Genomic DNA, 72,089 nt, shown 5'->3' with positions numbered 1-72,089 from the left:
TCTAGATCCACCTATGGTCCCTGGAACATCATGTTTTCAGATGGGGGTCGGCCATAGAGTATATATATAATAGAGACTGAACTGGCGCGAAGCTCCGCCCCCCCAGCTATTCATGTCAGTGGAAGTTGCTCAGTGGCGTTTTGAAGCACCCGGAAGACTGCCGGAAGTCCCTCCCAGGACCTCAACTTTGAGGTCCTGAGTGACGTAGGGCAACTGAGCGCTCAACGTTAAAGCCCAGCTGCACGGGGTTTCCCGGTCATGAATCCACGGGTCCGCCTGTAGTCCCTCCTCCTACCACTAGGACCCAGAGCTTCAACGTTGGAAAGTCTGCCTGCCCCCTTGGGGTCGGCAGCCAAATACAGATAATTCTGGGGTTAGGGTTAGTTGACATGAATAAGGTTGAGCACCGCTGACATACAGTAGTAACATAGGTTAGGAATTAGAAGCAATTTTTTGTAGAATCGTCCTCAGGTCTAAATGGGCGAACCACTACTAAACATGTGGAAGCAGCATTTGGTTGTTATGCTCCACAAACTCCCAGAAAACTGTAGGTCTGTCCGACTTATTTAGTTTAATAAAACACAACTAAAGATATTTCGGTTTGCTGCTGCCTTTCATTGACTTACTTTGTTCTCTCTCTCTCTCTTCTGCACTCAAACTGTAACAGTTACTTTTCACTTATTTAATACTAATAAAACTATATTTGTAGCACCTTTCATGACGATGAAATGCACCTCAAAGTGCTTTACAGAGCAATAGAGGAAAAAAGGAAAGCAAAGGCATAAAACAATATTAAAACTAGAAAAAGTGCCCTTCTGGGCACAGGTGTCCACCAGGAGGATAGGAGTGTGTGTGTGTGTGTGTGTGTGATGTTTGGCAAAATGTTTAGGAGATGTGTGTGTGTGTGTGTGAGAGAGACGCGGCTTGGCCTGTTGTAGCGCCAACCATGAGGCTGATTTGAAAACTGTCAAGTGGCATTTCTTCCAAAGCCTAGTGGGAATATGCATGCACAGTTTCACCACAATCGGACGCTGCGTTGAGTAGTTGTGGCGATTTGTACAAAACGGCTACTCCTGAAAAGTTTAGAAGCCAATCATAGCCAATGAGGGTGGATTATGAGAAATCAAACAAACCCGTCTTGATCACATGACTATGAAGAGCATGTGTACCGATTTGCGTGAAATTTGGATAAAATCTGAAGGAGTAATATTAGAAAATGTGTTTTACATATGTCGGCCTCCTGGTGGCGCTATAAAGAGCATATGTGAAAATTTCAAGGCAAAGGTTTTTCCTTGGCCTCTAGGGAGTTGGCATACAAAGTTATCCACAGATACGTGAAGTTAGAGGTAAAAACACTTTTCGGCCAGTTATAGCGCCACCATGAGGCTTAGTTGAAAATGTTCATTTGGCATTTCTTCCTCGGCCTAGTGGGAATGTGCGTGCACAATTTCACGGAAATCACACAATGTGTTCATGATTTGCAGCATTTTGTTTGAAATCGAGCACTCCTGCGAACTTTGGAAGCCAATCTTAGCCAATCAGGATGGAATCTGAGAAATCTGAAAGAATGTTGAATGGCTCTAGAGAGACGGTGTACCAATTTGCGTGATGTTCGGACAAAATCTGTAGGTGTACTGTCCAAAAACTTGTTTGGTGGCGCTATAACAGGCCGTTCTGGAAATTTTGGGGCAGAGGTTCATCGTTGGCATCCAGGGAGTGTGAGTGCAAAATTTGGCATCGACCGGGTTAACGGTGCCGGAGATTAGCTGTTCACAGACGGAAGGACGGACACACACACACACACACACACACGGACGGACGGACGGACGGACGGACGGACGGAGTGCAAAACATACTCTCTCCCCATGCCTTCGGCCTGGTGGAGACAATAATAGCAGTAATGCAATACAGTGAGACATGAACAACATGGATTTTAAAAGCTCAACTAAAAGCAAGAGTGTAGAACTAGGTCTTGCCAAATTATTTTGGGGGGTTTGCAACTGAATGGCTGGCAAATGAGAATTAAGAGTTTACAAAGTACATGTACTCGATTATTAAGGTTATTTTTGCAGTCAGTTTGTATTGGTGGTGGGGAGGGGGTCCTGAGACATGGCCAAGGCATTTCCGGGGGCCCCCAGCCAAAAAGGTTGAGAACCCCTGGTATAGTGGGAGTTTGGTAAACTACAGTGGGAGTTTGTTAAACTACAGAGGCTGCCTGTGGAAGGTACAGTGGGAGGTTGTTAAACTACAGAGGCTGCCTGTGGAAGGTACAGTGGGAGGTTGTTAAACTACAGAGGCTGCCTGTCGAAGGTACAGTGTTGTTAAACTACAGAGGCTGCCTGTGGAAGGTACAGTGGGAGGTTGTTAAACTACAGCGGCTGCCTGTGGAAGGTACAGTGTTGTTAAACTACAGAGGCTGCCTGTGGAAGGTACAGTGTTGTTAAACTACAGCGGCTGCCTGTGGAAGGTACAGTGGGAGTTTGTTCCACGCGTCGGCCTGTAGAAGCAGAAAGCTGCTTCAGTGTTTTTTTATGCATCCCTAATGTCACTGTATATTATAATTGTTTCCTCTTGCTTGACGTTCTGTGTAAAAGCACGTTGAATTGCCTTGTTGTTGAAATGTGCTACAGATAAAACTAAGCCTTTCCTAGATTTAAATGAGAAAATAATAGCTAGTCCTATGAATGTAGTAAGTACTGGAAACAAGACTGAAAGGACTTTGGGTGCTATTGTAACACGCAGGATTCACTCTGGCCTCCCACATGAAAGACAAAAGGTTCGACATCTCCTTGAATTCACAGAGACGATTATAACGTTATAAAACATACTTACTTAGACAATAAAAGTTATAAACCATAAATAGACGATAAGTTATAAAACAAAGGCCCTTTAATATAGTAACATGACACAAGGTAACAGGGAGGGGGGAGGGGGGGTGAAACAAGCAAAAAATAAAAAAAATAAAATCATTCATTTAACATGTTTACACCAAATTCACCTCTTTCTTCTTCTTTTTTTAGCAAGGAAGGAAATATAACATTCCATCTACAATTAAACGTGCAAAGGCCTCCCCCCGGCCTCCCCTCTGTAATGTGGTATAAAACAGAAAAACAAGGAAAACACATATCTCTGGGGTTAAGACATAAAAACATACAGTACATGTTCATGTGTGTACAGTGGAAGTTATGTTCAGTATTTTTAAAATGTAAGGAGCGGGCTGCGCTGAGCAAGCACGGAGGTGTACGGTAACGTCCCTTACGTTGTGCACGCAGTGTGAGGAGGTGTACGGTAACGTCCTTACGTTGTGCACGCAGTGTGAGGAGGTGTACGGTAACGTCCCTTACGTTGTGCACGCAGTGTGAGGAGGTGTACGGTAACGTCCTTACGTTGTGCACGCAGTGTGAGGAGGTGTACGGTAACGTCCCTGCGTTGTGCACGCAGTGTGAGGAGGTGTACGGTAACGTCCCTGCGTTGTGCACGCAGCGCAAGGAGGTGTACGGTAACGTCCCACTCTATTTCCTGCCTGCGCCGTGAAGGGGCCTTCACAATAAAGCGTCACCCTTTACCTCCCAATGAACTACATTTTACACTGCTTATTATTGACAGGAAATGTAGTCTTAGACGCGGTAACTTAACAGCGTGTTTGTGGGAGACCAGAGAGAGAGAGAGAGAGCGCGAGAGCGTATACAGTTTAATACCACGCATCGGAGCGGCCGGCCACGGACAGTGGCGTGCACACACAGACATTTAGAGGGGCGGGACTGTGGGTCACGGACCGACGGGTCTCAGTAAATATCCCCCTTTATTTGTTTTGTTTCTTTCCAATACTATACTTCTCCCCCACCCCTCCCCCCAGAACGGCTCGGGCTGTTAGCCGCGCAAGTTTGTGAACGATATAAAACTTTCCTTCGTCCACATTGCGGTTATGTTAATTATTATGCTGTATAGACGAGACCGGTAAACTGCTCCGGATTCAAGGTAAAGCTGTAGTACACATGGCCGGCCTGTAGATGGCATGTAAAAAAGCTTATTCTAAGAGTAGGCTATATGAAAGCCTTTTATAAATTATACTATTGGTATTTCACACAGGTGTTGCCAAACCTTGGATTAATTCTTCTGAAAACGAGCAGCAAGTACAAAGTAAGTGATTCACACATTAAGGCGGGCATTATTGGAAATGGATGCATGTACCGCGAACGAGTAGCTGTGTCAGCCTGAGTGTAGCTGCTGCGCAGCTGACCACTGCGATAAGCATTATGACAGGCGTGTGGCAAGAGAGAGAGAGAGAGAATTGATATATAAATATAATGCACTCGTCTCTCTCTCTCTCTCCCCCACCCCCCCCCCCCCCCTCTCTGACTCCCACCCCCCGCTCTCTCTCCCACCCCTTCTCTCACAACGAGGGGCGGCATGATACATTGTGAACTTATGAGTTTGACTTTGGAGATTGAATATATATTCGCTGGTGCGCAACACATCTGAATGTCAGATAATTGCTCGTTTAGATTGATTCCACCTGCTGCGCAGCAACGGACAGACGGTGGCTGTGCTGACTAACTTGTATAGCCTATATATACTAATCTATTCTACACTATACCATTTAATAGTAACAATAATGTAGAAGATCATCCGTTTTTTTCTTGTCTTTCCAGATTGGTAATCACCATAATTTATATCTGTTCTCCAAAAATAGCTCCTCTACAAGCTCATGCATGCGGGCTGCAGATCGGCTATTTTTGGAGAAGAGATTTATAGACATTATGTACAAATATAAAATAGCTGTGATACTTATATGTAAGTGGTTATGGTGAAATAAACCATTAACACTGGTTAGTTTAGAGGGGGCGAGGGGACTATGACATCACCGTTTCAGCAAATGAGGCGGCATTTGCTATACACACGGAGACGAGAAAGTAGCGTCTCCAAACTTTCCCACTCTGGAAGGTGGTTTCAAAATTAGCCGTTTAAGTACCCCAAAACGCCGGATCTGTGTGGCAAAAAGGGCAGATCGGCTAATTACTTGCCCAGGTAACTCAAAATACGTCCTTGTACACCACCTTAGCAGTGATTGACAGGAGAGATGATCAGAGGAGCAAAGTTTCTTCCACCGTCATTAAGACATGGACTGAAGAATGGAAAGAGTTTCTCAGTGAAGGAGCAGCCAGTGAAAGAGTAGAGGTGAACTCTGGTCTCCACATCATAAAAGGAGACCAGACCCTCCTCATAATCCACAAACACTCCCACTTTCTGGGGCTCCTCTCTTACAAGGAGGGGGACAGCAGTGCCAGCATAAGCCACGTACTCATTTGGATTCCACAACCCTATAGTCCAGTAACCATTGTTGGGACTCAGTGTGATGAGTCCCTTCCTGTCGATGGACTCTCTGGCCACTCCTACACTCCACCTAGTCTTCCCTCCAACCTGAACCTCGTAGTAAAACCTTCCTGAGGAGAATCCTTGTTTTCCTAAGACAACAGGATATCTAAGGATTCTCTCTGGGTTGTCAGGGCTATTCCACACATTTCTCAAAAGATGCCACATGCCTCCATCACTCACTTGTTTTCCATCCTCAGACAGGATGAGGGTGGGATTTGCTGTATCAGGTTCCAGAGTTACATCCACCTCATATTTCTGGATCCTCCTCAGCTCAACATCACTCAGCTTCTTCATCTCTTGACTGAGTGTCTTCTCCAGCTGAGACACAGCTGTCCTCAATGTCCCCACATGTAAAGAATGATGGACATTGACCTTTGTCCAGTCTTTGGTGGGTCTCCACCCTGTGTTGATGGATGTGAAGTTCTGGAGGAGGTGGAGGTGGTCTTCAGTGTGTGAGAGCTGTTTCAGCTCAGAGCTTCTCTTCTCTAACTGAGTGACTTCCTGTTGCAGATCTTTAATGAAGCCTTCAGCCTGTTCCTCTGTTGTTTTCTGCTTCTCTTCAATCACACCAATGAGCTCAGCCTGGCTTCTCTGAATACAGCTGATCAGAGCAGTGAAGACCTGCACACTGTCTGCTATGACTGTATCTGCATCTTTCCTGCTGATCTCTACTGAGCGTTTAACCTCCTGAATCTTCTCTTGTCTCTCCTGGATCATCTGCTGAACTTCAGCCTCTGTCTTTCCCTGCTCAGCCTTCCTTTCTTCACATTCTTCTTCCAGAGATACGATGCGATGGGACTTGTGGTCTGTCTCGGTGCAGGACTGACAAACACACACACGGTCAGTCTTACAGAACATCACCAGGGGTCTGTCATGTTTCTGACACAGAAAGTCTTCCAGGTTCTTCACGGGGTCGATGAGTTTGTGTCGTTTTAACCCTGCGCGTGTCTGGTGAGGCTCCAGGTGAGTCTCACAGTAGGAGATCAGACACACCAGGCAGGACTTCAGGGCTTTGAGTTTGGTGTCGGTACAGACGTCACAGGAGACTTCATCTGGTTTAGCAACCTCTCGGTTGGCGCTGCGACTTCTTCTCAGATGCACTGACTTCCTAAACTGGTCGGCCATCTCAGAGATGAAAGTATTGACAAAGACTTCTGGTCTTCTGTTGAAGGTTTTGTTACAAAGTGGACACTTACACACATCATTAGTGTCCCAGTGTTGTGTGATGCAGGCTTTGCAGTAGTTGTGTCCACATGGAGTGCTGACCGGATCAGTGAACACATCCAGACAGATAGAACACAGGAACTGCTCTTCAGACAGGAGACTGCTGGCGGACGCCATTTTATACACACTGAGGAGAAAAGTGAAAGTATGAGCAGTAGTTCTCGGGATGTTTTTATGCACATGACAAGTCAGACAAATGCCTACAGTATGCTCCTACAGTATGCTCCTACAGTATGCTCCTACAGTATGCTCCTACAGTATGCTCCTATGCTCCGTCAATGTGATTATTATTATTATTATTATTCCACAAATACTGAAAGACAAAGTATTGAGTAAACAATCACACCCCTGTGAAGTGAGGGGCGCTCTTATCATCGTACATCATCCATTCATTGTCAATAGGAATTTAATATTTGTGTAGGACGAACATACTGTATATATATAACATACTGTAGCATATATATACACCATACTGTAGCATATATATAACATACTGTAGCATATATATAACATACTATAGCATATATATAACATACTGTAGCATATAAATAACATACTGTAGCATATATATAACATACTGTAGGATATAACATACTGTAGCATATATATAACATACTGTAGCATATATATAACATACTGTAGCATATATATAACATACTGTAGGATATAACATACTGTAGCATATATATAACATACTGTAGGATATATATAACATACTGTAGGATATAACATACTGTAGCATATATATAACATACTGTAGCATATATATAACATACTGTAGCATATATATAACATACTGTAGCATATATATAACATACTGTAGGATATAACATACTGTAGGATATAACATACTGTAGCATATATATAACATACTGTAGCATATATATAACATACTGTAGGATATAACATACTGTAGCATATATATAACATACTGTAGCCAATTTGCTCGTCTACATATGATGTACATTCTCCATTCATTGTCAATGGCATTTAATGTTTGTGTTAGGACAAGAATCTACACTAATACTGTTAAATTAAATAAAAAAATCACACCCGTGTGAAGTGAGTGGTGCAACTCCGTGTGGGGATTCCCGGGGGTGGGGGGAGTTCCAGACCCACAGGAACGCGCCCAGGGTGCAGGCCCGGTTCCGGCGAGCCGCCCCGCGTCCGAAACGGTTGAGAAATGACAGAGTTACCGTGTGCCGGTCCCTCTACTGTACTGTACTGTACTGTACTGTACTGTACTGTACTGTACTGTACTGTACTGTACTGTACTGTACTGTACTGTACTGTACTGGCACGTGCACACCTGTATCACGTGCACACCTGCGTCACGTGCACACCTGTGTCACGTGAACACCTGTGTCACGTGAATACCTGTGTCCCGTGAACACCTGTGTCCCGTGCACACCTGTGTCCCGTGCACACCTGTGTCCCGTGCACACCTGTGTCACGTGCACACCTGTGTCACATGAACACCTGTGTCACGTGAATACCTGTGTCCCGTGAACACCTGTGTCCCGTGCACACCTGTGTCCCGTGCACACCTGTGTCACGTGCACACCTGTGTCCCGTGCACACCTGTGTCACGTGCACACCTGTGTCCCGTGCACACTTGTGTCCCGTGCACACCTGTGTCACGTGTACACCTGTGTCCCGTGCACACCTGTGTCACGTGCACACCTGTGTCCCGTGCACACCTGTGTCACATGCACACCTGTGTCACGTGCACACCTGCGTCACATGCAATGACATCATTAGTAATGAGTTCACTAATCTGTAACTATACTGCTGTAAACTGCAGTTTAACGATCCAGTGTGCACGCACTAACAACTGGTACTAGAAGTTCTCAAATGAGAGTACTGAAGAACTCTCATAATAACAGTAGTATACAGTACAGTACATCCATACCAGGTGGTACTACAGTACTGGAGAACACTCATAATAACAGTAGTATACAGTACATCCATACCAGGTGGTACTACAGTACTGAAGAACTCTCATAATAACAGTAGTATACAATACAGTACATCCATACCAGGTGGTACTACAGTACTGGAGAACACTCATAATAACATGCACACCTGCGTCACGTGCACACCTGTGTCACGTGCACACCTGTGTCACGTGAACACCTGTGTCCCGTGCACACCTGTGTCACGTGAACACCTGTGTCATGTGCACACCTGTGTCACGTGAACACCTGTGTCACGTGAATACCTGTGTCACGTGAACACCTGTGTCCCGTGCACGTGTCACGTGAAAACCTGTGTCCCGTGCACACCTGTGTCCCGTGCACACCTGTGTCACGTGCACACCTGTGTCCCGTGCACACCTGTGTCACGTGCACACCTGTGTCACGTGTACACCTGTGTCCCGTGCACACCTGTGTCACGTGCACACCTGTGTCCCGTGCGCACCTGTGTCCCGTACACACTTGTGTCCCGTGCACACCTGTGTCACGTGCACACCTGTGTCACGTGCACACCTGCGTCACATGCAATGACATCATTAGTAATGAGTTCACTAATCTGTAACTATACTGCTGTAAACTGCAGTTTAACGATCCAGTGTGCACGCACTAACAACTGGTACTAGAAGTTCTCAAATGAGAGTACTGAAGAACTCTCATAATAACAGTAGTATACAGTACAGTACATCCATACCAGGTGGTACTACAGTACTGGAGAACACTCATAATAACAGTAGTATACAGTACATCCATACCAGGTGGTACTACAGTACTGAAGAACACTCATAATAACAGTAGTATACAGTACATCCATACCAGGTGGTACTACAGTACTGGAGAACACTCATAATAACAGTAGTATACAGTACATCCATACCAGGTGGTACTACAGTACTGAAGAACTCTCATAATAACAGTAGTATACAATACAGTACATCCATACCAGGTGGTACTACAGTACTTGAGAACACTCATAATAACATGCACACCTGCGTCACGTGCACACCTGTGTCACGTGAACACCTGTGTCACGTGCACACCTGTGTCACGTGAACACCTGTGTCACGTGAATACCTGTGTCACGTGAACACATGTGTCCCGTGCACACCTGTGTCCCGTGCACACCTGTGTCACGTGAATACCTGTGTCATGTGCACACCTGTGTCACGTGAACACCTGTGTCACGTGAATACCTGTGTCACGTGAACACCTGTGTCCCGTGCACACCTGTGTCCCGTGCACACCTGTGTCCCGTGCACACCTGTGTCACGTGCACACCTGTGTCACGTGCACACCTGTGTCACGTGTACACCTGTGTCCCGTGCACACCTGTGTCACGTGCACACCTGTGTCCCGTGCGCACCTGTGTCCCGTGCACACCTGTGTCCCGTGCACACCTGTGTCACGTGCACACCTGTGTCCCGTGCGCACCTGTGTCCCGTGCACACCTGTGTCCCGTGCACACCTGTGTCCCGTGCACACTTGTGTCCCGTGCACACCTGTGTCACATGCACACCTGTGTCACGTGCACACCTGCGTCACATGCAATGACATCATTAGTAATGAGTTCACTAATCTGTAACTATACTGCTGTAAACTGCAGTTTAACGATCCAGTGTGCACGCACTAACAACTGGTACTAGAAGTTCTCAAATGAGAGTACTGAAGAACTCTCATAATAACAGTAGTATACAGTACAGTACATCCATACCAGGTGGTACTACAGTACTGGAGAACACTCATAATAACAGTAGTATACAGTACATCCATACCAGGTGGTACTACAGTACTGAAGAACACTCATAATAACAGTAGTATACAATACAGTACATCCATACCAGGTGGTACTACAGTACTGGAGAACACTCATAATAACATGCACACCTGCGTCACGTGCACACCTGTGTCACGTGCACACCTGCGTCATGTGCACACCTGTGTCACGTGAACACCTGTGTCACGTGCACACCTGTGTCACGTGAACACCTGTGTCCCGTGCACACCTGTGTCCCGTGCACACCTGTGTCACGTGCACACCTGTGTCACGTGTACACCTGTGTCCCGTGCACACCTGTGTCACGTGCACACCTGTGTCCCGTGCGCACCTGTGTCCCGTACACACTTGTGTCCCGTGCACACCTGTGTCACGTGCACACCTGTGTCACGTGCACACCTGCGTCACATGCAATGACATCATTAGTAATGAGTTCACTAATCTGTAACTATACTGCTGTAAACTGCAGTTTAACGATCCAGTGTGCACGCACTAACAACTGGTACTAGAAGTTCTCAAATGAGAGTACTGAAGAACTCTCATAATAACAGTAGTATACAGTACAGTACATCCATACCAGGTGGTACTACAGTACTGGAGAACACTCATAATAACAGTAGTATACAGTACAGTACATCCATACCAGGTGGTACTACAGTACTGGAGAACACTCATAATAACAGTAGTATACAGTACATCCATACCAGGTGGTACTACAGTACTGAAGAACTCTCATAATAACAGTAGTATACAATACAGTACATCCATACCAGGTGGTACTACAGTACTGGAGAACACTCATAATAACATGCACACCTGCGTCACGTGCACACCTGTGTCACGTGAACACCTGTGTCACGTGCACACCTGTGTCACGTGAACACCTGTGTCACGTGAATACCTGTGTCACGTGAACACCTGTGTCCCGTGCACACCTGTGTCCCGTGCACACCTGTGTCCCGTGCACACTTGTGTCCCGTGCACACCTGTGTCACGTGTACACCTGTGTCCCGTGCACACTTGTGTCCCGTGCACACCTGTGTCCCGTGCGCACCTGTGTCCCGTACACACTTGTGTCCTGTGCACACCTGTGTCGTGTGCACACCTGTGTCACGTGCACACATGCGTCACATGCAATGACATCATTAGTAATGAGTTCACTAATCTGTAACTATACTGCTGTAAACTGCAGTTTAACGATCCAGTGTGCACGCACTAACAACTGGTACTAGAAGTTCTCAAATGAGAGTACTGAAGAACTCTCATAATAACAGTAGTATACAGTACAGTACATCCATACCAGGTGGTACTACAGTACTGGAGAACACTCATAATAACAGTAGTATACAGTACAGTACATCCATACCAGGTGGTACTACAGTACTGGAGAACACTCATAATAACAGTAGTATACAGTACATCCATACCAGGTGGTACTACAGTACTGAAGAACACTCATAATAACAGTAGTATACAGTACATCCATACCAGGTGGTACTACAGTACTGAAGAACACTCATAATAACAGTAGTATACAGTACAGTACATCCATACCAGGTGGTACTACAGTACTGATTAATAACAGTACAGTAAAGTACATCCATACCAGGTGGTACTACAGTACTGAAGAACACTCATAATAACAGAAGTGAAAAACAAAAGAAGAATCCGTCTACTAGCACCGAAGGATCTTAGACGGCGAAGGAAGTAGATTCTTTGCTTTGTTTTCTTACACAATCTGATCATTCCATGACAACAGATGGTCCCATAGAGGACATGGAAACATTACGACATGTTTTACCAGTTTTACGGACTGAGGAAGTTCAAGGAATATAAAAACAGAGGAAGAGCACGTCCGATACAGTTTAATTATACCTCATATTATTGTCTTTTAGTGAATAATAAGTCATTATATTTTACTCACCGTCTTTAATGGTCTTTATTTCTGATAAAGTCCTGTTGAATGTCTTGTAGAGAGAGAGAGAGAGAGAGAGAGAGAGAGCTCAATATACTCTGGTATGAGCAAAAAAAATATATCTCGCCTCCAGATGGTGCAGAACTCTGCGGCTCGCCTTCTCACCAACACAAGAAAACGTGAGCATATCACTCCTATTTTAGCTACTCTTCACTGGCTCCCTGTGAGCTACAGAATTGATTTTAAGATTTTATTGATTACTTTTAAAGCTCTACATGGTCTAGCTCCCATTTATATAACAGACTTTCTGAAACCCCATAACCCTGTACGCTGCCTCAGATCTGCGGATAGGGCCCTCCTAGTTCCTCTTGCAACACGTCTGGTCACTCGGGGTGACCGGGCCTTTGCGGCTCGGGCACCTTTGCTCTGGAACTCCCTGCCACTGGCTCTTAGGTCAGCAGAATCAGTGTCTTCTTTTAAAACGCTTTTAAAAACACATCTATATGCCAAGTGTTTTTCCTAATATTGTTTTTAATTGTTTTATTGACCTGTTATTTTCTTCATATTTTATTGTTTCTGATGTCTTGATGTCTTGTTGTTTTGATGTTTTTATGATTCCTGTTTTATAACCTGTCTGTAAAGCACTTTGTAACTATATGTTTGGAAAGGTGCTATACAAATAAAATGCATTCATTCATTCATTCATTCTGTTTACTTTTGTTCAGACTTGTTGAGGAAGTCCTCCTTGCACAATAACATTTAACCCTTCACTGCCTCCACTCTGCATCCTGTGGACATTAACCCTTCACTGCCTCCACTCTGCACTGCATCCTGTGGACATTAACCCTTCACTGCCTCCACTCTGCACTGCATCCTGTGGACATTAACCCTTCACTGCCTCCACTCTGCATCCTGTGGACATTACACCTTCACTGCCTCCACTCTGCACTGCATCCTGTGGACAATAACCCTTCACTGCCTCCACTCTGCACTGCATCCTGTGGACATTAACCCTTCACTGCGTCCACTCTGCACTGCATCCTGTGGACAATAACCCTTCACTGCCTCCACTCTGCATCCTGTGGACATTAACCCTTCACTGCCTCCACTCTGCACTGCATCCTGTGGACATTAACCCTTCACTGCCTCCACTCTGCACTGCATCCTGTGGACATTAACCCTTCACTGCCTCCACTCTGCACCTCATCCTGTGGTCATTAACCCTTCACTGCCTCCACTCTGCACTGCATCCTGTGGACATTAACCCTTCACTGCCTCCACTCTGCACTGCATCCTGTGGACATTAACCCTTCACTGCCTCCACTCTGCACTGCATCCTGTGGTCATTAACCCTTCACTGCCTCCACTCTGCACTGCATCCTGTGGACATTAACCCTTCACTGCCCTCACTCTGCACTGCATCCTGTGGACATTAACCCTTCAATGCCTCCACTCTGCACTGCATCCTGTGGACATTAACCCTTCACTGCCTCCACTCTGCATCCTGTGGACATTAACCCTTCACTGCCCTCACTCTGCACTGCACCCTGTGGACATTAACCCTTCACTGCCTCCACTCTGCATCCTGTGGACATTAACCCTTCACTGCCTCCACTCTGCACGGCATCCTGTGGACATTAACCCTTCACTGCCTCCACTCTGCATCCTGTGGACATTAACCCTTCACTGCCTCCACTCTGCATCCTGTGGACATTAACCCTTCACTGCCTCCACTCTGCACTGCATCCTGTAGACATTAACCCTTCACTGCCTCCACTCTGCACTGCATCCTGTGGTCATTAACCCTTCACTGCCTCCACTCTGCATCCTGTGGGCATTAACTCTTCACTGCCTCCACTCTGCATCCTGTGGACATTAACCCTTCACTGCCTCCACTCTGCACTGCATCCTGTGGACATTACCCCTTCACTGCCTCCACTCTGCATCCTGTGGACATTAACCCTTCACTGCCTCCACTCTGCACTGCATCCTGTGGACATTAACCCTTCACTGCCTCCACTCTGCACGGCATCCTGTGGACATTAACCCTTCACTGCCTCCACTCTGCACTGCATCCTGTGGACATTAACCCTTCACTGCCTCCACTCTGCACTGCATCCTGTGGACATTAACCCTTCACTGCCTCCACTCTGCACTGCATCCTGTGGACATTAACCCTTCACTGCCTCCACTCTGCACTGCATCCTGTGGACATTAACCCTTCACTGCCTCCACTCTGCACTGCATCCTGTGGTCATTAACCCTTCACTGCCTCCACTCTGCACTATTGGCAACGTGTCAACGTGTTGCAAAGCCAAGCTAACAATGACTAAACAGCACTGAATGTAACTTTATTAACCTTATTGAACACAAACAATAATGAACTGAATGTAACTTTATTAACCTTATTGAACACAAACAATAATGAACTGAATGTAACTTTATTAACCTTATTGAACACAAACAATAATGAACTGAATGTAACTTTATTAACCTTATTGAACACAAACAATAATGAACTGAATGTAACTTTATTAACCTTATTGAACACAAACAATAATGAACTGAATGAAACTTTATTAACCTTATTGAACACAAACAATCACATGCTTCCCTTTTCTCACTCGCTGAAATGAAACTTCTTGAGAGTAAAATTTAACCACCAGATTTGGTTAAATTTTACACTCAAGAGTTAAATTGTTATTTTTGTGGTTTTGTTTTGTTTAATTTTCAAAACTCTTCTAAAATGTCCTTAAACTATCCTTTAGGCGATCAATGGCGCCTAAATAGTGTTGAGCTTCGGCTGCATGGTACTAATATAACCCGTACTACACGCCATCTGACGGGTTTGGCGACCTCCGGGGTTAAATCTTAACCCGTCATCTGACGGGTTGCGAGGTGATCTGGCGTCCATCGTGTTAACAGACTGCTGAATGATGGAACCTGGGTTGGGTTACTGTTGGTCAAAGAAGGATTAGAGATAGATAGATAATCTGATATAGCAGTTTTCTATGCATTCTGGAGGTTTATTATTACGCTCTGTGGTGCGTGCGTGCTATGATAGCAGTTTTCAATGCATTCTGGGGGTTTATTAGGCTCTGCGGTGTGTCAGTGCGTGCGCTGTCAACACAGCCATCTCATCTACCCCAATTTATAATAGTTTTGCCACGGCATCATTTTCACGTCTGTGTTGCTGAACGGTGCAGAACGGTAGATTACAGAGAAGCCACAAGACGACAGAATTAAGATAATTTTCCACACTCAGCTCCCCCCCCCCCCCTTCCTAAATGGATAGGTGCTGTACATGGGAACCCCGCCCACAGGCCAAGTCACAAATAGTAACTCCCCCATTGGCGTGCACACACAGACATTTAGAGGGGCGGGACAGTGGCGTGCACACAGACATTTAGAGGGGCAGGTGCTCACGTGAACAAAGGGCACCTTGTGCAGCGGGTGGAACCGGCCGGTTACCTTAATATTGTGAGATTTATAGATTTTGGGGCATAAATAATATATTAGAAGCTTTTTTTTATCAAGAATTGATAGATTGATTGATCAATGTCACCATGGTCCACATACTGTAGCCTACCCTGTACAAAAAAAATAATTATTTTTTTCTAAAGGGCACATTGCTGTCCAGAGGGCAAGGGCAGGTGCTCTAGCACCCTCTAGTGTCTATCTGTGCACGCCACTCCCTATAACCTCATAATCCATGTTGAGTAATAACTCTGTGTGCTTGCCTTGCGTGTGTCAACAGTGACGAGGCCCATGCCATATATGGACTTATTCACCATGGTAGTCTTTTAAAACTTCACTGTCCCATTCTGGGCGGGAACCCCTTTCTGGCGTTTCTAGCATTATGTTATACTTTAGCTATTGAAAAATAGCAGATCTACAAGCTCATAGCGCGGCAAGCTTGTAGATCTGCCATTTTTGAAAAATCGTTCAAATGTGGCACAAATCTTTGAATATATATTCTTTCAGAGCGAACGTTTTTAACTCAAATCTTTGCTTCTGGGGGGTCCCTGGCAGGGGAGGATTATCCAACGGGCCTGTTGGGCCCAGGGGCCCCTGAGCTTGAGCGTCCGTGGGACCGCGAAGAGGCTCAAGCTCAGGGGGCCCAAAAAAGGGGTAACAGTGAATAACAGTACACAGTCCTTGTCACTGTTATTAACAATGGGCTTATTCAATTGTGTCAATAAAATAACCCCACAAGTCCTAAACCATCATGATACGGTACGGTAAACCCTCAGTTTGGATTTATTTGGCTTAGTTTTTGGCTGTTTATTATTTTTAAGCAATCCCTTGCTGTAAATCCTGAATACCGCAGGCCTATATGTCATAATTGTTATGCGTACAGGTGTGCAGACAGTATGCGCCAAAAAAAAATCTCCAGTGGGTGGGCCCTTTTGCATAACGGTGGCCCAGGGGCCCATCATTTCTAGATCCACCTACGGTCCCTGGAACAACATAGTTTTCTATGCATTCTGGGGGTTTATAAGGCTCTGCGGTGTGTCAGTGCGTGCGCTGTCAACACATCCATCTCATCTACCCCCATTTATAATAGTTTTGCCACGGCATCATTTTCACGTCTGTGTTGCTGAACGGTGCAGAACGGTAGATTACAGAGAAACCACAAGACGACAGATTTAAGTTCATTTTCCACACTCAGCTCTCTCCCCCCCCCCCTTCCTAAATGGATAGACTGTGCGTGGGAACCCCGCCCACAGGCCAAGTCACAAATAATAACTGGGGCGACTGTGGCTCAGGAGGGTAGAGCAGGTCGTCCAATGATCCATGGGTCGGCGGTTCGAATCCCGGCTCCTCCTGTCTACATGTCGAAGTGTCCTTGGGCAAGACACTGAACCCCAAATTGCTCCCGATGTGCTGGTAGGTACCTTGCATGGCTTCCGCCACAATCGGTGTATGAATGTGTGTGTGAATGGGTGAATGTAATGCACAATCTATGTAAAGCGCCTTGGACAATGGCGCTATATAAATGCACCATTTACCATTTACCAACTCCCCCAGTGGCGTGCACACACAGACATTTAGAGGGGCAGGACAGTGGCGTGCACACAGGGGCGGTTAGAGTGTTCCACGGGCCCTGAGGCGAGATTGACGTGTCGTATCTGATAGACACGAGACACTCTAAAAAACACTAGTTCCACTTAACCAAAATACTGGGAGAGCATTGAGAGAATTGTGAGACGGCACAGACAGAGTGAAGTTCCTTGATGATGTTGGTTTATTTCGAAGTACACAGCGCAGCATAGCAGGTTAAATGCACACGCCAGCCAGAGTGGCCTGACGTGCTCCACACATGGGGAAGAGTCACATTTTGATTCACCTTTTAAGCAGTTTACAGAGTGTAGGGTGTCAACAGAAATATGCATACATTTTAGTGACAAGTCCTTTGATCAATCAGTCTGTTCCTTCATGTCAACAAACTCCTTTTGTCATACAAATAGCCCCAGGAAGGCACATAGCAAATGGCAAGGCCCTCACCACATGGGACCGGGTGTGTGGGAAAGACAGTCACAGACTTTGGAGACGAACTGACTAGTGCAATTAACTATACCTACTGAATAAACAGATCACCATATGCTATGCCCAAGAACATGAGATATTGTAAGAATTATTGTTTCCAGATTCCACAGACGGCCCCTCCCCCTTGCTGCTACCAGTACACGGTAACCATCATTACCATCATTATAATGTACCATCATGATACGGTACATTACTGCGTGTTTAAACCCTCAGTTTGGATTTATTTGGCTTAGTTTTTGGCTGTTTATTATTTTTAAGCAATCCCTTGCTGTAAATCCTGAATACCGCAGGCCTATATGTCATAATTGTTATGCGTACAGGTGTGCAGACAGTATGCGCCACGTCGGAAGGCATAACGGTGGCCCAGGGGCCCATCATTTCTAGATCCACCTATGGTCCCTGGAACAACATGTTTTCAGATGGGGGTCGGCAGCCAAATACAGATAATTCTGGGGGTCCTTGACATGAATAAGGTTGAGCACCGCTGACATACAGTAGTAACATGGGTTAGGGTTAGTTGACATGAATAAGGTTGAGCACCGCTGACATACAGTAGTAACATGGGTTAGGGTTAGTTGACATGAATAAGGTTGAGCACCGCTGACATACAGTAGTAACATGGGTTAGGGTTAGTTGACATGAATAAGGTTGAGCACCGCTGACATACAGTAGTAACATGGGTTAGGAATTAGAAGCAATTTTTTGTAGAATCGTCCTCAGGTCTAAATGGACTAACCACTACCAGAGCCTTAGAAAAGACAGAGTTCTTCAAACTCCGTTGACTTCATGGGGCCTGCGTAATGGCGGCATCTAGCGCTACTGGGGACGCCGATTAGGGACAGTTCCTGCGCCGGATGTTGACAGACTGCATGGATCCACATGGCTCCGTCTTTTTGGCAACTAGAACTTCCTGTTCGAGAGCTAGCAAATTTAAATACCTTTTAATTAATCATTGCTAATATAACAGTGTACACTTTCAATGGAAAGAAAAAGGCATACAGTTTACAACTTTTTTACGTTATTTAATTACTTATTTTTACACAGAAACATAATGTGTCTTCACCATAACTGTAATGTAATAATAATACTAATAATGTAATGTAATAATTATTTAATTTACACGCTTTTATTCTGAAAGTAACCGGATGTCTTAAATTTGCTAGCTCTCAAACAGGAAGTTCTAGATTTGCTAAAAAGACGGAGCCCCCCAGGCTGTCCCTAATCAGGCTCTCCCATAGGGCTCTCCATGAGAGCGCAGCTGTGCGCCCGAACGCTTCCGGGATCACGTGACCGGGCTGTTCTGTGCCCCCTCAATAACGCAACTCTATTATATGGCTCTGACCACTACTAAACATGTGGAAGCAGCAATTGGTTGTTATGCTCCACAAACTCCCAGAAAACTGTAGGTCTGTCCGGCTGACACTTATTTAGTTTAATAAAACACCACTAAAGATATTTCGGTTTGCTGCTGCCTTTCATTGACTTACTTTGTTCTCTCTCTCTCTTCTGCACTGAAACTGTAACAGTTACTTTTCACTTATTTAATACTAATAAAACTATATTTGTAGCACCTTTCATGACGATGAAATGCACCTCAAAGTGCTTTACAGAGCAATAGAGGAAAAAAGGAAAGCAAAGGCATAAAACAATATTAAAACTAGAAAAAGTGCCCTTCTGGGCACAGGTGTCCACCAGGAGGATAGGAGTGTGTGTGTGTGATGTTTGGCAAAATGTTTAGGAGATGTGTGTGTGTGTGTGAGAGAGACGCGGCTTGGCCTGTTGTAGCGCCAACCATGAGGCTGATTTGAAAACTGTCAAGTGGCATTTCTTCCAAAGCCTAGTGGGAATATGCATGCACAGTTTCACCACAATCGGACGCTGCGTTGAGTAGTTGTGGCGATTTGTACAAAACGGCTACTCCTGAAAAGTTTAAAAGCCAATCATAGCCAATGAGGGTGGATTATGAGAAATCAAACAAACCCGTCTTGATCACATGACTATGAAGAGCATGTGTACCGATTTGCGTGAAATTTGGATTAAATCTGAAGGAGTAATATTAGAAAATGTGTTTTACATATGTCGGCCTCCTGGTGGCGCTATAAAGAGCATATGTGAAAATTTCCAGGCAAAGGTTTTTCCTTGGCCTCTAGGGAGTTGGCATACAAAGTTATCCACAGATACGTGAAGTTAGAGGTAAAAACACTTTTCGGCCAGTTATAGCGCCACCATGAGGCTTAGTTGAAAATGTTCATTTGGCATTTCTTCCTCGGCCTAGTGGGAATGTGCGTGCACAATTTCACGGAAATCACACAATGTGTTCATGATTTGCAGCATTTTGTTTGAAATCGAGCACTCCTGCGAACTTTGGAAGCCGATCTTAGCCAATCAGGATGGAGTCTGAGAAATCTGAAAGACACGTTTTGTTGAATGGCTCTAGAGAGACGGTGTACCAATTTGCGTGATGTTCGGACAAAATCTGTAGGTGTACTGTCCAAAAACTTGTTTTGCACAAAGCGGCCTCCTGGTGGCGCTATAACAGGCCGTTCTGGAAATTTTGGGGCAGAGGTTCATCGTTGGCATCCAGGGAGTGTGAGTGCAAAATTTGGCATCGACCGGGTTAACGGTGCCGGAGATTAGCTGTTCACAGACGGAAGGACGGACACACACACACACACACACACACACACACACACACACACACACACACACACACACACACACACACACACACACACACACACACACACACACACACACACACACACACACACACACACACACAAAACATACTCTCTCCCCATGCCTTCGGCCTGGTGGAGACAATAATAGCAGTAATGCAATAGGCCTATCTCACAGCCCGTTTTTCACGCCCACTTCCGGTAAATAGTGGTGACTTTAACATGGGCATTTACACGTTTTTTTCTCTGGAGAATCTAAGTACATTTTCTAATGTAAAAATGTGACAGACCAATATTATTATGAAGCAAACAAGATGGTAAATCAGGTCGAGCAGAGAGAACAAACCTTACCTTGAGAAAACAAAAGTTGTAGACTTCTTAAATAACCTCTGTTAACATGTAGCGTCTATGGAGTGACGTCACGCTATCACCACTAACCCCGAAAGGGGGCGTATTTAGGGGGGCGGGGAAATTCTGTGAGATAGGCTTATACAGTGAGACATGAACAACATGGATTTTAAAAGCTCAACTAAAAGCAAGAGTGTAGAAGTAGGTCTTGCCAAATTATTTTGGGGGGTTTGCAACTGAATGGCTGGCAAATGAGAATTAAGAGTTTACAAAGTACATGTACTCGATTATTAAGGTTATTTTTGCAGTCAGTTTGTATTGGTGGTGGGGAGGGGGTCCTGAGACATGGCCAAGGCATTTCCGGGGGTCCCCAGCCAAAAAGGTTGAGAACCCCTGGTATAGTGGGAGTTTGGTAAACTACAGAGGCTGCCTGTGGAAGGTACAGTGGGAGGTTGTTAAACTACATAGGCTGCCTGTGGAAGGTACAGTGGGAGTTTGTTAAACTACAGAGGCTGCCTGTCGAAGGTACAGTGTTGTTAAACTACAGAGGCTGCCTGTGGAAGGTACAGTGGGAGGTTGTTAAACTACAGCGGCTGCCTGTGGAAGGTACAGTGTTGTTAAACTACAGAGGCTGCCTGTGGAAGGTACAGTGTTGTTAAACTACAGAGGCTGCCTGTGGAAGGTACAGTGGGAGGTTGTTAAACTACAGAGGCTGCCTGTGGAAGGTACAGTGGGAGTTTGTTCCACGCCGTCGGCCTGTAGAAGCAGAAAGCTGCTTCAGTGTTTTTTATGCATCCCTAATGTCACTGTATATTATAATTGTTTCCTCTTGCTTGACGTTCTGTGTAAAAGCACGTTGAATTGCCTTGTTGTTGAAATGTGCTACAAATAAAACTAAGCCTTTCCTAGATTTAAATGAGAAAATAATAGCTAGGCCTATGAATGTAGTAAGTACTGGAAACAAGACTGAAAGGACTTTGGGTGCTATTGTAACACGCAGGATTCAAACTCTGGTTTCCTGTGTGAAAGTGTGAGGACAAAAGGTTCGACATCTCCTTGAATTCACAGAGACGATTATAACGTTATAAAACATACTTACTTAGACAATAAAAGTTATAAACCATAAATAGACGATAAGTTATAAAACAAAGGCCCTTTAATATAGTAACATGACACAAGGTAACAGGGAGGGGGGAGGAGGGTGAAACAAGCAAAAAAGAAAAAAAAGAAAAATCATTCATTTAACATGTTTACACCAAATTCACCTCTCTTTCTCTTTCTTTCGTTTTTTAGCAAGGAAGGAAATATAACATTCCATCTACAATTAAACGTGCAAAGGCCTCCGCCCGGCCTCCCCTCTGTAATGTGGTATAAAACAGAAAAACAAGGAAAACACATATCTCTGGGGTTAAGACATAAAAAACATACAGTACATGTTCGTACAGTGGAAGTTATGTTCAGTATTTTTAAAATGTAAATGTACATCGTCGTATAGTTTGTACTGAAGAAGACTGAATATAAGTAGTATACAAGAGTATAATCCAAGAGAGAGAGAGACGTCTAAAGTTAAAACCCATATAAAGATCTATCTATTCTCTTTCTGGTTCAGTTCCATTCCGTTCCCATAATGAATCCATGTCTGTGAGCCGTTTCCTTCTCTTCCAAACAGCTTGGTTTGCTCATCGATGGGAAGCGAGTGGAAATGAGGAGTACATTATTTACATAGCACGGTGGTGGTGGTACGCATACTGATAGTTACAATTATTACTCTTTAAAAAGTAAAAAACAAGGACTTTTCCCGCCCCGTTCTGCAACCAACAGCTTCAAGGAGCGGGCTGCGCTGAGCAAGCACGCGCGCACGCAGCGCGAGGAGGTGTATGGTAACATCCCTGCGTTGTGCACGCAGCGCAAGGAGGTGCACGGTAACGTCCCTTACGTTGTGCACGCAGCGTGAGGAGGTGCACGGCAACGTCCCTTACGTTGTGCACGGTAACGTCCCTAAAAATGTCGAGCCATCGTGTCGCCAAACAGTGGCGGAAACAGCCCTGTTCGTCCGTCCGTCCGTCCGTCCATCCATCCATCGAGCAACGCGATGCGTCGCGTAGCTCGACTAAACGGGGCTGTTTCCGCGGCTGCGACACGGCCCCACGACAAAATATAAAACAAAGAGTGGTTAAACTTTGTTGCACATCATCAACATCATCATCATCAACATCAACCTTTTCCACGCAAGATTTCTTTACCCTTATATAACCAAGATAAGTAGACTGATAAAAAACTGTCCCGTTTCTATTTACAGAAAGAAAAACAAACTTGGGGTGCTTGGGAGAGCTACACACACACACACACCATAAGATCATGCACACGTTCATACACACACACACATATCATGCACACGCACGTTCACACACACACACACACACCATAAGATCATGCACACGTTCATACACACACACACACATATCATGCACACGCACGTTCACACACAGCCGGTAACTTACAGTAATTGAAGTAGTAAAATATAAAAAAAAGACTTGTACACAAACATGCACCGGCTGGCACAACAGAAGGAATGCTATGGGTCAAGAGATAATTATGGTCCAATAATAATAAAATGAAACTTCAAACACTGAATCATAATGCAAGGATCAAACTAGCTTCGTTTTCTCAAACAAACCACTTCCCATTTTTTACAGTAAACTGGAGTTTTAATAATGCTCAATAATGCCAAAAAGATAGCCGATCAACAAGCTCTCGTGTGGCTTGCAGACGGAAGGACACACACACACACACACACACACACACACACACACACACACACACACACACACACACACACACACACACACACACACACACACACACACACACACACACACACACACACACACACACACACACACACACACACACACACACACACACACACACACACACACACACTCTCCCCATGCCTTCGGCCTGGTGGAGACAATAATAGCAGTAATGCAATACAGTGAGACATGAACAACATGGATTTTAAAAGCTCAACTAAAAGCAAGAGTGTAGAAGTAGGTCTTGCCAAATTATTTTGGGGGGTTTGCAACTGAATGGCTGGCAAATGAGAATTAAGAGTTTACAAAGTACATGTACTCGATTATTAAGGTTATTTTTGCAGTCAGTTTGTATTGGTGGTGGGGAGGGGGTCCTGAGACATGGCCAAGGCATTTCCGGGGGTCCCCAGCCAAAAAGGTTGAGAACCCCTGGTATAGTGGGAGTTTGGTAAACTACAGAGGCTGCCTGTGGAAGGTACAGTGGGAGGTTGTTAAACTACATAGGCTGCCTGTGGAAGGTACAGTGGGAGTTTGTTAAACTACAGAGGCTGCCTGTTGAAGGTACAGTGTTGTTAAACTACAGAGGCTGCCTGTGGAAGGTACAGTGGGAGGTTGTTAAACTACAGCGGCTGCCTGTGGAAGGTACAGTGTTGTTAAACTACAGAGGCTGCCTGTGGAAGGTACAGTGTTGTTAAACTACAGAGGCTGCCTGTGGAAGGTACAGTGGGAGGTTGTTAAACTACAGAGGCTGCCTGTGGAAGGTACAGTGGGAGTTTGTTCCACGCCGTCGGCCTGTAGAAGCAGAAAGCTGCTTCAGTGTTTTTTATGCATCCCTAATGTCACTGTATATTATAATTGTTTCCTCTTGCTTGACGTTCTGTGTAAAAGCACGTTGAATTGCCTTGTTGTTGAAATGTGCTACAAATAAAACTAAGCCTTTCCTAGATTTAAATGAGAAAATAATAGCTAGGCCTATGAATGTAGTAAGTACTGGAAACAAGACTGAAAGGACTTTGGGTGCTATTGTAACACGCAGGATTCAAACTCTGGTTTCCTGTGTGAAAGTGTGAGGACAAAAGGTTCGACATCTCCTTGAATTCACAGAGACGATTATAACGTTATAAAACATACTTACTTAGACAATAAAAGTTATAAACCATAAATAGACGATAAGTTATAAAACAAAGGCCCTTTAATATAGTAACATGACACAAGGTAACAGGGAGGGGGGAGGAGGGTGAAACAAGCAAAAAAGAAAAAAAAGAAAAATCATTCATTTAACATGTTTACACCAAATTCACCTCTCTTTCTCTTTCTTTCGTTTTTTAGCAAGGAAGGAAATATAACATTCCATCTACAATTAAACGTGCAAAGGCCTCCGCCCGGCCTCCCCTCTGTAATGTGGTATAAAACAGAAAAACAAGGAAAACACATATCTCTGGGGTTAAGACATAAAAAACATACAGTACATGTTCGTACAGTGGAAGTTATGTTCAGTATTTTTAAAATGTAAATGTACATCGTCGTATAGTTTGTACTGAAGAAGACTGAATATAAGTAGTATACAAGAGTATAATCCAAGAGAGAGAGAGACGTCTAAAGTTAAAACCCATATAAAGATCTATCTATTCTCTTTCTGGTTCAGTTCCATTCCGTTCCCATAATGAATCCATGTCTGTGAGCCGTTTCCTTCTCTTCCAAACAGCTTGGTTTGCTCATCGATGGGAAGCGAGTGGAAATGAGGAGTACATTATTTACATAGCACGGTGGTGGTGGTACGCATACTGATAGTTACAATTATTACTCTTTAAAAAGTAAAAAACAAGGACTTTTCCCGCCCCGTTCTGCAACCAACAGCTTCAAGGAGCGGGCTGCGCTGAGCAAGCACGCGCGCACGCAGCGCGAGGAGGTGTATGGTAACATCCCTGCGTTGTGCACGCAGCGCAAGGAGGTGCACGGTAACGTCCCTTACGTTGTGCACGCAGCGTGAGGAGGTGCACGGCAACGTCCCTTACGTTGTGCACGGTAACGTCCCTAAAAATGTCGAGCCATCGTGTCGCCAAACAGTGGCGGAAACAGCCCTGTTCGTCCGTCCGTCCGTCCGTCCATCCATCCATCGAGCAACGCGATGCGTCGCGTAGCTCGACTAAACGGGGCTGTTTCCGCGGCTGCGACACGGCCCCACGACAAAATATAAAACAAAGAGTGGTTAAACTTTGTTGCACATCATCAACATCATCATCATCAACATCAACCTTTTCCACGCAAGATTTCTTTACCCTTATATAACCAAGATAAGTAGACTGATAAAAAACTGTCCCGTTTCTATTTACAGAAAGAAAAACAAACTTGGGGTGCTTGGGAGAGCTACACACACACACACACCATAAGATCATGCACACGTTCATACACACACACACATATCATGCACACGCACGTTCACACACACACACACACCATAAGATCATGCACACGTTCATACACACACACACACATATCATGCACACGCACGTTCACACACAGCCGGTAACTTACAGTAATTGAAGTAGTAAAATATAAAAAAAGACTTGTACACAAACATGCACCGGCTGGCACAACAGAAGGAATGCTATGGGTCAAGAGATAATTATGGTCCAATAATAATAAAATGAAACTTCAAACACTGAATCATAATGCAAGGATCAAACTAGCTTTGTTTTCTCAAACAAACCACTTCCCATTTTTTTTACAGTAAACTGGAGTTTTAATAATGCTCAATAATGCCAAAAAGATAGCCGATCAACAAGCTCTCGTGTGGCTTGCAGACGGGATTGAGATCGGTCTCGAAATAGTGTTATTTTTAACGAGCATTGCTTGGGGATCTATCTAGAAATAGTGTTATTTTTAACGAGCGCTGCTTGGGATCTATAGACGGATTTTTAAAGTCCTCGCGTTAGGATTTATCACCCGTTGAGGTCTGTATAATAATAAAATGGACCCACCAGGGTCCCCGGACCACCCTTTGAGACCCACTGGTGTAGCAGAGTGTTTCCAGAGTGTTTACGGTTGAGTAACTTGTTAAGTAACCCTACAAAAAGACATGAACAAATATCGTGACGATATCGTGTATCGCGATACTGCTTGAAAAGATATATATTCTTCCATATGGCCCCACCGGGCCTCCTAACCGGGCCTCCTAACCGGGCAGAAGAAAAGTTCTAGGTGGAAAGACCCAGCGTCAACACAAACAGCAGTTCAGCTGCAAGGTTCTCACCTCACCTTCCAGAACGGGCAAATGTTTTTTTTTTCTTCAGGTTAACACGTTATATTTTAACCACCGTTATGTTAATACAATGTAACCAACTGGTGCGTGTGCACTGTTCCATTTACACCATGCTGTCTGCTAGGACACTGTCAATAAAGTTTGTTTTGAACAAGCTAGATCATGAATCGATTTCACTGCTGCTTTCCGACAGTGTTGGCACCATCGTTGCAATGACCTCTCTCTGCCAGGAGAGGGAGACAGACAACCACACATTAAAATACTTTAACTGCATTATCCCCCGACTGGCATTCCTATTTTGGACATGAAGGTTCGTGTTAAAAAAAAATGAATATTTAAAATCTTTCATAGATAGCAGCTCCACTACATTAGCTTAGTGTCCATATTCTGGGGAGACACCGTGAGCTTTTAGATCGGCCATTTTCACAGCATTATATTTAGTGTAGGCGGGGGGCGGGAGGGGAATACAAGCAGGCCTAGTACAGAGCCCTGGGGCACACCTCGCGGTCAACTAAGTATTATAGGGGGTTTCAGGTTGTTAAAATAATGTCTGAAAACATCAGGGCCAACATGAACTCTGAACAGGGTTGATGGACGCGCTCCATCTGGGCCCACCCAGCCTGTGGTACTAAGACTCTCCCTCTGGGCCCACCCAGCCTGTGGTACCAAGACTCTCCATCTGGGCCCACCCAGCCTGTGGTACCAAGACTCTCCATCTGGGCCCACCCAGCCTGTGGTACTAAGACTCCCCATCTGGGCCCACCCAGCCTGTGGTACCAAGACTCTCCATCTGGGCCCACCCAGCCTGTGGTACTAAGACTCTCCCTCTGGGCCCACCCAGCCTGTGGTACCAAGACTCTCCCTCTGGGCCCACCCAGCCTGTGGTACTAAGACTCTCCCTCTGGGCCCACCCAGCCTGTGGTACTAAGACTCTCCATCTGGGCCCACCCAGCCTGTGGTACCAAGACTCTCCATCTGGGCCCACCCAGCCTGTGGTACTAAGACTCTCCATCTGGGCCCACCCAGCCTGTGGTACTAAGACTCCCCATCTGGGCCCACCCAGCCTGTGGTACCAAGACTCTCCATCTGGGCCCACCCAGCCTGTGGTACTAAGACTCTCCCTCTGGGCCCACCCAGCCTGTGGTACTAAGACTCTCCATCTGGGCCCACCCAGCCTGTGGTACCAAGACTCTCCATCTGAGCCCACCCAGCCTGTGGTACTAAGACTCTTTATCCTAAAGAAAAAACCCTTTTTCTGGTTTTCAAGATATATATAAAGAGAACAGAGTTAGTATGATTACATACCATACCACACAAACTACGTGACGAGTCGACCCCTCATCATAACATCCTAAGAAATAAACCTGAAAACTAACGGAGCTGGCAATGCATGCACCGTGAACATTCAGTCAGATTAAATTAAATATAAGTGGGAGTCGTACGACGTGTTACATCAGTAATACAAATTTAAATACGTTAACACGTTACATTAGCTAATTAAATCTGCCTAATGTGCACGCATGCATGTGTCACTATTATTATTATCCTTATCGGACAGGGCAAGGATTGTACTCTGTCGACACAGGGAGGGTCTCAGTGCTTTTGCTCAAAGGCACTTTTTTTGGAGGGTGTGAAGACGCAGCCGTCCCCTCAGGATAGGTTCTACGTTATTCAGACCAATTATTAATCCTGTGTCACAAGAATGCTTCCATTTAGCCATTAGGGCCACAGTCTGCTTGTAAAGACTCTTCTGTTAAACTATAGGGCCACAGTCTGCTTGTAAAGACTCTTCTGTTAAACTATAGGGCCACAGTCTGCTGTAGAGACTCTTCTGTTAAACTATAGGGCCACAGTCTGCTGTAGAGACTCTTCTGTTAAACTATAGGGCCACAGTCTGCTTGTAAGGACTCTTCTGTTAAACTATAGGGCCACAGTCTGCTTGTAAGGACTCTTCTGTTAAACTATAGGGCCACAGTCTGCTTGTAAGGACTCTTCTGTTAAACTATAGGGCCACAGTCTGCTGTAAGGACTCTTCTGTTAAACTATAGGGCCACAGTCTGCTGTAAGGACTCTTCTGTTAAACTATAGGGCCACAGTCTGCTGTAAGGACTCTTCTGTGAAGGGCCACAGTCTGCTGTAAAGACTCTTCTGTTAAACTATAGGGCCACAGTCTGCTGTAGACTCTTCTGTTAAACTATAGGGCCACAGTCTGCTGTAAGGACTCTTCTGTTAAACTATAGGGCCACAGTCTGCTGTAAAGACTCTTCTGTTAAACTATAGAGCCACAGTCTGCTGTAAAGACTCTTCTGTTAAACTATAGGGCCACAGTCTGCTGTAGAGACTCTTCTGTTAAACTATAGGGCCACAGTCTGCTGTAAGGACTCTTCTGTTAAACTATAGGGCCACAGTCTGCTGTAAGGACTCTTCTGTGAAGGGCCACAGTCTGCTGTAAAGACTCTTCTGTTAAACTATAGGGCCACAGTCTGCTGTAGAGACTCTTCTGTTAAACTATAGGGCCACAGTCTGCTGTAAGGACTCTTCTGTTAAACTATAGGGCCACAGTCTGCTGTAAAGACTCTTCTGTTAAACTATAGAGCCACAGTCTGCTGTAAAGACTCTTCTGTTAAACTATAGGGCCACAGTCTGCTGTAGAGACTCTTCTGTTAAACTATAGGGCCACAGTCTGCTGTAAGGACTCTTCTGTTAAACTATAGGGCCACAGTCTGCTTGTAAGGACTCTTCTCGAAGGGCGATGTGACAAAAAAACCTACCTTATGTGTTGTTACTTTTAAAAAAGAAAAGTGGATGTACAAGTCTATATTCTAAAAGCTACTTTTTTACATCTTAAAAAAAATGTAACACAAAACCGTCAGATTAGGCTACCCTGATTATTAAACAACACTCCAAGGATAGGAGGGACATATATATATATATATATATATATATATATAGATATATATAGATATATATATATATATATATATATATATATATATATATATATATATATATATATATAGATAGATATCTCCATTAGCCTGTTTCCTTACCAAAAGAACAACTGAAACGAAGAGAGGCTGGAACTCAGACTTCCCTGGACCAGGTTTAAACGTAGCTGCGCTGCCGGAACTAAAAAGTAGTTTTGCATAATCGTTTCCACGTTGGGAAAATGTCCATACATTTGACAAACATCCGTCAGAAACAGCAGATCTACGATCTTAACGACACGTAGGCTTGTAGACGGTCAACTATTTGGTACATTTTTTTGGAAAGATGTGTGTGTGTCACTGATGTCTCTGTGTATGTATTTAAGATATGTGTCAGATCTGCCCTGATGTGCAGTTTGTGATTACGGAGCCGAAAAGGCAAACGGAATCTAATGTAACAATGTTCAATGCAAAAAAAAAAAACAATCACCTAATGGTCATCTTAAACGTTGTAATGGCGACAGCAGCGCGTAGCCAAGTATAAACCAGGTATCATCATCATCATCATCATCCACCACGTGTATGAAACATACAAGGAAGACTTTAGAACTGGACTAGATCCGCTTGAAGGAGAATTACGGACCTCTGCTTTTCATACATTCATCTGTTACTACTATACATCCAATAAGGAGTGGTACGGGTGAGCGATTAGAGCGCTGGGTCTTAGGCTAACATTGCTTTGTTTAGATCGCTCAGGAAATTTCTACACATCTGTCTTTCGTAACGACCAAAGTCGTCGGACAGTGTTTTTGTCCAAGAGGGGCTTCTCTAACACGCCCAACGTTCTGAGCTGCGGCTCGCCTCTACCACTGGTACCACTGTTTTACCTCTACCACTGGTACCACTGTGGTACCACCGTTTAACCACTGCTTGTTGGATAGAATAACAGAATAATCAGAACAGATGATGGTAAGAAAATGGCCGGTCCTGAATTCTCCTTCAACAAGAAGCGGGAGGAGGGAGGGGGGGAGGGAGGGAAGGAGGGAGGGAGGGACGGGACAGCGGCTCCGCCGTGCGACCGCGCTAAAAACCCGCCAACGTGCGTCACTGACGCCGCCGGCTACACGCAGTCCACGACGGAGCCGTCGTCGTCCTCGCCGCCCCACTCCCCGAACCTCATGGTGGGGGAGGGGGCGGCGGGGTGCATGCTGTTGATGTCGTCCAGGCCGTCGGGGTCCGTGTCGTCTCCCCCGGCCCCCCCTCCTCCTCCTCCTCCTCCTCCTCCCCCTCCTCCTCCTACTCCTCCTCCTCCTCCTCCTCCTCCTCCCCCCCCAGGCAGGCCCATGTGGCCCGCCTCCTCGCGGTGCGTGCGCACGTGCTTGCGCAGCGCGGCCGGCTCCTTGAAGCTGCGGTTGCAGAAGGGGCAGCAGCAGGGCCTCTCCCCCGTGTGGATGAGCTGGTGGTGCTTGAGGTGCTGCAGGCGGCTGAGCCGCTTGCCGCAGATGGCGCACACGTAGGGCTTCTCGCCCGTGTGCGTGCGCCGGTGCTTGCGCAGGCCGTCCAGGTGGCGGAAGCTGTTGCCGCACTCGCTGCACGAGTAGGGCTTCTCGCCCGTGTGGATGCGCAGGTGCGTCTTCAGGGCGCCCGACTCGCGGAAGCGCCGGCCGCACACGCCGCACGGGTAGGGCTTCTCGCCCGTGTGGATGCGGATGTGCTTCTTGAGGCTGGAGATCAGGCGGAACGTCTTGCCGCACTCGAGGCAGTGGTGCGGCCGGTCGCTGGTGGGACCCTCGGGGAGGGACTCCTCGTCTCCCGTCCCTCCTCCTCCGGCCCGGCCCGGCGACACGCTGTCCGACCGGCCCGCCACGGATGAGGAAGTCCTAGTCGTCGCCGCCGGCTGCTGCTGCTGCTGCTGCTTCTGGCCTTCGGTTAGGGGGCGGGGCGATACAGAAACACAATAATATCACCATATGTTCTCTGAGCAGTTATTATCACGATACACAACATTATCATAGATATATATAAGAAAGCTAGATGGCTCACATCTGGCCAATGGAGAGCGACGTTGCTACGTGGCGGCCATCTTACCTCAGGGCAGCATAACATTGTGTCTATGGGGCATGTACTTTTAAATAACCATAACTTGCTCAATTTTCAACCGATTTTCAAACGGTTTGGTTTGTTATAAACATCAGAGACGTCCGCATACTTATATGCTTTTATACAACGTTCATATAAAAAACAAGCAGATAAGCGTCCTGAATTATCACCATGTTTTTACCATACAGTCTTTAGGGTAATTGTTGAAGTTACCCTAACTAGGGATGCACGATTAATCGGTAGCATAATCGGTCATATCGGTATCGAAACGGTCTCAAAATAATAGATTATTTAATCGGTTTTCACCAACAAAGAAATTTAAAATTTAAAAAATAATATTCTACATTCGTCTCATTCGGTCAGAATCGGTATCGGCAGATTTGACCCTGCAAAAAATTGGAGATCGGATATAATTTCATAATCGTGCAGCCCTACCCATTTAGACCTGAGGCACTCGGTGCCGCGCTGAGCTTGTAGATCTGCTATTTTTCAATATCTAAAGTATAACATAATGCTCAAAACACCAAAAGGGGTTCCCGTCCAGAATGTTCAACCACCTACAAGGTAACAGAAACCTACAGAAAAAGGAGTAACAGAACATTTAGAGCATTGGTTCCCAACATTTTGTTACACTGAAGTACCACCTCAGAAAATATCTGGTACCACCATAATAACTGATGTTAAAATACAGCAGCGTAGACTAGGGATCTCGGGGGTTAACCGGCTAGCCGGTTAGCCGACCGTTAAGAAATATCCGGGTATGCTTATCAGCTTTCATAATAATAAATGCGTGTTCTGATCTTAAATCCCTTTTATTTTACATCGTTTTTAGTAATAGTACAACATAAACATTACAGAGACTGTAGTTGTCACTGTACAATACTTTAAAACAGTTGTCATGTTGCACACATGCCTAAAATTGCTGTTATTTGCACCGGCCAGCTTGTCACACTCCAGGCTGCATGAACAGCAGCGCTCGGGCGCTGTTTTCTGCCCCCGCAATGTCGTTGTCCCAAAGTTCTCTGTTGTACTTCAAATGGCTAGTTGGCTACAACGGTAGCTTTGCGGTAGTCAAAACTTAAGCGAGTGACAGCGAGACGAGATTAACACAACATGTCGACCGTATCAATGCAGAGACCTACATTATTAAATCCATTAATGGCATGGAGGGAGAACGTTTACAGCCGCCGCCGCTTCCTCCTCCTCCCGGCTATCAAGTTAGGCATGTGCTATCGATGTTTGAGGGTTTTCTCGTCAGCGAAAAGTCAACAAACAGAACACGGTGACATGCATGCTGATCTTCCTTAATAATAAAAAAAGGCTTAGCCCATGCGTCCAGTGGCTTTATAGATATAGGCTGCTCAGATCTGGACTGGACTTATTTATGTTTTGGACTAGAACCGGCGGACCTCTGTACTGTAGACGCGCAGATGCATGCATGCAGATGCGATGCGTTGTTTATTGATGATTAAGCCTACAACAATTTATTTATATTGTTAAATGTTGCTTTTTTGTTTGTCTTTTTAAAAGGAGCATAAATAAATGTATACCATTTCGTCTACCAACTTTAATTATGTAGCCTATACATGCATATTACATTTGGGGTAGCCCAAATGTAATATATATTTTTTTTAAATCAACCAATTATCCGTTAATGACCCGGTTAATCCTGTCGGCTAACCGGATGGGAAATTATCCGTTACCGACATCCCTAGTGTAGACCTGCCCTGTGTTCCATTCCTATAATAACTGATGTTAAAATACAGCAGCGTAGACCTGCCCTTTGTGTTCCATTCCTATAATAACTGATGTTAAAATACAGCAGCGTAGACCTGCCCTTTGTGTTCCATTCCTATAATAACTGATGTTAAAATACAGCAGCGTAGACCTGCCCTTTGTGTTCCATTCCTATAATAACTGATGTTAAAATACAGCAGCGTAGACCTGCCCTTTGTGTTCCATTCCTATAATAACTGATGTTAAAATACAGCAGCGTAGACCTGCCCTTTGTGTTCCATTCCTATAATAACTGATGTTAAAATACAGCAGCGTAGACCTGCCCTTTGTGTTCCATTCCTATAATAACTGATGTTAAAATACAGCAGCGTAGACCTGCCCTTTGTGTTCCATTCCTATAATAACTGATGTTAAAATACAGCAGCGTAGACCTGCCCTTTGTTCCATTCCTATAATAACTGATGTTAAAATACAGCAGCGTAGACCTGCCCTTTGTGTTCCATTCCTATAATAACTGATGTTAAAATACAGCAGCGTAGACCTGCCCTTTGTGTTCCATTCCTATAATAACTGGTGTTAGAATACAGCAGCGTAGACCTGCCCTTTGTGTTCCATTCCTATAATAACTGATGTTAAAATACAGCAGCGTAGACCTGCCCTTTGTGTTCCATTCCTATAATAACTGATGTTAAAATACAGCAGCGTAGACCTGCCCTTTGTGTTCCATTCCTATAATAACTGATGTTAAAATACAGCAGCGTAGACCTGCCCTTTGTGTTCCATTCCTATAATAACTGATGTTAAAATACAGCAGCGTAGACCTGCCCTTTGTGTTCCATTCCTATAATAACTGATGTTAAAATACAGCAGCGTAGACCTGCCCTTTGTGTTCCATTCCTATAATAACTGATGTTAAAATACAACAGCGTAGACCTGCCCTTTGTGTTCCATTCCTATAATAACTGATGTTAAAATACAGCAGCGTAGACCTGCCCTTTGTGTTCCATTCCTATAATAACTGATGTTAAAACACAGCAGCGTAGACCTGCCCTTTGTGTTCCATTCCTATAATAACTGATGTTAAAATACAACAGCGTAGACCTGCCCTTTGTGTTCCATTCCTATAATAACTGATGTTAAAATACAGCAGCGTAGAGCTGCCCTTTGTGTTCCATTCCTATAATAACTGATGTTAAAATACAGCAGCGTAGACCTGCCCTTTGTGTTCCATTCCTATAATAACTGATGTTAAAACCCTTGGGGTGCCACCCCCAATTGCAGCCCTTTTGTGACATATATTCATATTTTTAATTCATCATTTTAATGCCAAAAGAAAAATCCGCGATTTGCACACTATATCTCATTTTGACGGGGCAAGACTATAGTATTGGGACAATCAGTCCTGATGGTGGCGGTAACGTCACCATTGTGCCGATTCTGACCAAAAGGAGCGAGTGAACGATGACCACATCCGGTTTGGATGAAAATATCCGGTAGTAGCTTTGCTAGTGTGCCACAATGAAAGATGTCCGGAATGCTAAGCTATCATCGTCTTTTTCATAACTAAGTCAAATTAAGCTCTAATCAAGCCCAAAACATCGCATTTTACGCAGCGATGCATGCGCAATCATGCGCGTGCGTGATCGACCATGCACGCACGGATTTCGGCCGGTTTTAGGAACATTACATCGGCCGTTAGCCAAATTAGCCAAAAAATGCAACATTTTGCTACATTAAGGTCCCGATTAGGCTCCCGATTGACAGCCCGTCAAATCCGTCAACGGGATATCTGGATTTATTGATTAAATCCGTCAATTCCGTCAACGGGAGTCTAAGGGTTAAAATACAGCAGCGTAGACCTGTCCTTTATGTTCCATTCCTATAATAACTGATGTTAAAATACAGCAGCGTAGACCTGCCCTTTGTGTTCCATTCCTATAATAACTGATGTTAAAATACAGCAGCGTAGTCCTGCCCTTTGTGTTCCATTCCTATAATAACTGATGTTAAAATACAGCAGCGTAGACCTGCCCTTTGTGTTCCATTCCTATAATAACTGATGTTAAAATACAGCAGCGTAGACCTGCCCTTTGTGTTCCATTCCTATAATAACTGATGTTAAAATACAGCAGCGTAGACCTGCCCTTTGTGTTCCATTCCTATAATAACTGATGTTAAAATACAGCAGCGTAGACCTGCCCTTTGTGTTCCATTCCTATAATAACTGATGTTAAAATACAGCAGCGTAGTCCTGCCCTTTGTGTTCCATTCCTATAATAACTGATGTTAAAATACAGCAGCGTAGACCTGCCCTTTGTGTTCCATTCCTATAACTGATGTTAAAATACAGCAGCGTAGACCTGCCCTTTGTGTTCCATTCCTATAATAACTGATGTTAAAATACAGCAGCGTAGTCCTGCCCTTTGTGTTCCATTCCTATAATAACTGATGTTAAAATACAGCAGCGTAGACCTGCCCTTTGTGTTCCATTCCTATCATAACTGATGTTAAAATACAGCAGCGTAGACCTGCCCTTTGTGTTCCATTCCTATAATAACTGATGTTAAAATACAGCAGCGTAGACCTGCCCTTTGTGTTCCATTCCTATAATAACTGATGTTAAAATACAGCAGCGTAGACCTGCCCTTTGTGTTCCATTCCTATAATAACTGATGTTAAAATACAGCAGCGTAGACCTGCCCTTTGTGTTCCATTCCTATAATAACTGATGTTAAAATACAGCAGCGTAGACCTGCCCTTTGTGTTCCATTCCTATAATAACTGATGTTAAAATACAGCAGCGTAGACCTGCCCTTTGTGTTCCATTCCTATAATAACTGATGTTAAAATACAGCAGCGTAGACCTGCCCTTTGTGTTCCATTCCTATAACTGATGTTAAAATACAGCAGCGTAGACCTGCCCTTTGTGTTCCATTCCTATAATAACTGATGTTAAAATACAGCAGCGTAGAGTAGACCTGCCCTTTGTGTTCCATTCCTATAATAACTGATGTTAAAATACAGCAGCGTAGACCTGCCCTTCGTGTTCCATTCCTATAATAACTGATGTTAAAATACAGCAGCGTAGACCTGCCCTTTGTGTTCCATTCCTATAATAACTGATGTTAAAATACAGCAGCGTAGACCTGCCCTTTGTGTTCCATTCCTATAATAACTGATGTTAAAATACAGCAGCGTAGACCTGCCCTTTGTGTTCCATTCCTATAATAACTGATGTTAAAATACAGCAGCGTAGACCTGCCCTTTGTGTTCCATTCCTATAATAACTGATGTTAAAATACAGCAGCGTAGACCTGCCCTTTGTGTTCCATTCCTATAATAACTGATGTTAAAATACAGCAGCGTAGACCTGCCCTTTGTGTTCCATTCCTATGAGCCAATAATGCTGCTGTTCTGACAAAACTCTGTCTAATCACTAATCAGCTCAACTGATGATATTTCTAATGTTATTAATTCTCAAATCTTCTATTAACAGCTAGGTGTGATGTCATGCTCATTTCAGCACGGCTGGAGAGAACTATTTCAACCAATTGTTTGGTCAGAAGAACTACCTGTACTCATATGAATATTTCATTCAACTTGTCTTTTTTTTGGGTGACTCCTCCGCACACCACCAGAGGGGGCTCAAGTATCACTAGTGGTACAAGTACCAGTGGTTGGGAAGCTCTGATTCTGACCAAAATATGACTCAATTTTTTTTTTTAAACACTAAAAAACTAGAACAAAAGTTAAATCAAATATGATGTAAAATTAAATTTAACATCTTTCTACATTTAATTTGTGTACTCATCTCTTTCACTTGGAAGAGAGTATAGGCTATTTATTGATTGATTGAATACTTCATTAACACCTTGGAGGCCCGGAACTATTTAATCCAGGGTTGGGCAACTGGCGGCCCGGGGGCCACATGCGGCCCCCACCTTCACTTAATGCGGCCCACAGGTTAATATCAGAATACTGATATAGTATTGATTTCAGCTGTTACAATTCCAAACCAGATTGATCAGCTATTTTTGCTACGGCAGTAATATGCAATGTGGCCCTCTGGAGTGAGTGTGGAAATATATTGGCCCTCGCCATCGTCAAAGTTGCCCACCCCTGATTTAATCTATTTCATCCATGTGCCCATCATTTATAGCGCACGGACCACTTTTACCGGCGCACCGGAAGCTGGTGTGCATGTCTGTGTAGCAGCTAACAATAGCCACACCACTCTAGAGTCGATCAACAACAACGGGAGGTAATAATAAATCTATCGCGACTAGCGACTGGACCGCGGAAGGCCGTCAAACACTTGCTTTTTTCAGAATTAGACGGGATGATTTAGATCGGGAGTTATGATCGTTTTAAGATTTCCGTTTTCGTCAGCTAAACAGGCAGGGGACATTTTCGATGACGTGTCACTTTTTGACACGTCATCGGATCGGGCAACAAGCGCTCCAAGGCTCTAGAGCGATGCGAACGGTTTTGTTATCATTAATCTCCGTCCTATTTATCAATCTCCGGCTTGGGCACTTGACCATGACCTTGAACTTGGACGGAGAACTCCGCCCCGGGCTTCCAAGGTGTTAACAGGCTTTGGGCCAATCGGGCCCCTATAGGGCCTATAGGCTTGTTTCCATTGTGGTCCTCTGTATAATATCGGAATCGGCAGATATGACCCTGCAAATAATAGGAGATAATTTCATAATCGTTCACCCCTAACCCATTCTCGACGGGAACCCCTTTTGGTGTTATAAGCATTGTTATACTTTAGCCATTGAAAAATAGCAGATCTACAAGCTCATAGCGCCACGCTACGAGCTTGTAGATCTGCTATTTTTGAAAAATTGTGAAAATGTGGTGCAAATCTTTGAATATATTATTATTATTAACGTTTAACTAAAATCTTTGCTTCTGGGGGGGGGGGGGGGGGGGGTATTTTCAGATGTGGGTCGGCGGCCAATAACATATTTTTGGGGGTCCTTGACATGAAAATGTTTGAGCACCACTGACATAGAAACATAGGGTTTTTTAGAAAACTGTCAGGATTTAGAAGGTAGAGGTCGTACGGGTCTGGGGTGACGCAGGGGGAGGTGAAGGAGCCTTACCTTCGTTACGAGGTCGTACGGGTCTGGGGTGACGCAGGGGGAGGTGAAGGAGCCTTACCTTCGTTACGAGGTCGTACGGGTCTGGGGTGACGCAGGGGGAGGTGAAGGAGCCTTACCTTCGTTACGAGGTCGTACGGGTCTGAGGTGACGCAGGGGGAGGTGAAGGAGCCTTACCTTCGCTACGAGGTCGTACGGGTCTGGGGTGACGCAGGGGGAGGTGAAGGAGCCTTACCTTCGTTACGAGGTCGTACGGGTCTGGGGTGACGCAGGGGGAGGTGAAGGAGCCTTACCTTCGTTACGAGGTCGTACGGGTCTGGGGTGACGCAGGGGGAGGTGAAGGAGCCTTACCTTCGCTACGAGGTCGTACGGGTCTGGGGTGACGCAGGGGGAGGTGAAGGAGCCTTACCTTCGTTACGAGGTAGTACGGGTCTGGGGTGACGCAGGGGTAGGTGAAGGAGCCTTACCTTCGTTACGAGGTCGTACGGGTCTGGGGTGACGCAGGGGGAGGTGAAGGAGCCTTACCTTCGTTACGAGGTCGTACGGGTCTGGGGTGACGCAGGGGGAGGTGAAGGAGCCTTACCTTCGCTACGAGGTCGTACGGGTCTGGGGTGACGCAGGGGGAGGTGAAGGAGCCTTACCTTCGTTACGAGGTAGTACGGGTCTGGGGTGACGCAGGGGTAGGTGAAGGAGCCTTACCTTCGTTACGAGGTCGTACGGGTCTGGGGTGACGCAGGGGGAGGTGAAGGAGCCTTACCTTCGTTACGAGGTCGTACGGGTCTGGGGTGACGCAGGGGGAGGTGAAGGAGCCTTACCTTCGTTACGAGGTCGTACGGGTCTGGGGTGACGCAGGGGGAGGTGAAGGAGCCTTACCTTCGTTACGAGGTCGTACGGGCCTGGGGTGACGCAGGGGGAGGTGAAGGAGCCTTACCTTCGTTACGAGGTCGTACGGGTCTGGGGTGACGCAGGGGGTAGGTGAAGGACGACGAGCCCTCCTCTCCTCCTCCTGACTGGATGTAGTTCAGGTCTCCCGCGCTGTTGTCTCCGCCTCCTCCGTCGACGCCCACTCGGCTGTTGTCGCCGCCCCCCTTCCTGCCGGGCTGCTGCTGCCCCCCCGCTCCCCCCCCGCTGGCCGGACCCTGCTCCTCTTTGATCTCGAACCTGGAGCCTCCGACGCCTACGCCCACGTTCTGGGACTGCTGACGGTCATCTAGAACACAACACAGTCAACTTAGAGGGAGAAATACTATTGCTTGTTTACCTCGCTATAGTTACGATAAAGTCGCTGAATAATCCCTCGCGTTCATATTTTTAACGAGAGGCAGGTCAGAAGTCAGAAATTAAGAACTTAGTATATCCATCTGGTCAAAACCACGGAGAGCTCCTTAGATTAGGATACGAGGCATTCTTTGAGCCGTAAACAGGGAAGTGAACGACAACGCGCATGCGTGAAGAGCAAGGAGTACGGTGCAGAAGGAGAGGCCAACCCCTCAAAAAAACAAAAAAATATATATTTTTCTCTCGTTTGACATCAATGAAAAAGCGTCCTAGCAACCTGTGGGTTGGATCAGTTATGACGTTTCCACACGTCCTAGTACGGTCTGAATGGATTAAAGTTAAACTATATAATCTGTCATCTACAACAGTGGCGCGCTATGAGCTTGTAGATCTGCTATTTTTCAATAGCTATAGTATAACAGAATGCTTGAAACACCAAAAGGGGTTCCCGCCCAAAATGGGTTAAAACCATATATATATATATATATATATATATATATATATATATATATATATATATAGATTTACACTTATCGTGGCTGTTTGTGATTGTCGTCCACTGTACGGATGAATTTCCAAAAAGGAAAATGTAAGTAATTTTAAATCGATTATGTTACACTTTGAGAAATAGCAAGAAAATAGCCGTCCTAAAGTCGGCTCTTCGGTGCTACTGAAAATTTCTGACGAGCCGAAATCATTTCTGCACTACAGCGGTAAAATAGGAGTATGAATCGGCCCCAAGTCTGTAAATAATGACAGGAACAAATACCTGCTCTGTCGGAGTCACACTGTGTTGGAGTGGTTAGTATAAACTGGTCTGTCAGAGTCACACTGTGTTGGAGTGGTTAGTATAAACTGGTCTGTCGGAGTCACACTGTGTTGGAGTGGTTAGTATAAACTGGTCTGTCGGAGTCACACTGTGTTGGAGTGGTTAGTATAAACTGGTCTGTCAGAGTCACACTGTGTTGGAGTGGTTAGTATAAACTGGTCTGTCAGAGTCACACTGTGTTGGAGTGGTTAGTATAAACTGGTCTGTCGGAGTCACACTGTGTTGGAGTGGTTAGTATAAACTGGTCTGTCGGAGTCACACTGTGTTGGAGTGGTTAGTATAAACTGGTCTGTCGGAGTCACACTGTGTTGGAGTGGTTAGTACAAGTAAGACGCGCAAACGCGGGAAGCGAACGCAGCTCGTAAATTGCAATAACAACAATTAGAATAAATTACGTACTTTTTAAGGTTTTTTTTAAGTTAAGTTTTTTTAAATTAAATGTTTTTTCAATTTTTTTTTAGTGTGTGTATGTGTGCGTGCGTGCGTGTTTCTTTTTTAGGTTTTTTTTTTTAAGTTTTTTGTTTAAGTTTTTTTTTAAGTTAAGTTTTTTTTTAAGTTAAGCTTTTTGTGTGTGTGCGTTTTTCCTTTAAGTTTTTTTTTTAAGTTAAGTTTTTTTTTAAGTTAAGTTTTTTGTGTGTGCGTTTTTCCTTTTTAAGTTTTTTTTTTAAGTTAAGTTTTTTTTTAAGTTAAGTTTTTTTTAAGTTAAGTTTTTTTTTAAGTTAAGTTTTTTGTGTGCGTTTTTCCTTTTTAAGTTTTTTTTTAAGTTAATTTTTTTTTAAGTTAAGTTTTTTGTGTGTGCGTTTTTCCTTTGTACGTTTTTTTTTTAATTTAAGTTTTTTTTTAAGTTAAGTTTTTTTTAAGTTAAGTTTTTTGTGTGTGTGCGTTTTTCCTTTTTAATTTTTTTTTTTAAGTTAAGTTTTTTTTTAAGTTAAGTTTTTTTTTAAGTTAAGTTTTTTGTGTGTGTGTGTGTGCGTGCGTGCGTGCGTGCGTGTGTGTGTGTGCGTGCGTGCATGTGTGTGTGTGTGTGTTTTTGTGTGTGATACAGCTGCGCCCTCTGGTGGTGGGCGGGTGGTGTTACAGCGTGACACACAGACACACACACACACAGACACACGGACGTGATCTGCTGGGTCTCATAGTAAATGCTCACTGCGTTCGCAATAAACTGGTCTGTCGGAGTCACACTGTGTTGGAGTGGTTAGTATAAACTGGTCTGTCGGAGTCACACTGTGTTGGAGTGGTTAGTATAAACTGGTCTGTCGGAGTCACACTGTGTTGGAGTGGTTAGTATAAACTGGTCTGTCAGAGTCACACTGTGTTGGAGTGGTTAGTATAAACTGGTCTGTCGGAGTCACACTGTGTTGGAGTGGTTAGTATAAACTGGTCTGTCGGAGTCACACTGTGTTGGAGTGGTTAGTATAAACTGGTCTGTCAGAGTCACACTGTGTTGGAGTGGTTAGTATAAACTGGTCTGTCGGAGTCACACTGTGTTGGAGTGGTTAGTATAAACTGAATTATTAACTGAATTATTAATACTTAAGTTATGGGCCATGAATAAAGCTTGTTTTGACCAAAAAGACAATCTGGAACTGTACGTGTCTGCATGTGGCTGGTGCTGTGGGTGTGGTTAGGGGTGTGGTTAGGGGTGTGGTTAACCTATCTGTCTGCATATGGCCGGTGCTGTGGTCAGTATTAACCTACCGGTCTGCATATGGCCGGTACTGTGGGTGTGGTTAGGGGTGTGGTTAACCTACCTGTCTGCATGTGGCCGGTACTGTGGGTGTGGTTAGGGGTGTGGTTAACCTACCTGTCTGCATATGGCCGGTGCTGTGGGTGTGGTCAGTATTAACCTACCGGTCTGCATATGGCCGGTACTGTGGGTGTGGTTAGGGGTGTGGTTAACCTACCTGTCTGCATGTGGCCGGTACTGTGGGTGTGGTTAGGGGTGTGGTTAACCTACCTGTCTGCATATGGCCGGTGCTGTGGGTGTGTTTAGGGGTGTGGTTAGGGGTGTGGTTAACCTACCTGTCATATGGCCGGTGCTGTTGGCGTAGGCCTCCATGCTGTGGTTGGTGTTATGGGTGTGTTTAGGGGTGTGGTTAACCTACCTGTCATATGGCCGGTGCTGTGGGTGCTGTTGGCGTAGGCCTCCATGCTGTGGTTGGTGACCGACCCGTCAGGCTGGATGGACAGCTGGCACATCTTGTAGTCGTCCCGGGACTCGAACCCGTGCAGGCCGTCGGGGTCTACCTGGCCCCCCAGGCCCCCCACCAGGTCCACCCCGCCCGCCCCGTTCACGCCCCGCCCGTTGTTCTGGTGGTCCCCCTGCCCGGGACCCCCCATGGAGGTCATGGAGGTCAGCGGGGCGAACACCGACTGGCTGACCGCCTGGTTCCCAGGGTAGGTGATCTGCAGCTGGTCGATGAGCTTCTGGGCGCTGCAGAGGCACTCCTGGAGCGTCTTCAGCTCTCGCTCCGAGACCTCCAGACGCACCTGGAGCAGGGACAGGACCATATATGGACATCACGTGTCACCATTCCATTATTGTGCGAGTATCAAGTGCAATTATCGATATCGTCGCCATACTCAGACTTAAAACTTAACATGTCACTTTGTTGTAACCACTTGAATCCCCATCATCCCTATTCTGGGGGGGGGGGATCAATCTACAAGCTCACACAACGCGTTGCGAGCTTGTAGATCTATTTTTGGCTAATGGATTTGTGTAGTGGAATAACAGCGTACCACATGATCTCTTTACAGGTCAGTATTATCCATGTAGGACTGAGGCCGATTCTAAAAACGCTTCGAAATCCTGACCTACGTTTTATGAAAAACTTCAAATATTAATATAGCAGCATCAATGTTTTGTAATTTTTGAAAACTGTACATACTGTACAGAACCCCAAGAGGCGTTCCCGTCCATAATGGGTTAAAGGGGTGCTGAATTTGCAGCTCAACAAAAGCTAATTGACAGATAAGTGTAGGACGGAGGACGAGTTCACGATGAATTAAAAACTATATGATTACTGTGAGCTGTTGGTTATCACGATAATGGACGATATAACAACTATATGATTACTGGGAGCTGTTGGTTATCACGATAATGAACAATATAACAACTATATGATTACTGTGAGCTGTTGGTTATCACGATAATGAACAATATAACAACTATATGATTACTGTGAGCCGTTGGTTATCACGATAATGAACAATATAACAACTATAGGATTACTGTGAGCCGTTGGTTATCACGATAATGAACAATATAACAACTATATGATTACTGTGAGCCGTTCCGTTATCACGATAATGAACAATATAACAACTATACGATTACTGTGAGCCGTTCCGTTATCACGATAATGAAGGATAGTCCCCACTGCCCACCTTGAGCCTCTGGTTCTCCTGCTCCTTGTTCATCAGCTCCTGCTGCGTCTCGTTGAGAACCAGGACCACCTCCCCCAGCAGGGTGTCTACGGCCGCGGACATGGCCGACTGGATGGTGGGCGCCAGGCGGGACTTCAGGGAGGTGACCGTCATGATGCCCTGGATGGAGACAGAGAGAGAGAGGTCAGACTGGATGGTGGGCACCAGGCGGGACTTCAGGGAGGTGACCGTCATGTTGCCCTGGATGGAGACAGAGAGAGAGAGGTCAGACTGGATGGTGGGCGCCAGGCGGGACTTCAGGGAGGTGACCGTCATGTTGCCCTGGATGGAGACAGAGAGAGAGAGAGAGGTCAGACTGGATGGTGGGCGCCAGGCGGGACTTCAGGGAGGTGACCGTCATGTTGCCCTGGATGGAGACAGAGAGAGAGAGGTCAGACTGGATGGTGGGCGCCAGGCGGGACTTCAGGGAGGTGACCGTCATGTTGCCCTGGATGGAGACAGAGAGAGAGAGGTCAGACTGGATGGTGGGCGCCAGGCGGGACTTCAGGGAGGTGAAATCAATGTTAATTTAACTCTGAGAGTGTATGAAAGTGTACAAATGGTACACTCTCATTTGTACACTCTCAGAGTTACAGACGCATATAAGGTTTAATTTGGTTTCAAACTATCATTTAGCTGAGGGACCCCCTGGAACTCTCAGGGACCTCTGGGGGTCCCGGGACTCCACTTTGGGAACCACTGACCTACACCACTGTTTCTCAAAGTGAGGTCTGGGGACCCCCAGGGGTCCTGGAGGAGGGTCCCAAGCCGCAACGTTCAACATAGTACTAGATTGTTTCTTGATATGTTGAATCTAGCGTGGCAACAACCAACGCCAACCATGGCATGCATCCAATCAGAAAAGTCCTACCTGCTTGTGTTAAACGTCAAAACTCACAACATTGCAGCTGTACGGAAAGCTTGAATTATCCTGTTCCATAAAAAATCCACCGCAGACACGTTAATGAGCTACTATATTACTAAAGTATAATATATAGACCCAACCTATGATCCCCAGGTCTTGACCTAACCTATGATCCCCAGGTCTTGACCTAACCTATGATCCCCAGGTCTTGACCTAACCTATGATCCCCAGGTCCTGACCTAACCTATGATCCCCAGGGCCTGACCTAACCTATGATCCCCAGGTCCTGACCTAACCTATGATCCCCAGGTCCTGACCTAACCTATGATCCCCAGGTCTTGACCTAACCTATGATCCCCAGGTCCTGACCTAACCTATGATCCCCAGGGCCTGACCTAACCTATGATCCCCAGGTCCTGACCTAACCTATGATCCCCAGGGCCTGTGTTCCCCATGGGAGCGTACCTATGATCCCCAGGTCCTGACCTAACCTATGATCCCCAGGTCCTGACCTAACCTATGATCCCCAGGTCCTGACCTAACCTATGATCCCCAGGTCCTGACCTAACCTATGATCCCCAGGTCTTGACCTAACCTATGATCCCCAGGTCCTGACCTAACCTATGATCCCCAGGGCCTGACCTAACCTATGATCCCCAGGTCCTGACCTAACCTATGATCCCCAGGTCCTGACCTAACCTATGATCCCCAGGGCCTGTGTTCCCCATGGGAGCGTACCTATGATCCCCAGGTCCTGTGTTCCCCATGGGAGCGTACCTATGATCCCCAGGGCCTGTGTTCCCCATGGGAGCGTACCTATGATCCCCAGGTCCTGTGTTCCCCATGGGAGCGTACCTATGATCCCCAGGTCCTGTGTTCCCCATGGGAGCGTACCTATGATCCCCAGGTCCTGTGTTCCCCATGGGAGCGTACCTATGATCCCCAGGTCCTGTGTTCCCCATGGGAGCGTACCTATGATCCCCAGGTCCTGTGTTCCCCATGGGAGCGTACCTATGATCCCCAGGGCCTGTGTTCCCCATGGGAGCGTACCTATGATCCCAGGGCCTGCGTTTCGCCACAAAAAGGTTCTTTGTTCCCTGCTTACAACAATGAACCTAAACCAGGGACGTGCACACATAGACGTCAAAGGGGGCTTCAGCCCCTGCCCTTTTACCCGTCTGTAAAACAACTGCCCTCTCCAGACCCTGAATGCAGCATTTACTACATGGTTAAAGAAATGCACATGGCACTCCTTTCCATGCCATACCTGAAGGCAACATTCAGTCTCCTGAACTTGGAACGCAGCATTTTGCGTTGAACACATTTGTTTTGAAATGTCGTACAACCGCATCTCCACTAGCTAAAGAGTGCTGGGTTGCAGCCCCGAAAGGTCGCGACGCGTCGCGCGATGCGTTGTGAGCTTGTAGATCAGCTATTTTCGGTCCAAAAGTGCCCTCTTACGGGATTTCAGCCCCCTGCCCCTCTAACACTCTCTGCACGTCCCTGACCTAAACCCCTAGCGATGAGGTAAGCGGGGGACCATAGAACCTGGGGAACACAGAGATGACCCCAAATATACCTGCTGGTTAGTTAGCAGCACCGTGGTGGCCTGTAGTCTGCTTGTCATAGCAGGAGTTTTAACTATATAAAGTTATTATAGAGGGTAAAATTACTTTCTGGCCTTGACAGCCCATACATCCAAAAACAGAAAAGTGCTATCTGATTGCATTAAATTACGTTAAACTCACTTTACCACTCGATGTGCCACTCACTTTATGCATGCGCATACATTCTATTTTAGTGTTTTAACTACAACTATATTATTAACCCATCTGCTGCTGGTACCCATATTGCAGTCATAACAGGAGTTTTATCTAGAAAAGTATTATAGCACGTTTTCCCCTTTGTGTATATTTGCATGTCTTAAAATGTTTTGATGAATTGAAAATGAAGGACCCTGATGTAAACAAGTCTTAGTGCTTTTATCCTCGTAGCAGTTTTTGACATCGACTTGAATCGCCCCGTTCTGGGCGGGAACCCCTTTTGGTGTTTTAAAGCATTACGTTATACTTTAGCTATTGAAAATCGTGAAAACATATTTTCAGATGCGGGTCCGCAGCCAAATGCATATAATTCTGAGGGTCCTTGACATGAAATATTGAGCACCACTGACATCGAAAACATAGGTTTTTCAGAAAACTGTCAGAATTTTTAAGACATTTTCTAAATGGGTTAAATGTACCCATTCTGCAATCTGTTAATACAATGTTCAACCAATTAGAACCCTACCTGCTGCTGGTAGCCAGTAGAAGTCTTGTCCATCTGAGGTCATAACAGGACTTTTAACTAAGTATTTATAGCATTATAACCTATGTGTTGGTATCCAGTATTAGTGTCGTCCATCTTGTTTTAACTATAGTATTATAACAGTGTAACTTACATGCTGGTAGCCAGGGGTCTCGTTTGATTGATTGATTGAAATATTTAACAGTTTGCAGAATTACAGTACATTTCAAGCACAACTCAATACAAAGACTGTTAACTGTGAGTGGACGACCCAATAAAGCATTACACTTGTTTACAAGAGGGTCCACCTTGTTCAATTCATCAAAACACACAACTATATATAGTATTATAACCTGTTGGTAGGTCTTGTCCATCTAGTTTTAACTATAGTATTATAACTTACATGCTGGTAGCCAGAGGTCTTGTCCATCTAGTTGTAATAGTATTAACATAGTATAACTTACATGCTGGTAGCCAGAGGTCTTGTCCATCTAGTTGTAATAGTATTATAACTTACATGCTGGTAGCCAGAGGTCTTGTCCATCTAGTTTTAATAGTATTATAACTTACATGCTGGTAGCCAGAGGTCTTGTCCATCTAGTTTTAATAGTATTATAACTTACATGCTGGTAGCCAGAGGTCTTGTCCATCTAGTTTTAATAGTATTATAACTTACATGCTGGTAGCCAGAGGTCTTGTCCATCTAGTTTTAATAGTATTAACATAGTATAACTTACATGCTGGTAGCCAGAGGTCTTGTCCATCTAGTTGTAATAGTATTATAACTTACATGCTGGTAGCCAGAGGTCTTGTCCATCTAGTTGTAATAGTATTATAACTTACATGCTGGTAGCCAGAGGTCTTGTCCATCTAGTTGTAATAGTATTATAACTTACATGCTGGTAGCCAGAGGTCTTGTCCATCTAGTTGTAATAGTATTATAACTTACATGCTGGTAGCCAGAGGTCTTGTCCATCTAGTTTTAATAGTATTATAACTTACATGCTGGTAGCCAGAGGTCTTGTCCATCTAGTTGTAATAGTATTAACATAGTATAACTTACATGCTGGTAGCCAGAGGTCTTGTCCATCTAGTTTTAATAGTATTATAACTTACATGCTGGTAGCCAGAGGTCTTGTCCATCTAGTTTTAATAGTATTATAACTTACATGCTGGTAGCCAGAGGTCTTGTCCATCTAGTTTTAATAGTATTAACATAGTATAACTTACATGCTGGTAGCCAGAGGTCTTGTCCATCTAGTTTTAATAGTATTATAACTTACATGCTGGTAGCCAGAGGTCTTGTCCATCTAGTTTTAATAGTATTATAACTTACATGCTGGTAGCCAGAGGTCTTGTCCATCTAGTTTTAATAGTATTAACATAGTATAACTTACATGCTGGTAGCCAGAGGTCTTGTCCATCTAGTTTTAATAGTATTATAACTTACATGCTGGTAGCCAGAGGTCTTGTCCATCTAGTTTTAATAGTATTAACATAGTATAACTTACATGCTGGTAGCCAGAGGTCTTGTCCATCTAGTTTTAATAGTATTATAACTTACATGCTGGTAGCCAGAGGTCTTGTCCATCTAGTTTTAATAGTATTATAACTTACATGCTGGTAGCCAGAGGTCTTGTCCATCTAGTTGTAATAGTATTATAACTTACATGCTGGTAGCCAGAGGTCTTGTCCATCTAGTTGTAATAGTATTATAACTTACATGCTGGTAGCCAGAGGTCTTGTCCATCTAGTTGTAATAGTATTATAACTTACATGCTGGTAGCCAGAGGTCTTGTCCATCTAGTTTTAATAGTATTATAACTTACATGCTGGTAGCCAGAGGTCTTGTCCATCTAGTTTTAATAGTATTATAACTTACATGCTGGTAGCCAGAGGTCTTGTCCATCTAGTTGTAATAGTATTATAACTCACATGCTGGTAGCCAGAGGTCTTGTCCTTCTAGTTTTAACATAGTATAACTTACATGCTGGTATCCAGAGGTCTTGTCCATCTTGCGGTCATAGCATGCAGGGTCCTGCTGGTTCCTGGTGTTCGGGACATTGATGATGCTCTGCTTGCGTCCAGATGTTCCTCCAGAGCTGCTGTTGTTGTGGTTGTTGTTCCCTCCTCCTCCTCCAGCGGCTCCTCCCGTGGCCTCCATGCCCGCCGCGTAGCCTCCTCTCCGGGACGACATGCTGCAGCGACGCCCCTACAGATAGCCTCTTTAGCCTCGTTAGCTTCTTCTTCTCCTCCGTTAGATGGTTGGTTAGTGAGTCAACAACAAAGCTACCAAAACAAGCTAAAGCTACGCCTCAGTCTGGGTCTTTTATCACCGTAATGTGTGTCTCCCCAATAATGTTTATGAACGACACATGAACGGACGACGGGATCCACACCCCACTCACATTCAGGAGGCAATAATAATAATAGTAATAATAATAATACTAAAACAACCGTTGGATGAATCCAACTGTGGCTGTGCGGAGCAGGGACGGAGGGACGGAGGTATAGGCCGGAGTGTTTGTCCTTCTCGGTCCGGGTGGAAGGTCCTGCAGCCCGGCTGGTCTCTGTGCGGCGCCTCGGCGGCCTAGCTAGCTAGGAGCTAGAGGCTAGCTGCTAGCATTAGCATTAGCCTGCTGGTGCTAGCTGTTCTGCAGCAGCACGGCGCTGAACGGAGCACTGAAAACACTGCGGGTTGTTTTTAGTGGTGAAATAAACTCCAGTCCTCGGCTAGAGACAGTCCATGGTGGTGGTTCTGTGAGGCTCCAGGATGTTTAGTTCTAATCCATCCTAACTAACGGCCTCCGAGGAGACAGAGATATGGATGCTGATGGATGGAGAGAGACGCTGTGTGGGTGTCGCACGGTAATGACGTCATTAAAGCGCATTTAGGGTGGGGGGGCAAAAAGTAAAAAAAATAAAATAAATAAGGGCCCAAGCCCAAAGAAAGTGCCTCTATGGTCCATAGGATTGATTGATTGATTGATTGATTGATTGATTGATTGATTAACAGTTAGAGGAATTACAGTACATTTCAAGTACAACTCAATGCAAAGACTGTTAACTGTGAGTGGACGACACCATAAAGCATTACACTTGTTTCCAATAGGGCCCACCGTTTTCAATTCATCAAAACAACATGAAACACACATGAAAGCACAACTCGATACAAAGACTGTTACTGTGGACGACACACTGGTAAAGCATTAGCCTACACTGGTTTACAACGGGGCGGCGGTGGCTCAGGGGTAGAGTGGCTGGATGGTAACCGCAAGGTTGCCTGTTCGAACCCGGGCTCCCCCAGAGTTAGTGTCGAAGTGTCCTTGAGCAAGACACTGAACCCCAAATTGCTCCCGATGTGCTGGCTAGTGCCTTGCATGGTTTCTGCCGCCATCGGTGTATGAATGTGTGCGTGCATGGGTGAATTGATGCACAATCTATGTAAAGCGCCTTGGATAAAGGCGCTATATAAATGCACCATTTACCATTTACCATTTACAACAGGGTCCACCATTTTCAATTCATCAGAACATTTAGAGACGTACACATATACACTTCTATAAAAAAAATCACACCTGTGTGAAGTGAGGGGCGCTAATATATTAATCGTTTACCCGCCAGGAACATAGGAATATTAACACGTAGAATCTTGTAGCCTGCCACAAACGGAAAAGCCGTTTTAACAGCGATGTATTCATTAATGCATGTTTTAATACGATCGTATCGAAATCTACCGTCCGTTAGCTTTGTTATGCTTCTGACACAATGGGCGCGGCCATTTTGAAAATGCGCGCGCATCCACTAACATTGCCGGCTCTGTTTTCAGACGGCTTTATCTCACAGAAGCGACATTGCAGAGGACGCTTTGTCCCAGACAAGCGTTTTCAACGGCCTGTAGCAGGCGCTGTGATACTCGCGGTCCACTTTTTCCACCACCGACCGAGAGAACGAGCACCAGCTTCGTCAACACACACGGAATGGTTTCATAGTAAAATGCGATACGGATATTTGGCTCTTCAAAGTAAGTGTCACGCGTGATTAAACCATGGCAATACGCAATCGAGGGATTAATTAATGGCGGCAGGCTAAGAGTTAAAGTCTAACTCATGTTGATTAGGTGATGTAATGGTGATGTAAAACAAACGGTGCCAACACAAACATTAAACGCCATTAACAATACAGAGACAATATGACGTAATGAGGCACATTATGACGTAAATTTTCCCTTCATTGTCAATGTGTTTACAAAACAAACATTGAACTAAAGACAAACATTAAACCTGTGAATAGGAGCCCCTCAAAAACAGGAAATCACGTAAGGAGGTAACAAGGGAAAGGAAACATATACAGTAGGCTATAAGGGAGAAAGGGTATGTTACTTTTATTTGTATTAACTACCGGTATTTGCATTTCTCCTGTTTCACTGTACTGTGTACTGTTAACTTACCGCTAAACTGTTATGTTTGGTTTTGCTATATGGTTTTACACTATTTTGACATTCATTTAGTTTTTGCTTTTTAGTTATTTGATTGATTTAATACTTTAACAGTTTACCTTAGGTCCAATATTGATTGATTGAAAATCTTATTTTCATTATTTCACAGTATGCAGAATGGGTACATTTCATTATATGTCATAGTATGCAGAATGGGTACATTTAATTATATTTCACAGTATGTAGAATGGGTACATTTCATTATATTTCACAGTATGTAGAATGGGTACATTTCATTATATTTCACAGTATGTAGAATGGGTACATTTCATTATATTTCACAGTATGTAGAATGGGACTGGGTACATTTCATTATATTTCACAGTATGTAGAATGGGTACATTTCATTATATTTCACAGTATGTAGAATGGGTACATTTCATTATATTTCACAGTATGTAGAATGGGTACATTTAATTATATTTCACAGTATGTAGAATGGGTACATTTCATTATATTTCACAGTATGTAGAATGGGTACATTTCATTATTTCACAGTCAATACAAAGAACTGCTGCTTTGTGGAGGAAAGTGGAAACCATGGTAAAGCACTGAGACTTGTTTACAACAGGGTCCACCTACTGTATAAAGGGCTTGTTTACTCAATTTATTCAATTCATCAAGACATTTAATAATCATCAACACTGTAGCCTCAGCTGGGAGGCTAACCTGGGACCTATGCATCCGATTGGTGCATCTGTTACCTGTCGGCTAAAGAGAGGCTAGTATAGGGTGTCGCAGGCCCGCCCCCTCGAGAGACCTAGGAATATAATTCCCTGTTCATTTTCCTCATAGACTTTTCAAAAAGTATTTATTTAAAAACGTTTACGCTGCGGACAAAGACAACTCTTGTCGTGACAAATCATGACAACAAACACAATGTTTTGGGCAGAAACAAAATTGTAATTATTTGTTTGGTCCAAAATATTGTGTTTGTTGTCATGATTTGTCACGACTCGAGTTGGCTTCGTAAGACGCTTAAAAGGTCTTTAAATAAATACTTTTTGAAATGTCTATGGGAAAAAAATGCAGTGGGAATTATTTCCTGGGCCTGGCGTCGTCATGAAAGGGGGCGGGACTACGGCGATCTGGGCAAGCAGCAACGCAGCACCATATAGCCTACGACACTACAGTAGCAATAATACTACTATACGTACAGTCCATCCATTCCAAACATTCGTTTTGCTTGGGCTAAAAACGGCCATCCTAAAACCGTCATCACAAAATGTGATGATGTCAGCACATTTGGGCAAATGGCTATGGCCGAATTCAGCCCAAGGAGTGTTTTTCGTGGTAAACTAATGGTTGGAATGGATTCAGAATCATGAAAACCCCCTAGTTGGACACGTCACATGCTACTTAAAGCATAATGACATTTAGAAAATGTTGCCTTATATAGTGTATAGGTTGTCGGTTTAGACGAATTAGCGCAAAAATATCCCTATACTCCTCAACTGTTTTTGTATAGAAAAGATAATCAACAGATGAATTGTTTAGGGCATAACAGGCAGCTATCAGTGTGTGCATAATCATATAGGCCTAACTATATCACATATTACTATATTGAATCACTCTTAAGCCGTATAACCATACACATTACACATATAGATATGTGGTCCTGATAGCGTCTGTGTGCTCTCCTTAATCAAGATACAATAGTGTATACACAGGATGTCACTGTTCATCTTCTTGTCAGAACATGATGTTTTATATCTCGTCTACTTCTGTATCATCACTCATCACTCTATCTCGTCCTGGCCACGTAATGTGGCGTACTGTATGCAAACAGCATATTGTACCAGGAGTACTAAAATGGTAAATGGTAAATGGTGCATTTATATCCTTTATCCAAGGCGCTTTACATAGATTGTGCATTACATTCACCCATTCACACACACATTCATACACCGATTGCGGCGGAAGCCATGCAAGGTACCAACCAGCACATCGGGAGCAATTTGGGGTTCAGTGTCTTGCCCAAGGACACTTCGACATGTAGCCAGGAGGAGCCGGGATTCGAACCGCCGACCCATGGATCATTGGACGACCTGCTCTACCTCTTGAGCCACAGTCGCCCTACTAGTAGTCATAAAGACTCTACGCATACATGTGTCCCCGTTGGACACAGTGGATGGTATAGGGAAGGACATGTCCCCATTAGACACAGTGGATGTTATAATATAGGGGAGGACATGTCCCCATTTGACACAGTGGATGGTATAATATAGGGGAGGACATGTCCCCATTGGACACAGTGGATGGTATAATATATGGGAGGACATGTCCCCATTAGACACAGTGGATGGTATACTATAGTGGAGGACATGTCCCCATTAGACACAGTGGATGGTATACTATAGTGGAGGACATGTCCCCATTAGACACAGTGGATGGTATAATATAGTGGAGGACATGTCCCCATTAGACACAGTGGATGGTATAATATAGGGGAGGACATGTCCCCATTAGACACAGTGGATGGTATAATATAGTGGAGGACATGTCCCCATTAGACACAGTGGATGGTATAATATAGTGGAGGACATGTCCCCATTAGACACAGTGGATGGTATAATATAGTGGAGGACATGTCCCCGTTGGACACAGTGGATGGTATACTATAGGGGAGGACATGTCCCCTTTGGACACAGTGGATGGTATACTATAGGGGAGGACATGTCCCCATTAGACACAGTGGATGGTATAATATAGTGGAGGACATGTCCCCATTAGACACAGTGGACGGTATAGAGGACATGTCCCCATTGGACACAGTGGACGGTATAGAGGACATGTCCCCATTGGACACAGTGGATGGTATAATATAGGGGAGGACATGTCCCCATTAGACACAGTGGATGGTATAATATAGTGGAGGACATGTCCCCGTTGGACACAGTGGACGGTATAGAGGACATGTCCCCATTGGACACAGTGGATGGTATACTATAGTGGAGGACATGTCCCCATTAGACACAGGGGATGGTATAATATAGTGGAGGACATGTCCCCGTTGGACACAGTGGATGGTATACTATAGGGGAGGACATGTCCCCATTAGACACAGTGGATGGTATAATATAGGGGAGGACATGTCCCCATTAGACACAGTGGATGGTATAATATAGTGGAGGACATGTCCCCGTTGGACACAGTGGACGGTATAGAGGACATGTCCCCATTGGACACAGTGGATGGTATAATATAGGGGAGGACATGTCCCCATTAGACACAGTGGATGGTATAATATAGTGGAGGACATGTCCCCGTTGGACACAGTGGACGGTATAGAGGACATGTCCCCATTGGACACAGTGGATGGTATAATATAGGGGAGGACATGTCCCCATTAGACACAGTGGATGGTATAATATAGTGGAGGACATGTCCCCATTAGACACAGTGGATGGTATAATATAGGGGAGGACATGTCCCCATTGGACACAGTGGATGGTATAATATAGGGGAGGACATGTCCCCATTGGACACAGTGGATGGTATAATATAGGGGAGGACATGTCCCCATTAGACACAGTGGATGGTATAATATAGGGGAGGACATGTCCCCATTAGACACAGTGGATGGTATAATATAGGGGAGGACATGTCCCCATTAGACACAGTGGATGGTATAATATAGGGGAGGACATGTCCCCATTGGACACAGTGGATGGTATAGTGGAGGACATGTCCCCATTGGACACAGTGGATGGTATACTATAGGGGAGGACATGTCCCCATTAGACACAGTGGATGGTATATAGGGGAGGACATGTCCCCATTAGACACAGTGGATGGTATAATATAGTGGAGGACATGTCCCCATTAGACACAGTGGATGGTATAATATAGTGGAGGACATGTCCCCGTTGGACACAGTGGATGGTATACTATAGGGGAGGACATGTCCCCTTTGGACACAGTGGATGGTATACTATAGGGGAGGACATGTCCCCGTTGGACACAGTGGACGGTATAGAGGACATGTCCCCATTGGACACAGTGGATGGTATAATATAGGGGAGGACATGTCCCCATTAGACACAGTGGATGGTATAATATAGTGGAGGACATGTCCCCGTTGGACACAGTGGACGGTATAGAGGACATGTCCCCATTGGACACAGTGGATGGTATAATATAGGGGAGGACATGTCCCCACAGTGGTTGGTATAATATAGTGGAGGACATGTCCCCATTAGACACAGTGGATGGTATAATATAGGGGAGGACATGTCCCCATTGGACACAGTGGATGGTATAATATAGGGGAAGACATGTCCCTGTTGGACGATGGTATAATATAGTGGAGGACATGTCCCCATTAGACACAGTGGATGGTATAATATAGGGGAGGACATGTCCCCGTTGGACACAGTGGACGGTATAGAGGACATGTCCCCATTAGACACAGTGGATGGCCAAAATGACACAACAACAAAAATATGTAGGCACTTTAAGTTAAAACAACATGACACAGAATGCCCGGCACATTCCCATAGCAAATTAATAAAGTCTCCATTAATATAACAATGGAACAATAGACTGTCTGTGCCCACCCCCCCCCGGTACCCCACCAACCCAATGAACTCAAAGCCACTTCTCTCCCCTATACTGTGGCTCGGTCACAGCTCGCAGTCTGACACAAATGTAGTGACCTGTGTGTTTCTAATTGGAAGGTTCAATGTTCAAGTTTCGTTATTGTTATGTCTTGTGTATGTGTACAGGTACTTAAGAAATAAATAATATATATATATATAAACATAAACGAACATTGCTGTTTCATAGTAAGCCATAAACTGCAATAATATGATAGGAAAAAAGCTAACGTACAATATACACAATATCAGACAGTGTTTAATATACACAATATCAGACAGTGTTTAATAGTGTTTAATATACACAATATCAGACAGTGTTTATATATAGTATAAAGTGACTCCAGATCAGATGTGAGTGTAAAACTGTCATGTGGAAACTATGACAACTATTTATTTGTGACTCGCCCCCCAGCCTCCAAACCATCTCCTAGAACAAACAACCTCTCCAACAACCAAATGACACACAGTCCCGTCCCCCCCGCGCGCTGCTGCGCTGCGTTCCATTAAGAGCAAATAACAACACGATAATAAGACACAGACACACGCAGAAGAACACGCCACAAGGCATGCTGGGAAGTCCCTCCCTCCCTCCCCGGCCCACTGTCTACTGTCTACTGCAAATGCAATGTTTAGAACAGGGGTGGGCAACTTTGATGATGGAGAGGGTCACTATAGTTCCACACTCACTCCAGAGGGCCACTATAGTTCCACACTCACTCCAGAGGCCCACTATAGTTCCACTCTCACTCCAGAGGGCCACTATAGTTCCACTCTCACTCCAGAGGGCCACTATAGTTCCACTCTCACTCCAGAGGCCCACTATAGTTCCACTCTCACTCCAGAGGGCCACTATAGTTCCACTCTCACTCCAGAGGGCCACTATAGTTCCACACTCACTCCAGAGGGCCACTATAGTTCCACACTCACTCCAGAGGGCCACTATAGTTCCACTCTCACTCCAGAGGGCCACTATAGTTCCACACTCACTCCAGAGGGCCACTATAGTTCCACTCTCACTCCAGAGGGCCACTATAGTTCCACACTCACTCCAGAGGGCCACTATAGTTCCACTCTCACTCCAGAGGGCCACTATAGTTCCACACTCACTCCAGAGGGCCACTATAGTTCCACTCTCACTCCAGAGGGCCACTATAGTTCCACACTCACTCCAGAGGGCCACTATAGTTCCACTCTCACTCCAGAGGGCCACTATAGTTCCACACTCACTCCAGAGGGCCACTATAGTTCCACTCTCACTCCAGAGGGCCACTATAGTTCCACACTCACTCCAGAGGGCCACTATAGTTCCACACTCACTCCAGAGGGCCACTATAGTTCCACTCTCACTCCAGAGGGCCACTATAGTTCCACTCTCACTCCAGAGGGCCACTATAGTTCCACACTCACTCCAGAGGGCCACTATAGTTCCACTCTCACTCCAGAGGGCCACTATAGTTCCACACTCACTCCAGAGGGCCACTATAGTTCCACTCTCACTCCAGAGGGCCACTATAGTTCCACTCTCACTCCAGAGGGCCACTATAGTTCCACACTCACTCCAGAGGGCCACTATAGTTCCACTCTCACTCCAGAGGGCCACTATAGTTCCACACTCACTCCAGAGGGCCACTATAGTTCCACTCTCACTCCAGAGGGCCACTATAGTTCCACACTCACTCCAGAGGGCCACTATAGTTCCACTCTCACTCCAGAGGGCCACTATAGTTCCACACTCACTCCAGAGGGCCACTATAGTTCCACACTCACTCCAGAGGGCCACTATAGTTCCACACTCACTCCAGAGGGCCACTATAGTTCCACTCTCACTCCAGAGGGCCACTATAGTTCCACACTCACTCCAGAGGGCCACTATAGTTCCACACTCACTCCAGAGGGCCACTATAGTTCCACTCTCACTCCAGAGGGCCACTATAGTTCCACTCTCACTCCAGAGGGCCACTATAGTTCCACACTCACTCCAGAGGGCCACTATAGTTCCACTCTCACTCCAGAGGGCCACTATAGTTCCACACTCACTCCAGAGGGCCACTATAGTTCCACTCTCACTCCAGAGGGCCACTATAGTTCCACACTCACTCCAGAGGGCCACTATAGTTCCACACTCACTCCAGAGGGCCACTATAGTTCCACACTCACTCCAGAGGCCCACTATAGTTCCACTCTCACTCCAGAGGGCCACTATAGTTCCACTCTCACTCCAGAGGGCCACTATAGTTCCACTCTCACTCCAGAGGGCCACTATAGTTCCACACTCACTCCAGAGGGCCACTATAGTTCCACTCTCACTCCAGAGGGCCACTATAGTTCCACACTCACTCCAGAGGGCCACTATAGTTCCACTCTCACTCCAGAGGGCCACTATAGTTCCACTCTCACTCCAGAGGGCCACTATAGTTCCACTCTCACTCCAGAGGGCCACTATAGTTCCACACTCACTCCAGAGGGCCACTATAGTTCCACTCTCACTCCAGAGGGCCACTATAGTTCCACACTCACTCCAGAGGGCCACTATAGTTCCACTCTCACTCCAGAGGGCCACTATAGTTCCACACTCACTCCAGAGGGCCACTATAGTTCCACTCTCACTCCAGAGGGCCACTATAGTTCCACACTCACTCCAGAGGGCCACTATAGTTCCACACTCACTCCAGAGGGCCACTATAGTTCCACACTCACTCCAGAGGGCCACTATAGTTCCACTCTCACTCCAGAGGGCCACTATAGTTCCACACTCACTCCAGAGGGCCACTATAGTTCCACACTCACTCCAGAGGGCCACTATAGTTCCACTCTCACTCCAGAGGGCCACTATAGTTCCACTCTCACTCCAGAGGGCCACTATAGTTCCACACTCACTCCAGAGGGCCACTATAGTTCCACTCTCACTCCAGAGGGCCACTATAGTTCCACACTCACTCCAGAGGGCCACTATAGTTCCACTCTCACTCCAGAGGGCCACTATAGTTCCACACTCACTCCAGAGGGCCACTATAGTTCCACACTCACTCCAGAGGGCCACTATAGTTCCACACTCACTCCAGAGGCCCACTATAGTTCCACTCTCACTCCAGAGGGCCACTATAGTTCCACTCTCACTCCAGAGGGCCACTATAGTTCCACTCTCACTCCAGAGGGCCACTATAGTTCCACTCTCACTCCAGAGGCCCACTATAGTTCCACTCTCACTCCAGAGGGCCACTATAGTTCCACTCTCACTCCAGAGGGCCACTATAGTTCCACACTCACTCCAGAGGGCCACTATAGTTCCACACTCACTCCAGAGGGCCACTATAGTTCCACTCTCACTCCAGAGGGCCACTATAGTTCCACACTCACTCCAGAGGGCCACTATAGTTCCACTCTCACTCCAGAGGGCCACTATAGTTCCACACTCACTCCAGAGGGCCACTATAGTTCCACTCTCACTCCAGAGGGCCACTATAGTTCCACACTCACTCCAGAGGGCCACTATAGTTCCACTCTCACTCCAGAGGGCCACTATAGTTCCACACTCACTCCAGAGGGCCACTATAGTTCCACTCTCACTCCAGAGGGCCACTATAGTTCCACACTCACTCCAGAGGGCCACTATAGTTCCACTCTCACTCCAGAGGGCCACTATAGTTCCACACTCACTCCAGAGGGCCACTATAGTTCCACACTCACTCCAGAGGGCCACTATAGTTCCACTCTCACTCCAGAGGGCCACTATAGTTCCACTCTCACTCCAGAGGGCCATATAGTTCCACACTCACTCCAGAGGGCCACTATAGTTCCACTCTCACTCCAGAGGGCCACTATAGTTCCACACTCACTCCAGAGGGCCACTATAGTTCCACTCTCACTCCAGAGGGCCACTATAGTTCCACTCTCACTCCAGAGGGCCACTATAGTTCCACACTCACTCCAGAGGGCCACTATAGTTCCACTCTCACTCCAGAGGGCCACTATAGTTCCACACTCACTCCAGAGGGCCACTATAGTTCCACTCTCACTCCAGAGGGCCACTATAGTTCCACACTCACTCCAGAGGGCCACTATAGTTCCACTCTCACTCCAGAGGGCCACTATAGTTCCACACTCACTCCAGAGGGCCACTATAGTTCCACTCTCACTCCAGAGGGCCACTATAGTTCCACACTCACTCCAGAGGGCCACTATAGTTCCACTCTCACTCCAGAGGGCCACTATAGTTCCACACTCACTCCAGAGGGCCACTATAGTTCCACACTCACTCCAGAGGGCCACTATAGTTCCACTCTCACTCCAGAGGGCCACTATAGTTCCACTCTCACTCCAGAGGGCCACTATAGTTCCACACTCACTCCAGAGGGCCACTATAGTTCCACTCTCACTCCAGAGGGCCACTATAGTTCCACACTCACTCCAGAGGGCCACTATAGTTCCACTCTCACTCCAGAGGGCCACTATAGTTCCACACTCACTCCAGAGGGCCACTATAGTTCCACACTCACTCCAGAGGGCCACTATAGTTCCACACTCACTCCAGAGGGCCACTATAGTTCCACACTCACTCCAGAGGGCCACTATAGTTCCACACTTACTCCAGAGGCCCACTATAGTTCCACACTCACTCCAGAGGCCCACTATAGTTCCACACTCACTCCAGAGGCCCACTATAGTTCCACACTCACTCCAGAGGCCCACTATAGTTCCACACTCACTCCAGAGGGCCACTATAGTTCCACACTCACTCCAGAGGGCCACTATAGTTCCACTCTCACTCCAGAGGGCCACTATAGTTCCACACTCACTCCAGAGGGCCACTATAGTTCCACTCTCACTCCAGAGGGCCACTATAGTTCCACTCTCACTCCAGAGGGCCACTATAGTTCCACACTCACTCCAGAGGGCCACTATAGTTCCACACTCACTCCAGAGGGCCACTATAGTTCCACACTCACTCCAGAGGGCCACTATAGTTCCACACTCACTCCAGAGGGCCACTATAGTTCCACACTTACTCCAGAGGCCCACTATAGTTCCACACTCACTCCAGAGGCCCACTATAGTTCCACACTCACTCCAGAGGGCCACTATAGTTCCACACTCACTCCAGAGGCCCACTATAGTTCCACACTCACTCCAGAGGCCCACTATAGTTCCACACTCACTCCAGAGGGCCACTATAGTTCCACACTCACTCCAGAGGGCCACTATAGTTCCACACTCACTCCAGAGGGCCACTATAGTTCCACACTCACTCCAGAGGGCCACTATAGTTCCACACTCACTCCAGAGGGCCACTATAGTTCCACACTCACTCCAGAGGGCCACTATAGTTCCACACTCACTCCAGAGGGCCACTATAGTTCCACTCTCACTCCAGAGGGCCACTATAGTTCCACTCTCATTCCAGAGGGCCACTATAGTTCCACTCTCACTCCAGAGGGCCACTATAGTTCCACACTCACTCCAGAGGGCCACTATAGTTCCAAACTCACTCCAGAGGGCCACTATAGTTCCACACTCACTCCAGAGGGCCACTATAGTTCCACACTCACTCCAGAGGGCCACTATAGTTCCACACTCACTCCAGAGGGCCACTATATTTCCACTCTCACGCCAGAAGGCCACATTGCATATTACTGTTGTAGCAAAAATAGCCGATCTACAAGCTCTATGCTTTTGGTCACACAACCACAGTGACACATATACGGTGTAGCAGGTTTTTCAGTTCGCTGTGTCATGGTCACATTGGTCAGCAGTAACAATGACATGGCGTCACTCACAGGTTCTTCTGTGTTTGCTGTGTCATGGTGTCAGCAGTTCTGGAATAAACAGCAGCAGGCCTGGAGGAAAAGGTTTTGAGTCATTCATTCATTAGAACAGTGTCTTACTCACCAGTCACACTGAAACTGAATGCGTTTCATTCAGTTTCAAGTGTGGTGAGTAAGTACGCCTTCCTGAGCCATGAGGCCCATAGGGGGCATGAGGCTATCACCTGTTTCTGTAGCCATGAGGCCCATAGGGGGCAGGAGGCTATCACCTGTTTCTGTAGCCATGAGGCCCATAGGGGCAGGAGGCTATCACCTGTTTCTGTAGCCATGAGGCCCATAGGGGGCAGGAGGCTATCACCTGTTTTCTGTAGCCATGAGGCCCATAGGGGGCAGGAGGCTATCACCTGTTTCTGTAGCCATGAGGCCCATAGGGGGCATGAGGCTATCACCTGTTTCTGTAGCCATGAGGCCCATAGGAGGCAGGAGGCTATCACCTGTTTCTGTAGCCATGAGGCCCATAGGGGCAGGAGGCTATCACCTGTTTCTGTAGCCATGAGGCCCATAGGGGGCAGGAGGCTATCACCTGTTTTCTGTAGCCATGAGGCCCATAGGGGGCAGGAGGCTATCACCTGTTTCTGTAGCCATGAGGCCCATAGGGGGCATGAGGCTATCACCTGTTTCTGTAGCCATGAGGCCCATAGGGGGCAGGAGGCTATCACCTGTTTCTGTAGCCATGAGGCCCATAGGGGGCAGGAGGCTATCACCTGTTTCTGTAGCCATGAGGCCCACTATAGGGGGCAGGAGGCTATCACCTGTTTCTGTATCCATGAGGCCCATAGGGGGCAGGAGGCTATCACCTGTTTCTGTAGCCATGAGGCCCATAGGGGCAGGAGGCTATCACCTGTTTCTGTAGCCATGAGGCCCATAGGGGGCAGGAGGCTATCACATGTTTCTGTAGCCATGAGGCCCATAGGGGGCAGGAGGCTATCACCTGTTTCTGTAGCCATGAGGCCCACTATAGGGGGCAGGAGGCTATCACCTGTTTCTGTAGCCATGAGGCCCACTATAGGGGGCAGGAGGCTATCACCTGTTTCTGTAGCCATGAGGCCCACTATAGGGGGCAGGAGGCTATCACCTGTTTCTGTAGCCATGAGGCCCACTATAGGGGGCAGGATGCTATCACCTGTTTCTGTAGCCATGAGGCCCACTATAGGGGGCAGGAGGCTATCACCTGTTTCTGTAGCCATGAGGCCCATAGGGGCAGGAGGCTATCACCTGTTTCTGTAGCCATGAGGCCCATAGGGGCAGGAGGCTATCACCTGTTTCTGTAGCCATGAGGCCCACTATAGGGGGCAGGAGGCTATCACCTGTTTCTGTAGCCATGAGGCCCATAGGGGGCAGGAGGCTATCTCCTGTTTCTGTAGCCATGAGGCCCATAGGGGGCAGGAGGCTATCACCTGTTTCTGTAGCCATGAGGCCCATAGGGGGCAGGAGGCTATCACCTGTTTCTGTAGCCATGAGGCCCATAGGGGGCAGGAGGCTATCACCTGTTTCTGTAGCTATGAGGCCCATAGGGGCAGGAGGCTATCACCTGTTTCTGTAGCCACGAGGCCCATATGGGAGCAGGAGGCTATCACCTGTTTCTGTAGCCATGAGGCCCATAGGGGCAGGAGGCTATCACCTGTTTCTATAGCCATGAGGCCCATAGGGCAGGAGCCTATCTCCTGTTTCTGTAGCCATGAGGCCCATAGGGGCAGGAGCCTGTCTCCTGTTTCTATAGCCATGAGGCCCATAGGGGGCAGGAGCCTATCTCCTGTTTCTGTAGCCATGAGGCCCATAGGGGCAGGAGCCTGTCTCCTGTTTCTGTAGCCATGAGGCCCATAGGGGCAGGAGCCTATCTCCTGTTTCTGTAGCCATGAGGCCCATAGGGGCAGGAGGCTATCACCTGTTTATGTAGCCATGAGGCCCATAGGGGCAGGAGGCTATCACCGGTTTCTGTAGCCATGAGGCCCATATGGGGCAGGAGGCTATCACCTGTTTCTGTAGCCATGAGGCCCATAGGGGCAGGAGGCTATCACCTGTTTCTGTAGCCATGAGGCCCATATGGGAGCAGGAGGCTATCACCTGTTTCTGTAGCCATGAGGCCCATAGGGGCAGGAGGCTATCACCTGTTTCTATAGCCATGAGGCCCATAGGGCAGGAGCCTATCTCCTGTTTCTGTAGCCATGAGGCCCATAGGGGCAGGAGCCTGTCTCCTGTTTCTATAGCCATGAGGCCCATAGGGGGCAGGAGCCTATCTCCTGTTTCTGTAGCCATGAGGCCCATAGGGGCAGGAGCCTGTCTCCTGTTTCTGTAGCCATGAGGCCCATAGGGGCAGGAGCCTGTCTCCTGTTTATGTAGCCATGAGGCCCATAGGGGCAGGAGGTTATCACCTGTTTCTGTAGCCATGAGGCCCATAGGGGCAGGAGCCTATCTCCTGTTTCTGTAGCCATGAGGTCCATAGGGGCAGGAGCCTGTCTCCTGTTTCTGTAGCCATGAGGCCCATAGGGGCAGGAGCCTGTCTCCTGTTTCTGTAGCCATGAGGCCAATAGGGCAGGAGGCGATCTCCTGTTTCTGTAGCCATGAGGCCCATAGGGGCAGGAGCCTATCTCCTGTTTCTGTAGCCATGAGGTCCATATAGGGGCAGGAGCCTGTATCCTGTTTCTGTAGCCATGAGGCCCATAGGGCAGGAGGCTATCTCCTGTTTCTGTAGCCATGAGGCCCATAGGGGCAGGAGCCTGTATCCTGTTTCTGTAGCCATGAGGCCCATAGGGCAGGAGGCTATCTCCTGTTTCTGTAGCCATGAGGCCCAAGGGGCAGGAGCCTGTCTCCTGTTTCTGTAGCCATGAGGCCCATAGGGCAGGAGGCTATCTCCTGTTTCTGTAGCCATGAGGCCCACTATAGGGGGCAGGAGGCTATCACCTGTTTCTGTAGCCATGAGGCCCATAGGGGGCAGGAGGCTATCACCTGTTTCTGTAGCCATGAGGCCCATGGGGGCAGGAGGCTATCACCTGTTTCTGTAGCCATGAGGCCCATAGGGGGCAGGAGGCTATCACCTGTTTCTGTAGCCATGAGGCCCATAGAGGCAGGAGGCTATCACCTGTTTCTGTAGCCATGAGGCCCATAGGGGGCAGGAGGCTATCACCTTTTTATGTAGCCATGAGGCCCATAGGGGCAGGAGGCTATCACCGGTTTCTGTAGCCATGAGGCCCATATGGGGGCAGGAGGCTATCACCTGTTTCTGTAGCCATGAGGCCCATATGGGAGCAGGAGGCTATCACCTGTTTCTGTAGCCATGAGGCCCATAGGGCAGGAGCCTATCTCCTGTTTCTGTAGCCATGAGGCCCATAGGGGCAGGAGCCTGTCTCCTCTTTCTGTAGCCATGAGGCCCATAGTGGCAGGAGGTTATCACCTGTTTCTGTAGCCATGAGGCCCATAGGGGCAGGAGCCTATCTCCTGTTTCTGTAGCCATGAGGCCCATAGGGGCAGGAGCCTGTATCCTGTTTCTGTAGCCATGAGGCCCATAGGGGCAGGAGGTTATCACCTGTTTCTGTAGCCATGAGGCCCATAGGGGCAGGAGCCTATCTCCTGTTTCTGTAGCCATGAGGTCCATAGGGGCAGGAGCCTGTATCCTGTTTCTGTAGCCATGAGGCCCATAGGGGCAGGAGCCTGTCTCCTCTTTCCGTAGCCATGAGGCCCATAGGGGCAGGAGCCTGTCTCCTGTTTCTGTAGCCATGAGGCCCATAGGGGCAGGAGGTTATCACCTGTTTCTGTAGCCATGAGGCCCATAGGGGCAGGAGCCTGTCTCCTGTTTCTGTAGCCATGAGGCCCATAGGGCAGGAGGCTATCTCCTGTTTCTGTAGCCATGAGGCCCATAGGGCAGGAGGCTATCACCTGTTTCTATAGCCATGAGGCCCATAGGGGGCAGGAGCCTGTCTCCTGTTTCTGTAATTACTGTACACCCCCTGTACATGACACTATGTCGCAGGGACTTACCCCCAATCCAACCATTGATGCTGAGTGCCAAGCAGGGACTGACCCCCAATCCAACCATTGATGCTGAGTGCCAAGCAGGGACTGACCCCCAATCCAACCATTGATGCTGAGTGCCAAGCAGGGGCTGACCCCCCAATCCGGGGAATCGAACCCCCGACCTCCCAGTCTCAGGGCGGACACTCTAACCACTAGGCCACTGAGGAACGTGACAAATGGCTCGTCCACTTCATTCTTACTCACTCCGTAGTAGGACGACACATAGTGAAAGTAGCAGAAGGCCCATCCATCATCTATGAGGTGGTGTTGGAAATACTGACATGTGGTTGGTGGTCAGCTCAACGGCAAGGAGGAGTCAGGAGTGGCCCCGATGAGGTCATGCAAATATTATTACCATCATTAGAACAGTGTGTGTGTGTGTGTGTGTGTGTGTGTGTGAGTGCGTGCGTGCGTGCGTGCGTGCGTGCGTGCGTGCGTGTAAAGATTGTAATTATGGTTAAACATCTGCAGTGCTTAAGTAACAAGATGTCTACACAATTAGAATGTAGAAAAAAGTGTTTGATCAACGTCTGCCTGTTATCTCTCCTAATGGTACCAACATCAATACAGCATGGAATTATTGTGTGATCCGTGGCTCAAATGGGTCTGAGAGGCTAAATGTCATCAAATGGTGGTCCGTGGCTCAGATGGGTCTGAGAGGCTAAATGTCATGATGGTTCCGTGGCTCAAATGGGTCTGAGAGGCTAAATGTCATGATGGTTCCGTGGCTCAAATGGGTCTGAGAGGCTAAATGTCATGATGGTTCCGTGGCTCAAATGGGTCTGAGAGGCTAAATGTCATCAAATGGTGGTCCGTGGCTCAAATGGGTCTGAGAGGCTAAATGTCATGATGGTTCCGTGGCTCAAATGGGTCTGAGAGGCTAAATGTCATGATGGTTCCGTGGCTCAAATGGGTCTGAGAGGCTAAATGTCATCAAATGGTGGTCCGTGGCTCAAATGGGTCTGAGAGGCTAAATGTCATGATGGTTCCGTGGCTCAGATGGGTCTGAGAGGCTAAATGTCATGATGGTTCCGTGGCTCAAATGCTGAATAAATAAATAATGGACCTTGATGTGAAAAGGGTTTAAACCCAGTGCTGTAGGACCAGCATGGTAGATCCATCATCTCGAACTGTTCTGCAGGAAAAGCACAAACACGCCCACTCGCTCCGAGCTGTGCCTCGTTAGCCAATAAACCACAAACCTCTTTAACAGTCATAATATGTAGCCCAGACTGTGGATGTGATTTATTCCATTGTTAAAGATAACATTAGTCAATACTTGGCCTGTTTTTCATGTTTTCCACTTAAAGGCTATCAAAGGTTTAGCCGGTAACACACACACTCATGTCTATAAAGTGGTTTAACTATTGTTTATACATGAGGAACTAAATGGGTAAAAAAAAATGAATATCTTAGGGTGGAGACTTGAAATGTGTGAAATGTGTGTTCCGATTCCATTTGGGAAATCATGTGAGATACAGCTATAGAAAGAAACCTCCTTCCAAAAATATCACGTTTTTTCCACAGGCGATAAAACCGTACAGGATTTTTATTTGTGTTTCTAGTATTTCATGTCTAGACTCAGAGTATAATGTATTATCGCAGTGAAAGTTATAGTAACCAAATGGACCTTTAACTCTTGGCCCCATCTGGTTTCATTTTACGCTCTCAGTTACATTATTAGAGTTACATTATTGTTAAACATGTGCATTACTCAATTTACAATAAGCCTGCACAATATTAGAGAATGTAAAGAAGTGTTATTTTGGTCAACGTTTGCCCAAAAGCATGGAATTGTAGACAAAATCTTATCCAACGACAACAAAATATTCTTTAGATTTGGGTCTGAGAGGCTAAATGTCATCAAATGGTGGTCCGTGGCTCAAATGGGTCTGAGGGGCTAAATGTCATCAGATGGTGGTCCGTGGCTCAAATGGGTCTGAGGGGCTAAATGTCATCAGATGGTGGTCCGTGGCTCAAATGGGTCTGAGAGGCTAAATGTCATCAGATGGTGGTCCGTGGCTCAAATGGGTCTGCGAGGCTAAATGTCATCAAATGGTGGTCCGTGGCTCAAATGGGTCTGAGAGGCTAAATGTCATCACATGGTGCGGTTCCGTGGCTCAGATGGGTCTGAGAGGCTAAATGTCATCAAATGGTGGTCCGTGGCTCAAATGGGTCTGAGAGGCTAAATGTCATCAAACGGTGGTCCGTGGCTCAAATGGGTCTGAGAGGCTAAATGTCATCAAACGGTGGTCCGTGGCTCAAATGGGTCTGAGAGGCTAAATGTCATCAAACGGTGGTCCGTGGCTCAAATGGGTCTGAGAGGCTAAATGTCATCAAACGGTGGTCCGTGGCTCAAATGATTCTGAGAGGCTAAATGTCATCAAACGGTGGTCCGTGGCTCAAATGATTCTGAGAGGCTAAATGTCATCACACGGTGGTCCGTGGCTCAGATGCTGAGGGTTGAAAACCACTGTATTATTGTGATGTATGTTTGAACTGGATTTCTCATTGTTCTCTGTTTCCTTTCTACAAAACAAAGATATACCTTCAGGTACAAATACAGAATGATTGAACCCTGGAATGATGAAGGCTTTATTCATCATCAGCTTTATTTAACCCATTTAGACCTGAGGACGATTCTACAAAATGTCTTCTAGTTTTCTGAAAAACCCATATTTCTGTGTCAGTGGTTCTCAAACATTTTCATGTCAAGGACACCCCAAAAATATGTATTTGGCCGCCGACCCCCATCTGAAAATATGTTGTTCCAGGGACCCCCTCCACCCAGAAGCAAAGATTTGAGTTAAAACGTTCGCTCTGAAATATTTTTTCAAAAATAGCAGACCTACAAGCATGTTTGAGCTTGTAGGTCTGCTATTTTTCAACAGCTAAAGTGTAACGATGCTTAAAACACCGAAAGGGGTTCCCGCCCAAAATGGATTCAACTCACAGTACAGACAGTGACACCCTGGAATCCTCCATGATCACACCGTACTGTACAATCATTTCATTGTAAAACGTTGCTCAGATCTTCCACAGAGCTGTAGTTCACTGGTGTTGGTGACAGTATAGAGTTACAGTAGAGTCACTCTGGTGTTTCCATTGTCATGGCAAGACAGCCTGGTGGCCGTCTGTCTGTCTGTCTGACTGTCTGTCTGTCGCTATACAATACCATGTGTTACTTACAGACAGACATACAGACAGACAGACAGACAGTCTGGTGGCCGTCTGTCTGTCTGTCGCTATACCATACCATGTGTTACTTACAGACAGACAGACAGCCTGGTGGCCGTCTGTCTGTCTGTCTGTCTGTCGCTACTCGCTATACAATACCATGTGTTACTTACAGACAGACAGACAGACAGTCTGGTGGCCGTCTGTCTGTCTGTCGCTATACAATACCATGTGTTACTTACAGACAGACAGACAGCCTGGTGGCCGTCTGTCTGTCTGTCGCTATACAATACCATGTGTTACTTACAGACAGACAGACAGACAGTCTGGTGGCCGTCTGTCTGTCTGTCGCTATACAATACCATGTGTTACTTACAGACAGACAGACAGACAGTCTGGTGGCCGTCTGTCTGTCTGTCTGTCGCTATACAATACCATGTGTTACTTACAGACAGACAGACAGCCTGGTGGCCGTCTGTCTGTCTGTCTGTCGCTATACAATACCATGTGTTACTTACAGACAGACAGACAGACAGTCTGGTGGCTGTCTGTCTGTCTGTCGCTATACAATACCATGTGTTACTTACAGACAGACAGACAGACAGTCTGGTGGCCGTCTGTCTGTCTGTCTGTCGCTATACAATACCATGTGTTACTTACAGACAGACAGACAGCCTTGTGGCCGTCTGTCTGTCGCTATACAATACCATGTGTTACTTACAGACAGACAGACAGCCTGGTGGCCGTCTGTCTGTCTGTCTGTCGCTATACCAATACCATGTGTTACTTACAGACAGACAGACAGTCTGGTGGCTGTCTGTCTGTCTGTCACTATACCAATACCATGTTACTTCAACGGAAAGGAATTCTATGTGTCACATGCAGGGCAGCCCGCGCCTGAATGTACAGTATATGTATGTATGTACTACGTATATGCATCTGCTGTCGGGATGAAACCACTTACAAAAACAACTTTGATAGGGCAATACTGCCAATACAAAGTTTTGTCTGTTCTGTTCTGTTATGTCCATATGTTATGTACATCATGTCCATATGTTATGTCCATATGTGTTCCAAACCTTTATGATCTGCTGTAAAACCATTCCCCCCCCCCCCCCCCCCCCCCCCCGGGGACACTAATAAATAACCATGAACCTTAAAAGGACAACTTTAGTTTTTTTCAACCAAGGTTCATGTTTTAAGATGTTATTAGAGAAAGTAAAAGATGAGTGTTAATTTCTTTTCATTTGCTGCTTTCTTTCGTTTTAGGGATTTTAGCTGTTTTTGACAGGGGGGCGGGGGCATTCGAGCATGTATTTTTTTACAACATTTTATAGCAATTTCCGTTTTTATTATTTACTATAGTCCTAATAGACCCCAAGAAATTACATCTGGCCACAAAAGATCACGAGATCTACTGAATGTGTCAAACTGACATTGAGCCTATGACACAGTGTGGCTGCCCCCAGTAGGCCTCCTTCAGAATCAGTAGATCTTGTGATCTTCTGTGGCCATATGTAATTTCCTGAGGTCTATTAGGACTATAGTAAATAATAAAAAAAGAAATCGCCATAATATATTGTAAAAAAATACATATTTAGCCCCATGCTCGAATGCCCCTGCCCCCTGTCAAAAACAACTAAAATCCCTAAAACGAAAGAAAGCAGCAAATGAAAAAAAATTAACACTCATCTTTTACTTTCTCTAATAACAGCCTAAAACATGAACCTTGGTTGAAAAAAACTAAAGTTGTCCTTTAAACAGGGTGTTCAAATTAAATTGTTATGCAAAAAAAAAAGTCATGAAAGAGGATGAGCTCAACTATGCACACCTATCTGTACTGTAGTTCTTAGTTGTAGGACTAATAGAGAAATGTTGCAACCTTCATGTTTTATGACTCACATTAATTGACGCTGATCATTTTTCCAAAGCCTGACATGGTTTGTTTGCTCTTGGAGGAAGTGCAGTGTTATCATTTCAGCGCCGTAGTGTAAATCAACTCGCAGATACTTGAAACTATGAGGTAATGCATCACATGACACTAAACATCACTACGCCATCGGTTTGTGGCAAAGTTCTGGTATATTACATTCACTCATACACACACACACACACACACACACACACACACACACACACACCGGTGGTGGAGGAAACCATGCAAGGCACCAACCTGCACATCAGGAGCAATCAGGGGTTCAGAGTCTTGCTCAAGGACACTTTTTTTTAGTTTTTTGTATGTTTTTTTTGTGGCTTTCGCCTTTATTTTATTTTTTATGGAGTGACAGACAGTAGGCTGACAGGAAATGGGGAGAGAGACGGGGGAAGACATGCAAAGGCCGTCGGGATCGGGAGTCGAACCCGCGGCACACTGCCAGACTGGATTACCAGCCAAGGTGCCTGGACCACTGAGCCATGGCCCAGGCCTGCTCAAGGACACTTTGACACTAACTCTGGGGAGGAGCCCAAAGGGATCGAACCGGGAACCCCCCCGGGGGGGAGGAG

General features: G+C 46.0%; 2 protein-coding genes and 2 long non-coding RNA genes across 5 annotated transcripts; all 4 read right to left on the bottom strand.

The window, feature by feature from the left end:
* Nucleotides 1–5,058: 5,058 nt before the first annotated feature.
* On the bottom strand, nucleotides 5,059–12,335 carry LOC306930091 (E3 ubiquitin-protein ligase TRIM39-like; the record flags this gene model as incomplete). Its single annotated transcript, XM_079510834.1, has 2 exons — nucleotides 12,272–12,335; nucleotides 5,059–6,727 (listed from the first exon to the last, which is right to left on the bottom strand). The coding sequence occupies exon 2, from the start codon at nucleotides 6,715–6,717 to the stop codon at nucleotides 5,059–5,061; it is 1,659 nt and encodes a 552-aa protein (XP_079366960.1). The 5' UTR covers nucleotides 6,718–6,727; nucleotides 12,272–12,335.
* Nucleotides 12,336–21,976: 9,641 nt separating this feature from the next.
* LOC306930316 lies at nucleotides 21,977–23,549 on the bottom strand. The gene is made up of 2 exons (XR_013790878.1): nucleotides 23,250–23,549; nucleotides 21,977–23,169 (listed from the first exon to the last, which is right to left on the bottom strand). It is a non-coding gene; the product is annotated as an uncharacterized lncRNA (long non-coding RNA).
* A 1,276-nt stretch (nucleotides 23,550–24,825) lies between these two features.
* LOC306930315 lies at nucleotides 24,826–29,839 on the bottom strand. Of its 2 annotated transcripts, none has more exons than XR_013790876.1 (2): nucleotides 26,089–29,839; nucleotides 24,826–26,018 (listed from the first exon to the last, which is right to left on the bottom strand). It is a non-coding gene; the product is annotated as an uncharacterized lncRNA (long non-coding RNA). The 2 variants fall into 2 exon arrangements; XR_013790877.1 differs by having other exon boundaries at nucleotides 26,097–29,839.
* A 101-nt stretch (nucleotides 29,840–29,940) lies between these two features.
* On the bottom strand, nucleotides 29,941–50,313 carry LOC306929022 (uncharacterized protein). The gene is made up of 5 exons (XM_079509364.1): nucleotides 49,463–50,313; nucleotides 44,286–44,444; nucleotides 43,001–43,385; nucleotides 39,717–39,995; nucleotides 29,941–31,763 (listed from the first exon to the last, which is right to left on the bottom strand). The coding sequence occupies exons 1-5, from the start codon at nucleotides 49,670–49,672 to the stop codon at nucleotides 30,961–30,963; spliced, it is 1,836 nt and encodes a 611-aa protein (XP_079365490.1). The 5' UTR covers nucleotides 49,673–50,313; the 3' UTR covers nucleotides 29,941–30,960.
* Nucleotides 50,314–72,089: the final 21,776 nt, after the last annotated feature.

This window comes from Electrona antarctica (genome assembly GCF_951216825.1).
Source record: "Electrona antarctica genome assembly, chromosome: 9".
Taxonomy (NCBI): Eukaryota; Metazoa; Chordata; class Actinopteri; order Myctophiformes; family Myctophidae; genus Electrona; species Electrona antarctica.
Note: the sequence above shows the minus strand (reverse complement) of the source record. Positions and strands in the feature narration are given on the sequence as shown.

Coding starts and splice junctions, on each gene's coding strand:
- LOC306929022 (XM_079509364.1), bottom strand. CDS start 49,672: ATGTCGTCCCGGAGAGGAGGCTACGCGGCGGGCATGGAGGCCACGGGA. Junction 44,445..49,462: donor AGACCTCTGGATACCAGCAT/GTAAGTTATACT, acceptor GTCTCCATCCAG/GGCATCATGACGGTCACCTC. Junction 39,996..43,000: donor CAGCACCGGCCATATGACAG/GTAGGTTAACCA, acceptor GTTGTGTTCTAG/ATGACCGTCAGCAGTCCCAG.